Source organism: Equus caballus, chromosome 7, assembly GCF_041296265.1.
Source record: "Equus caballus isolate H_3958 breed thoroughbred chromosome 7, TB-T2T, whole genome shotgun sequence".
NCBI classification, from domain to species: Eukaryota; Metazoa; Chordata; class Mammalia; order Perissodactyla; family Equidae; genus Equus; species Equus caballus.
In genome coordinates, this window is record NC_091690.1 from 79,841,079 (window position 1) to 79,913,167 (window position 72,089).

The 72,089-nt window shown below is 38.0% G+C and overlaps 2 protein-coding genes and 3 pseudogenes across 2 annotated transcripts; 2 read left to right on the plus strand and 3 right to left on the minus strand.

Moving 5' to 3' along the window:
• Window positions 1-5,989: 5,989 nt before the first annotated feature.
• OR5P93 (olfactory receptor family 5 subfamily P member 93) lies at window positions 5,990-6,934 on the minus strand. Its single transcript, NM_001391467.1, has one exon. It carries the CDS (start codon window positions 6,932-6,934, stop codon window positions 5,990-5,992), a length of 945 nt encoding a protein of 314 aa, NP_001378396.1.
• OR5P101P (olfactory receptor family 5 subfamily P member 101, pseudogene) lies at window positions 19,407-20,351 on the minus strand (annotated as a pseudogene).
• OR5P100P (olfactory receptor family 5 subfamily P member 100, pseudogene) lies at window positions 27,410-28,335 on the minus strand (annotated as a pseudogene).
• On the plus strand, window positions 47,284-48,216 carry OR5E1 (olfactory receptor family 5 subfamily E member 1). The gene has a single exon (XM_001500505.2). It carries the CDS (start codon window positions 47,284-47,286, stop codon window positions 48,214-48,216), a length of 933 nt encoding a protein of 310 aa, XP_001500555.2.
• Window positions 48,217-71,712: 23,496 nt separating this feature from the next.
• The window catches only part of LOC100630408 (fatty acid-binding protein 5 pseudogene), a 413-nt pseudogene continuing 36 nt past the window's right edge, over window positions 71,713-72,089 (plus strand).

Consider the following 72,089-nt stretch of genomic DNA (forward strand, 5'->3'; position numbering starts at 1 on the left):
GGGCTAGTCATTTTCACAATTATCACCTGAGCCACTTTATGATGGTGCACTAGTGAAAAGATGATTGCATTGAAAGAAAAAAGTCCAAGTTATTTTGGAAAATTTCACTGATCTTCCTAAATTTTTAAAAACAATATATTTATTTTAATGATTTAAATGATTGAACTATTGATTTCATTCAATTAATAGTTTATTAAGCACTCCTGAATACCAGGGTAACACCAGATCACAAAATGTGTTTGAAAAATGTGGCATCACAAATCCAGTGGTCAGAACAAAGCAATTTTTTATTTTTTTTATGTGTATCAAGAAATTTAACCATAGCTTGTTGAAGCATTTACTTCATGGCTGCTTTAAAACCTTTGTCAGATAATTTCAATGTCCTATTCATCTTGCTGTTGGTATACGTTGTCTTTTCTCATTGAAGTTATGATTTTTTCTGATTCTTGGTATGACAAGTGATTTGTGATTGTATCATAGATAGTTAGGATATTATACTATGAGACTCTGGATCATAGTCATTCTTTTTTTATAAGTAAGTTTCCCTGCTGAGATGTCCCTACAACCACCAAGTGAGTGTGGATATTCAGCTTCCTGCTGAGCACTATTGAGAACAACTCTGGTGAAAACGGAGTAGTGCCATACATTGCCTCCTTGCAGAAGACTGAGATGAAAGTTCAGCTCCCCCCTTTCTCCTCTTGTCTCTTTCTCAGTGATAGTGTGACACTGACTGCCTGCCTCCTTACCTCCAAGTAAACTCAGCTCCTTGTTTGGCCCAATGAAAACCACCAGGGAAGGGAAACATGGAGAGCTGGTACACACTGCTTTGTTGTTGCAGGGTGGAGGCAGTTGCTCAGCTCCCTACTGGTCCATTTACAGAAGGTTGGGGGAGAATGCTAGCAAGGGAAGCAGAATACCAACTAGCCTCACTTCATACTCCCTCAAGTCTCACTACTGCCAGATGAGAGTGGAGGTTCATTTCCTCACTGGACCCCACCAACACTACACTAGCGGGGGAATTGGAGGATAGGTAGGCTGAAGATAAGTTCCCTGGTTGGCCCCACTAAAACCTGGAGGTTGGATAAAGGTATGATTTTTCCATTGGTGTTTTTCTAGAGCAGGGCACGTATTGCCAAAAGGGTTTCTGTTCTGTAAGGTCACCCTTTTCTCAGCAATTTGGCTCAGAGGAACAGTCTTTTCTTAGAGCTCTTTTTGTCTGTGTATCTTGGTGGTTCTTGGTGGGAGGCTTGTGCAGCAACTTATTCAGGATATATAGAAGCAATAAAGAAACCCAGGTACTCACCACTGTGTAGTTCCTATGGTCCAGAAGTCCCTAGGAGTCGCCTTCTTCTTCCTTTCAGAGTCTTCCTATGCTTCTTTGTTCTGTATTTTTAGTAATGAGAGGGAGGACCTGTAGGAACGGAGCTACTTCATCTACAATGGAACCAGAAGTCTATGCCATCAAATATTTAAAGTTATTTATCTAGCTTCTTATTTATCTTGTGTCAGAGAGTTAGTCTAGTACAAATTAGCCTGACGTATCCGGGTATAGAAGTCTCCATACTTACTTCAAACAGAGAAGGTTGGCTCCAATAGAATGTGTCAGAGAAAAATGAAAGTCCTCTAGTGGTGAAGTATTCTCAAAGAGGCCCTCACTCTACCCCTCCACAGAGAGTATATGCCCTAAAAAAAGTCAAAGTATTAAAAGGATATTTGTGACCTTGAGCTTTTGCTTAACCTATATGTGCCTCAGTTACATCCTCTGTAAAATTTATGGATTGAAAAAAGTTTATAGTGTTATTCTGAAGATTAATTGGGGCAAAACTTGTAAATCACTGGGAACAGTACCTGAAATGCAGTGAGCAACCTCATATTATAATTCCAATTGCTAATTTTCTGAATAATGCTACTACTACTATTACTAACATTTGGATTCTAGCTCTTCTAACTCTCCAACCACGAAAACACATAAGGGAGATATTTGTTCTCCAGCAGAGGGGGATTACAAAACTTTTAGTGAACTAGGCTGGGATTCTAGTTACCAATCTGAGTTAAATACTGTCAAGACAGTGGCATAATTGTGGTGAGCATGGGTTTGTATAAAAGACTGTCACAGTTGTTGCAAGATCTAACGCAAATTGGCATTGTTTCTGTTTGTTTCTGGGATTCAGTCACTTGAATCAGGCTGACGTTCAACAGATTCAAAGGAAGCACAGTCAATGGTTCATGCCAGAGCAAAAGCTTCATTCAGCCAACCATGCATTTATTAATTTTTCTTTAATTCACGTCAAATATGCATTTATGCTTAGTATGTTCCTGGAACTTTGTGAAAATTAGACATATGGAGAAAGAGGAAAGACATTGTACTGTCTCTATGAAGCTTTCAGCATTGTGGAGAAAACAAATGCTGATTCTGTAACTACAAATGCAGTGAGTATTCTAGAGAAAATACTCAGGGTTATACAGGGGATAACATGTGTACTTAATTTAGTCTCAAGCTTCAGGAGGGTTTCCGAGAGGATACAAAACAACATTTAGGTTGGTACCTATAGCATAAGAAGATGTCAGCCAGGTGAAGGGAAAAATGCATCCAGGTAGAGGTACTGCATGTGAGAGGGTCCTGAGACAGCAAAGAAGATGGGCATATTTAAGGATTTAAAAGAACCAGTGATTGCTTCCTAGTGATTGGGTGTTTAGGGATGAAGAGAAGAGTGGAAAGAGAGAGAAATAGAACAAGTGTTATGTTCAAGACTTTGTAAGCAATGTTAAGAATGGTTGCCTTTATTCTAAGACCTTTGGGGCACGTTAACAAATGAACTAATCTGTTGAGATTTATCACCATGGTTGCTGTTTGGAGAATGAATTGGGAGAGAGTAAGAGAGGGAAGAGGAAAACTGGTTTAGGTTCTATTAGTTAGGATTCTCCAGAGAAAGAGGACCAATATGATATATAGATATCATATATAATATGTATATATATATACACACACACACACATACGTGCTTTTTAAAAGATTTTGCTCACACAATAGTGGGTGCTGGCAATTCAAAATCCAAAGGGAAGTCCAGAAGACTGGAAATTCCAGTAAAAATTGATGTTGCAGACTTGAGTCCAAAGGCAGCCAGGAAACATAATCCCTCTTTATCAGAGGAACTCAGTTTTTTCTCCTAAAGCTTTCAACTCTTGGAGGAGGGGCATCCACATTATGGATGGTACTTCCTTACTCAAGGTCTAACGATTTAAATGTTAATCACATCTAAAACCTACCTCACAGAAACATCTAGACTGGTGGTTGACCAAACAACTGGTCACCGTTCCCTAGCCAAGTTGACACATAAAGTCACCATCTCAGAAGTACTATTATAAAATAAACGTATGAGTAGATATGTTGAAATAAAAGTACTGACAATGACAATGAAGAGAATTAGGAGATAAATATTGGACTCAGAATGCACAAGACTTTGTGATTGAATGTAGAGACGGGTGAGGGGGAAAAAGAAATAAATTTCTCTCAGGCTTCCAAATCATAAGTTAATTGAATGATGGTACCTCTTACTGGGAAACAAAACATTGGAGGGAATCAAGTTGAGAGTAGAGGGAGATAATTACTTTAGATTTAGACACTTTGTGCTTGAGACTCAACAGATAAAAATACTTTTGGCCTAATGACATTCTTTACAGAAATTGAAGAGAGAATCCTAAAACTCATATGGGGCAAGAAAAGACCCAAAATTGCTAAAGCAATCCTGAGAAAGAAGAACAAAGCTGGAGGCATCACAATCCCTGATTTCAAAGCATACTACAAAGCTACAGTAATCAAAACAGCATGGCACTGATACAAAAACAGGTGCACAGATCAATGGAACAGAATTGAAAGCCCAGAAATAAAACCACACATCTATGGACAGCTAATCTTAGACAAAGGAGCTGAGGACCTACATTGGAGAAAAGAAAGTCTCTTCAAGAAATGGTGCTGGGAAAACTGGACAGCCACATGTAAAAGAATGAAAATTGACTATTCTTTTTCACCATTCACTAAAATAAACTCAAAATGGATCAAAGACCTACAGATTAGGCCTGAAACAATAAGTCTTCTAGAAGAGAATATAGGCAGTACACTCTTTGACATTAGTTTCAAAAGAATATTTTCGGACACCATAACCCCTCAGACGAGGGAAACAATAGAAAGAATAAACAAATGGGACTTCATCAGACTAAAGAGCTTCTTCAAGGCAAGGGAAAACAGGATTGAAACAAAAAAACAGCCCACTAATTGGGAAAAAATATTTACAAGTTATTTATCTGACAAAGGGTTAATCTCCATAATATATAAAGAACTCACACAGCTCAACAACAAAAAAATCAAACAACTCAATCAAAAAAAGGGCAGGAGGCATGAACAGACATTTCTCCAAAGAAGATATACGGATGGCCAATAGACATATGAAAAGATGCTCATCATCACTAATCATCAGGGAAATGCAAATCAAAACTACACTAAGATATCACCTTACACCTGTTAGAATGGCAAAAATATCCAAAACCAAGAGTGACAAATGTTGGAGAGGCAGTGGAGAAAAAGGAACCCTCATACACTGTTGGTGGGAATGCAAACTGGTGCAGCCACTAAGTAAAAAAGTATGGAGATTTCTCAAAAAGTTAAAAATAGAAATACCTTATGACCCAGCCATCCCACTACTGGGTATCTATCCTAAGAACCTGAAATCAGCAATTCCAAAAGTCCCATGCACCCCTATGTTCATCGCAGCATTATTCACAATAGCCAAGTCATGGAACCAACCTAAGTACCCAGCAACTGATGATTGGATAAAGAAGATATGGTGTATATATATATATACAATGGAATACTACTCAGCCATAAAAAGGACAAAGTCGTTCCATTCACAACAACATGGATAGACCTTGAGGGTATTATGTTGAGTGAAATAAGCCAGACAGGGAAAGATGAACTCTGTATGACTCCACTCATAGGTGGTAGTTAACACATAGACAAAGAGAACTGATCGGTGGTTACCAGGGCAAGTGGGGGGGGGGGGGGAGGGCACTAAGGGTGAAGTGGTGTACCTACAACATCACTAATAATAACGTACAACTGTAATTTCACAAGGTTGTTAACTATCATAATCTTAATAAAAAAATACTTTTTGCCTAAAACACTGAAAAGAGGGCAGAGAATGAGAATTTACTTCAGTATGTAGAGGTAAATTCAGCTTCACAGGAGAAATACAATCAAGTACCTTAGGCTTCCTCTATGGGATGTAAGTCTGACCATGAGCAAGTCACTCCAAGAGTTTCTCCCACCTAGTCGTTGATGAGTTCAGGAACCCTGATCATTCCCACAGGGAAGTCATCCGATTCGACCTGACAGAATTCACAGGCTGATTGGGGGCATCTCATCCTCTTCTTTCCTAGGGTCCCCTTTAACTAGACTAGAGCCTGAGACCAGGAACACAGGTCAGAATTTATGGGTGCAAAAAATCCCTCTCCAGCAGGTAACCTTATTGCAAGAAGAACGCCTCCAGTCATTTTACTGTTTGATTCAACTTGGTCATTTGCTCTCATAATGTTCTCAGCCCTAACTGTGACTATCATGTTCATTTCAGAATAAGTTGCAGTTAAAAATGGGCACAGTATTAAAGGTATGGATGTATACTAACGTTAACTTACAACAGAGAACAACTTTTGAAGAGATATAAACAAAATTTTAGACAGATTTTCAGCAGATTCAGTATTGTTTCATGTTAACCAATTTGTGTTACTAATTATAAATTTATTTTAATTTTATTAAAAGTTATGCACTATGGCCCTCTGATTTACAATTTGATACCTGAAAATCCACCCCATACCTTTACCAAAAAACTCCACACTGGTTATTGACATAAGGACTGAAATATTGAGACCACAGACAATTTCCTTTTATTATTTATGGTATATTATTATATCAAACCCTACCAAATAACTGGCTTCACTAAGAAAACATTTTTCTAGCAAGCTGTCTCTTCAGAGCCCCCTTAATTTCATTGTTCCTGAGACTGTAGATGAGGGGGTTCAACATGGGGATCACCACCATGTAGAACACAGAGATCACCTTGTTCTGGTCAGTTGTGTAGCAAGACTTTGGCATCACATAAATGAATGTGATGGTCCCATAGAACAGCGTGACAGCTGTGAGGTGTGAGGCACAGGTGGAGAAGGCCTTGTGGCGCCCCTCAGTGGAGCGCATCTTCAGGATGGTGATGAGGATGCAGATGTAGGAGACAGCTATAACAAACACTGTGACCACAATGATTGAGCCAGCTGTAAATGATGGGACAATTGTGGAAACAGTGATATCTGAACAGGAGAGTTTAACTAAAGGAGCAAAATCACAGAAAAAATGATTGACTCTATTTGGTCCACAGAAGACTAAAGAATAGACACAAATAGTAAAGGAGAAATCATTGACAAAACCACCTACATAAGCTACTACAAGTAATTGAACACAGACTTGTGTGGACATTTTGGTGGAATAAAGCAATGGGCTGCAGATTGCCATAAAGCGATCATATGCCATGGCAGCCAGAAGGAAGCACTCCATTGTCCCAAAGAAAACAACCGAACCAAGCTGGATGGCACATCCAAGATAAGAGATGGTGTTTCTCTCCACCAGGAAGTTTACGAGCATATTAGGTGTGACGGAAGATGATAAGCCCATGTCAGTAAAAGCTAGGTGGCTCAGAAAAAAATACATAGGATAATGGAGTTGAGAAGAGAGTCTGATAAGAATGATTGTGCTGAGATTGCCAAAAATGGTCACCAGGTAGATACACAGGATGATCATGAAGAGAATGATTCGAAGGATCTGGTGGTCACTTAAGCCCAATAAAATGAACCCTGTCACTTCAGTGTTGTTCCCATCCACCAGGGCATCCATGATACAACGTAGCTGTTACCAAAATGAACCTAAGATGAAACATTACATTAATGAAGATGTAAATTTGATGGTTTCATTTTCATTAATATATACAAAGGTTATAAAAATAAATAAATTTTTCAAGCTGAGTTTGGACCTTATTTCAGAAACCAGAGTTTATACACATATGTGTAATGCATCTTCTTTATTTTAAAAGTTGGTTTTGAAGAAACACTAGAAAGCCTACTTCAAATAATGTATATATATATGTATATATATATATATATAACATATACTTATATTGGCTTTAAAGCTAAAGATGAAAAAATAAGCATTATGAGAATAACAAAAAGGAATGGTATGTATAACACAATGATAAAAGTGCATAAATATAGGATTATACAATGGAGATTTGAGTAATAACTAACAGTTATTGAATGCTTTCTAAACAATATGGACACAGGATTAAGAGTTTTATATTTATTCTATTTTAATTTCCTTGAAATAATATTATGTTCTTTAATTTTATTTATAGATGAAAAAACAGACTTTGACAATGTTAACTAATTTATCTAAATTTATACGCCAAGTTGTGGAATCAATATGTGAGTCCCAGGCAGTTTGAATCCAGTCCCTTCCTGTGGTAACTATGCTATATAAGAAATTAAATAATGTTTACAATGAAGTCAGTCTCTTGGAAATGGGTGTATAAAAAATTACCCTTTTTACATTCTCACAGTTATGTATAAAACAGATGCCGTAAGTTTACAATTTCTATCAGTAAAACATGACCATTTTTTAAAATGAGAAATACAATTTTCCCGACAGGACAAAGATTAAATAGAAAGCAATTTAAAATTAGGGTTATGAATGAAGTCACCTATTGTAAACGTACTATAGATTTTTAATATTCATTAGTAAAATAGTGTTCTGTAAAGTAGGTTGAAATATCAACCTAATTACTATGCAAAATGTCATATGTTTAATATCTAGTACATAATTAAAACACACTCAGAAAATCAAATCATTGCCTAATATAACTATATAACAATTTAATAGTTTTCTAATTGAAGTCTTATAGAACAAAATAATATTAGATTCAACATAATATACAGCTGAATAAAGTTCTAGCCTAAAATGTAAAGAAGTTCACACAGGTTCACCCAGTGAGTGGCCAGCATAAACCTCATCACCATGTTTTCTGACTTTATATTCCTGACTTTGTCCAAAGTATCTGTTTGTCTGTAAGCTAAAGCTTCAGAACAATAAATAGAGGAAGTCTTTCCACAAGATATTTACTAACAGTAACTCCTCAAAGCATCTCAAAGCAACTGAATTTATTAACATTATGGCTGAGTGCAAATTTAGATAGTGTTGAAAAACCATGAGTTTCTAGTCTTATGGGTGGAAAATGAGGAATCCTGGTACCTTGAATCATGCTTCTTTATAGACATTAAATAGACTGTAGAAATTTAGGGCAGTTCAGCAGGGTTACTGGCTAGCTGACAGTGTGTTACATCTGCCCTTTTTCTCAGTTATGGCTGTGAGTACAGATACAACTTTAGAGAATAAAGTGTTCTCAAATGGTAAATGAAATTTAATACATCAGATAAACTCACAAAAGCCAAAGTCTTACCTCTTGACATAAGAATTCATCCTCTCGCAGCAACAAATTCAAAGTCATTGTTGTTATACAGTAGCCAGCCTATCTTATTGTCATTTGCATTTGAGGATAAATCTCTGAAGATTCTAGAGGTTCAAAGGTGAATTCCAGTTACCCAGGATCATTACACATTCTCAAGTGAATGTTGAGCAGTTCACACAATCATAACTAATCTTTCAGGGTTCTGTCAATTCTCAAGTGATCAGTGTTTTTTTCTTTTTATCGAGGTGTTGACACACTTTCATTTGGTAATTATTGGGAGTAAAATATAATATATTATCTCATAGATAAATATTAGTTCTAAGTTTTCTTTGATATTTCAGGCTAAGGAATACTAAATTTCAAATATAAAAGAGTAACTTTAGCTTCATTCTTTGTATGTGTTAATTTCATAAGCATTTTATGTGATTTATGTATGGCACCCTATTCCCTGCCTTGGGGATTAGGGTGAAATGCCGCATAAAGTTGAATTTTAAATAACACAATTATATAAGATATGTATATAATTTTTTCTAGTAAAAAGCATAAAATGAATGGATATCTTTAAAGTTGTATATAGAGAGAACTGTGAAGTAAAAGGAAGTTTGGATGAATTCTAGATCAAACTTAGTCTACGTGCCTCAGAGGTATGATTACTGGCTAGTGGCTTACTTGACTAGATGGATGATGGTAGAAACAGCTATTTTCAAGCTAAACACAATCAAATTCTCTTGCTAATTCTAACAGTAATCCTATCTCATCCTCCAGATGCACCTCCAGATGGATTTTGCACTAATAACACCAACCAACTTTCATTCAGGCCTAACTCGCTGCTAAGCACTGCACTTAACACTTTACTTAGATTTTCTCATTAAATCCTCACAAAATTTGATGAGCTAAGTATTATTATTGTCCTAATTTTACAGGTAGAGAGCTGAGGCTTATTGCAATATACTTGTCCAAATGTGCTCAGTGACTTAAACTTAATCCAGCATTAAACTTCAGGTCAGAGTGAATGCTGGAATGCATAATCTTCAGCACTGCTGTCGTCTAGTCAACTTCAAGACCTAAGTGCTAAGTCATGACCACTAGTCCCCAAATAGTCCCTGATTCACAGTTTCCTCTCCCCACCCCCAGCAGTCTGCCTAATTCCCCAAAACTGACTAGGCCTACAGTCTGGCCCTGAGCTCCAGGGCAGTACTCAGGATCCTAATTTCCTCTCATATGCTCACCAATGACCAACTCCTGCTGATCTTACTTCCTAATTCCTATCAAATGAGTCCACTTCTCTCCATCTCAACACCACAATAGCTGTCTTATTTGATTTTCCTATATGCATTTTTGGCCTTCCACACAACAGCCAGACTGTTTATTTAAACTATTTATTTAAAATTTTAGTATTATTCATTTTTAGCACTATCAAATTATTACATGTGCTTAGTTAAAACGGCTCATAAGAGAAAACAATGGTCCTTTGCCTCATCCTTTACAAATTCAAAGTCCAACTCCCCATAAAAATCACTTTTGACTCTTTAAACTGTTTCAGGATTGAGATAATTCAGTATCTGTAAATAACATACTTTACTAAGAAAAACAAATTGGAATTTCTCTCTGCGTTCCTGCTATTTTTTCTACGTATTTAACTTGAACATAATTGGTACAAGGAAATAAAACACCGTTTTTTCCTAGCCTGAGAAGATCATTGCAGACATTATTCATTGAGTTTATTATAACAAGATCAGAACAGAAAATCAATGGGTTAAATACCAAAAAGGAGACTAAATTTTAATTCAATACTCAATTTTAAAAACAAAATAAAAATTAATCATCTCACAGCTAACAAGCAATAGAATGTGGTGGTATCAAGTTTGAAACTTATATAATAATAAACAAAGAGGGTTAAAGTGGAATCTCACAAGCAAGTTTATTACAAATAAGCAATCCAGCTTTATTCTAGTAAAGTACAGAATAAATTCCTACCCCTTAAAGAGCATGTTTTTAGTTTCTTTAAATAATGATCATATATATTGTTTCCAACATTTTATTCATATCGGTGTAACAAGATATAATAGCTACCTTAGTTCATTGTCATCTCAAATTCTATTATGAAATAATTCAATTTTTAATCTTTCAAGTTCCAGCTATTACTATGAGTCCTCTGGTTATAATTTTAATTTTATTCAAGGCTGTATTAAATAACTTGCAGTTTAAAATTTGTATTTCCACAGCTTACGCCCTTCTTTATCGATCCAGAATTTTTATATATTCATCTATTGACATCCTGCACACCTCCACCGTTCACATTAATACACACACACAAATGCACATGCAAACTCACTCATATATTTTCCACTCCATTAGTGCTGTAGCTATAACGGAGATAGATCAGTCAAATTTTAAAATATTAAAACAATCCAAAAGAAGGCAAGAAGGGGAAGAGAGGAACAAAACACAACCTGACAAAGGGCATCTATGGAAATCATTCAACAAATATCCTTAGTGGTACAAAATTAAACATTTTCCCCCCTTAGTTTTGGAAATAGGAAGGCTCACTCACCACATCTATTCAACAACTGACTGAAATTCCTAGGTATTGCATTAGGCAAAAGTTATAAAATCAAGAAAGATCCGATAGGAAGAGGTAAAATTGTCTCTATTTGCAGATAGCACCACTGTTCCACAGAAGATTTTGAGAGATTTCTAAAGCATGCGCTAGAACTAAATGACAAGGTTGCAGGACATACACCTAAAACATAAGAAAATAATTATATGTTAGATACTTGGAGCAAATGATGGAAAACGAGAAAAGTCCACTTACAACAGGTCAAAAACATAAAATGCTTAGGAATAAATTCATAAAAACTCACACAAGAGCTCTTCACTAAAACTTATAGAATCCTGATGAGAGAAAATGAAGATCTAAATAAATGCCAAACATATGTCATGTTCACGGATTAGAAGACATTATACCATTAAAATGTCAATTCTGAAAAAATTGACATATAATGAAGGAAATCCACTTCAAAATTATTTTATTAAATTTTGTAGAGACTGAAAACCTAAACCTAAAATTTATGTAGATACTGGCTGGAATAAGAAAAACACTTTTACAACAGAAGAAGAAAGTTGGAGTATTTGCAATACATCATTTCAAGACATCGTAAACCTGCAGTAATCAAGACAGTGTGGTATTGATGAAAGGATGGGCATACAGTTCAAAGGAACAGAAAAGAGAGTCCAAAAATAGACTCAAAAATATATGGTCAATTGAGTTTAGACAAATGTCAAAGCAATTCAGTGAGCAAAGAACATGTTTTCAACAAATGTTACTCAAACAAATGGATATCCACATGGAAAAAAAATAACACAAACCATTACTCACAGTGCATATGAAAATTAACTCAAAATGTATCATAGCTACAAATGCAAAAGATAAAACAATAAAACTTCTAGAGGTAAATATGTGAGAACATCATCACATTTTGTCAAATATTTCTCAGGCATTACACAACAAGCACAAACCAAAAATCAAAAAAATATATATTGATTTATATGCACTGAACGTTTGTTTCCAAAAATATTCATCTGTTTAACTCTTAAATCCCAACGTCTTAGTATTTGGATTTGGGGTTTGGGAAGGTAATTAGGGTTAAATTAGGTCATGAGCATGGGGCTCTGGTCTGATGGGATTAGTGCCCTCATAAGAAGAGGCACCAAGGAGCTTGCTCCTTCTCTCTCTCTAGGTGCAGACACTGAGGGAAGTTCATGTGAGCATACGGTGAGATGGCAGCTGCCTACAAGCCAGGAATGAGGCCTCACCAGAAACCAACCATCAAATGACACCAAATAAATACAGGATGGATATAATATTTGTAGTGCTTATATCTGACAAAGGACTCGTATTCAGAAAAGAGGTTGGCAAATTACAGACTGTGGGGTGACCGCCTGTTTGTGTAAATGAAGTTCTACTAGAACACAGCTGTGCCCTTCTGTTTACACACTGTCTGTGTCTGCTTTTGTAGTACAATGACAGAGATTAATAGTTGTGACTGAGATCATATGGCCTGTAACCCTATAATGTTTACTCTCTAGACTTCAGAAAATGTTACCAATCTTTGATCTAGAATATATAAAGAACACTTAGAACTTAATAAGAAGTAAAACAGGCAATTTAACAATAGATGAAAGACTTGAACAGGCACCTAAAGGAAATGCATAAATGGCCAACAAACAATGAGAAAATGCTTAATTATATTAACCAGTAGGAAAATGCAAGTTAAAAGCCTAAAGAGAGATCACACACCCACTAAGTGGCTAAATTTAAAGAAGTCTAACTATACCAAATTTTGGCAGGGTTTTGAAGTATTTTGGAACTCTCACCACAAGTGGGAATATAAAACAGTACAACCACCTGGAAAATAGATTGAAAATTCTCAAAAGCTTTAACATCATTTCTCTAAGCAATCCCACTAGGAAGTATTTACCCAAGACAAAGGGAATATATATACACACAGAAATGACTCCAATCTTCATAGCATCTTCATTCACAAAAGCCCCAAATTGGAAACAACCCCAAAGTCCACCAATTAGTGTGTGGATAAAAAAGGAGGTATATCTATATAATGAAATAGTGCACATAATTAAAAAGAAATTGCTGATGCACACATTATTAATGAATCTCAAAATAATTATGCATAGAGAAAGAAGTCACATGAAATAGTTACATGCTTTATCATTCTCATTTTATAGAATTATAGATAAACACACTAATCTATATTGTTCAAAACCATATCAGTAGATGCCAGGCGCCAGGATCAGAGAGAAGAATGGAGTGCAAAGGGGCACACAGAACCATTGGGAGGTGATTGAAATGCTCTTTTGCTTGATTGGAGCTGTGGTTTCAAGACTTGTATACAACAGACAAATCTGATGAAATAGTACACTTTATCTGCATGAGTTTATTAAAGTTTATTATACTTCAAGAAAATTTAATAAAATGAAAACGTCTGCACAGTGACATCAGCAACACAGTGATGCAGGAAGTCCTGGACCTTCCTTACCCCCACAAAAATACCAATTCAGCAACAATTAAAAGACAAATTATCTTTGTTAAAACTCATAAACTACTGAAAAGATTCCTGCACCCTGGGAGAATTCAAAACCAGTCTCGCTGAAGCTGGTAAGGAGATTCGACTCACCCTCTCATCAGAGATCCTGCCCCCATCACAGCGCCATACTATCAGGAGAGACTCCCAAGCTCCCCAGGTAAGGGAAGGGGTTGGTTCACACATCCAAAACCCCAACTTTTCCACAAGACCTTCCAGAGGACTGTTTTCTGTCTTGCCAGCCTTGGAGCTCTGAAAGGCAGGCACAGTCTAGCCACCCAGGGGATAACAGAGGAAGCAACTTGAGTTGGTAGACACTGTTGATCCTTTTCCCTGCTCAGCACAGATCTAGGGGACAAAACCACAGCTGCTTGCTTTCCTGGGGAGGGAAAGTGTTGATAGAGGGCCCCTGAATCTCTGGCCAGGTTGATTGGTGGTGTAGAAAGGTCAAGATATTTTGAAGTTACTTTGTCCACATGGTTATAGTGAGGGTAAAGTGTAACACTGTGGTTTTGAATTTCATTTCTCTGATGTCTAATAATTTCCAGCATCTTGTCAAGTAATAATTGGTCATTTGTATATCTAATTTGGATAGAAGTCTATTTGAGTCCCTTGTCCATTTTTTAATTGGGTTATTTGTATTGAATTGTAAGTACTCTTTATAATTCTAGATACAAGTCCCTAATCAGATATATGATATGCAAATATTTTCTCCTACTCTGTTGTTGTTTCTTCACTTTCTTTTTTTTTTTTAAAAGTTTCTTTTTTATTTTTATTTTTTTTTTTTTATTTTTTTTTTTTAAGATTTTATTTTTTTCCTTTTTCTCCCCAAAGCCCCCTGGTACATAGTTGTGTATTCTTCGCTGTGGGTTCTTCTAGTTGTGGCATGTGGGACGCTGCCTCAGCGTGGTCTGATGAGCAGTGCCATGTCCGCGCCCAGGATTCGAACTAACGAAACACTGGGCCGCCTGCAGCGGAGCGCGCGAACTTAACCACTCGGCCACGGGGCCAGCCCATGTTTCTTCACTTTCTTGACAGTTTCCTTTGAAGCACAAAAGGTTTAACTAATGAAATCTGATTTATCTACTTTTTCTTTCATTGCTCATGGTTTTGTTGTCTTTTAAAATTTTCATTCTGTTCTATGTATTTTTTAAATACTGGAGTTCCAAGTCTTCTTTTTATCCTTTACATTCTGAATAGAGAAATTCTTTTAGCCATTACTAAATGTAGATTTTTTTAGGAACAAATTCTCTTAGCTTTCCTTCATCTGAAATGTCTTTATTTCTCCTTTACAACTGAAGGCCATTTTGCCAGATATAGAATTTATATTTCAAAATTCTTTGCTTTTAGTACTTGAAAAATGTTGTGCCACTTCCTTCTGGTTGTCATGGTTTCATGAGAAACTTGCTGTCTTTCATATTACTTTTTCCAAAAGAAATGATTCTTTTCTCTCTAGTCATTTCAAGCTTTTTCTTTTCTTTTCTCTTTAACTACAGTGACAGTATATTCACTTCTAGAATTTTCAAATTGGTTATTTTTTATAATGCATATTCATTTGCTGAAATTTCCTATTTCCTTCACTTGTATCTAAAATGTAATGATAGCCTATTGAAGCATTTGTTTGATGCCTGCTTGTCAGGCAATTTTAACATCCTATTTATCTTGGTGTTGGCATATACTGTACTTTCTCATTGAAGGTGTTATTTTTCTGATCCAAGATATGACAAGTTATTTGTGATTGTGTCAAAGACAGTTAGGACATTATATTGTGAGACTCTGGATCATATTAAGTCTTTTTTTAGAGGGAAGTTCACCTCTTGAGGTGGCCACCCAACCATCAGCTGAGTGTGTGTGTTTAGCTTCCTGCTGAGCGCTCTTGGCATATCTCTGGCAAAAAAGGAGGTCTGACTCACACTGCCTCCTTACAGATGAGTGAGATGGAAGTTCCACTCTCCCCTCTGTCCTGTAATTTCCTTCTCAGTGACAGTGTGACCATGACTTGCATGCCCTCTTTCCTCCAAGAAAGCTCATCTCCTTGTTGGGCCTCACTACTACTAGGGAAGGGGGAAGTAGAGAGCTGGTCCACACTGCTTTGTTGTTGCAGGGTGGAGGTGGATGCTCAGCATCCCACTGGTCCATCCACAGGGAGCTGGGGTGAAATGTTAGTGGCAGGAGCAGAGTACCAACTACCCCACCTCATACTTCCTCAAGTCTCATTGTCCCTGATAGCAGAGGAGGCTCATTTACAAACTGAACTCCACTGACACTACCTGGGCAGGAGAATCGGAGGGTGGGTGAACTGAAGATCAGTTCCCTACTTGGTCCCACTGAAACCTGTGGGTGAGAAGCAATACAATTTTCCCATTGGTGTTTGCATTCTGTAGGTCAGGTATTGCCAAATGTTTTCTATGCTGCTAAGGTCACCTTTTTTCCCAGTTCTTTGGCTAGAAGGAACAGGCTTTCCTGGGAGCTCTGTTTCTCTGTGTCTCTTGGTGGTTCTAGGTTGGAGGCTTCTGCAGCACCCTGTCCAGGATAAATGGAAGCAATAGAGAAACCTAGGGACTGACCGCTATGTGATTCCTCAGGTCCCAAGTGGGTAGGAGTCTGCCTTCTTCTTCCTCCTTCCAGAGTCTTCCTGTGCTTGTTTGTTGTGTCACATCTAGGGGTATTTTTGGTAATAAGAGGGAGAACCTAGAGGAATGGAGCTACTTCGTCTACAATGGAACCAGAAGTCTATGCCATCAAACATTTACAGATATTTATCCAGCTTCTTATTTATCTGGTGTCAGAGAGTTAGTCTAGTGCAAATTAGCCTGACATATCCAAATGTACAAGTCTCCATATTCACTATGGGGTTGACTAGAATGGAATGTGGCAGAGACAAACAAAAGTACTTTAGTGGTAAAGTATTCTGAAAGAGCCCTTCCCTCCATCCCTCCACAGAGATTATAACCCCTAAAAGAAGTGAAAATATTAAGATGATATTTGTGACCTTGAGCTTTTGCTTCACATTTAATATATATATATATATATATATATATATATATATATTACATCCTCTGTGGAAAAAAAAGATTGAAACAAAAAAATCTTATAGTGTTATTCTGAAGATTAATTGGCTCAATACTAGTAAATCACTGGGAACAGTATCTGGAATGTAATGAGAAATCTCATAGCTCCAATTCCTAATGTTCTTACTACTGCTACTGTTACTATTATTAACATTTGTCTTCTAGATCTTCTCATTCTCAAACCACACAAACACATAAGGGAGATATGTGATCTCTAGCAGAGAGTGTTTACAAAACTATTACTAAACCAGGCTAAGATTCTAGTTGCCAAACTGAATTAAACAGTGTGGACGCAGTGGCATAATCTTGGTGAGCACGGTTTGTGCTCTTTTACACTGTTGCAGCAGGATCTGACACATTCAGTCACTTGAATCAGGCTGATACTCAACAGGATTCAAAGGCAGCACAGTCAGCGGGCCATTCCAGAGCAAATGCTTCATTCAGCCACCCATTCATTTACTAATTTTCCATTCATTCATGTCAGTACGCACTTATGCCTATGATGTTCCAGGAACTGTGTGAAAATTAGAGGTATGGGCAAAGATGAAAGACATTGTAGTCTCTGTATGAAGCCTCTAGCATTGCGGAGAAAACAAATACTGATTCTGTAGCTTCAAGTGCAGTGAGTATTCCAAAGAAAATATGCAGAGTACTATGGGGGATAACAGGTGTCCTTAATTTGACCCTGAGTTTCATGAAGGCTTCCAATAGGATGAGAAACAACATTTAGATTGGTACTTAAGCACAAAAATGTGTTACCCACATGAGGGGAAAAATGCATCCAGGTGGAGGTAGTGCATTTGAGAGGGTCCTGAGGTAACAAAGAAATGGACATGTTTAAGCATTTAAAAGAAGACCAATAATTGATTCCTAGAGGTTGGGTGTTTAGGGACCATGGAAAAATGGTGAGAGAGACAGAAATAAAACAGGGGCCATATTAAAGACTTTGTAAGTCATGTTAAGAATGGTTGCCTTTATTCTAAGTTCCTTGGTGCATATTAACAAAGGAACTAAACTATGGAGATTTATGACTATGATGTGTGGAGAATGGATTGGAAGAAAGTAAGAGACGGAAGAGGAAGATAGGTTGGGGTTCTATTAGCCAGGGTTTTCCAGAGAAACAGGATCAATAAGATACATTTTTTAAAGGCATTTTATCAGACAATAGTAATGTTTGCAATTCCAAAATCCACTGGACAGATGGACCATTGTTAGACAGAGTATCCACAATTTGATGGGTAGATGGCAAGCATAAATCTGGTGGGAGTCTCAAAATCCAGCAGAATGGAAATTCCAGTAAAAGCTGATGTTGCAGACTTGAGCCCAAAGGCAGGAGAGGGAGTCCCGCTCTTTCAGAGGACCTCAGTTTTTTCTCTTCAGGCTTTCAACTGATGGAGGAGGGCCACCAACATTAAGGAGGGTAATCTGCTTTACACAAAGTCTACCCATTTAAATCTTAGTCGTGTCTTAAAAATACCTTTACAGGAACATCTAGACTGGTATTTGACCTAAGAACTGCACTCTATAGCCTAGCCAAGATGACACATAAAATTAGCTATCACAGGAGTACTATTGTAAAATAAGTGTATCAGTTGGTAGCTTCAAATTGAAGTACTAACAAAGAAAATGAAGACAAGTAGGAAATAAATTTTGGACTCAGACTGTACAACTTTTTGAGTGAATGTAGGCAGGTGGAAGGAGGAATACAAATAAATTTCTCTCAGATTTATTTCCGCATCAATAAATTAATTGAATGCTGGTGCCACTTACTAGGTTACAGAATACTGGAGGGGAGCCAGTTGAGGATGGAAGGAGATAATTAGTTTTAGACACTTTGTGCTTGAATTTCAACAGAGAAAAACATTTTTTTCTCAAAGAATAAAGTATGGGGAATGAAAGTGTGTTAGTCAGGATTTAGAGGTAAATAAAGCTTCACAGGAGAAACACCATCCAGTTCCCTCAATCTTCTTTAACATGATGAAGAGTCTGACCATGAACAAATCACTCCAAGAGTTTGTTCCACTCAGTCCGTGAGGAGTTCAGGAATCCTGCTCTTTCCCAGAGGCAAATCACCTGATTTGACCTGACAGAAGAATTACAGGTTGGTCAGGGGCATCTCATCCTGTTCTTTCATGGAGTCCCCTTTAACTAGACTGGAGCTTGAGACCAGGAAGACAAGTCAGAATTTATGGGTCCAAAAAAGCCCACTGCCAGCAGATAATCTTACTGCAAGAAGAATTTCTCCAGTCATTCTACGGTCTGATTACACTTGGTCATTTCTCCTCAGAATGTACTCAGTCCTAAATGTAATTATCACACTCATTTAAGGATAAGCTGAGGTTAAAAACAGACATGGTCTTAAAGACTTGGAGGTACAATAACCTTAACTTACAGCAAGAACAATTTCTGAAAACATATGAATAAAATTTTAGGAGGATTTTCAGCAGATTCAGTATTGTTTCATGTTTACCAATTTGTGTTACTAAATAAGTTTAATTGAATTTCATTAAAGGTTACTCACTATGGCCCTCTGATTTAAAATTTTATATCTTAAAATCCACCCTATGCCTTTACTAAAAAACCCCACACTGGCTATTGACATATGTACTGAAATATTTAGACCACAGACAATTTTCTTTTATTATTATATTTACAGTATATTATTATGTCAAATCCTACAAAATAACAGGCTTCACTGAGAAAATATTTTCTGCAAGCTCTCTCTTCAGAGGTTCCTTAATCTCATTGTTCTTGAGCCTATAGATGAGGGGTTTCAGCATGGGGATCACCACTGTGTATAACACAGACACCACCTTGTTCTGGTCAGTTGAGTAGTAGGATTTGGGCATCATATAAATGAATGTGACAGTCTCATAGTACAGACTGACTGCTGTGAGATGTGAGGCACAGGAGGAGAAAGCCTTGAGGCAGCCCTCAGTGGATCAGATCTTTAGGATGGTGATGAGGATATAGATGTAGGAGACAGCTATGACAAACACTGTGGCCCCAATGATGGAGCCAGAAATTAATGAGGGGACAACTACAGGGATACTGACATCAGGACAGGAGAGTTCAACTAAAGGAGAAAAATCCCAGACAAAAATGATTGACTTGATTTGGTCCACAGAAGATGAAAGAAAAGACACAAACAGCAAAAGAGCAAGCATTGACAAAACCAGCTATGTAAGTCACTATGAGTAATTGAACACAGATTTGTATGGACATTTTGGTGGAATAACGCAGTGGGCTGCAGATTGCCACAAAGCGATCATATGCCATGGCAGCCAGGAGGAAGCACTTATTTGAGCCAAAGGAAGCAACGAAACCAAGCTGGATGCCACATCCATAAAAGGAGATGGTATTTCCCTCCACCAGGAAGTTTACAAGAATATTGGGTGTTACAGAAGATGATAAGCCCATGTCAGAAAAAGCCAAATGGCTCAGAAAAAAATACATAGGGTGATGGAGCTGAGAAGAGATTCTGATAAGAGTGATTGTGCTGATATGGCTGAATGTGGTCATCAGTAGATACACAGGATGATCATGAAGAGAATGACTGGAAGGATTGGGTCATCATTTAAGCCCAATAAGATAAACCCTGTCACTTCAGTGTGGTTCCCAGCCACCAAGCCTACCATGACATAATGTAGCTGCTACCAAAATGAACCTGAGGTGAAACATTATATTAAAGAAGTTGTAAACGTGATGGTTTCATTTTCATTAATACACATAGAGGTTATTAAAACAAATAAATTGTTCAAGCTAAGTTTGGACTCTTCTTTACTTCAGAAACCAGTTTATACATGTATTTGTAATGAATCTTCTAGATTTTAAAAGTTGTTTTTGAAGAAAGACTAGAAACCTACTTCAAATAATGTATATCTTTTTTGCTTTATACTGTATATCTATTATATGTTATTTATCTATTATTTATCTTATATATCTTAAATTGTCTTTAAAGCTAAAGACAAAAAAAATAAGCATTATGAGAATAACATAAAGTTGTTATGTATAACAAAAAAGATAACACCATATAAATATAGGATTATGCCATGGAGATTTGAGAAATAACAGTTATAGAATGCTTACTAAATGATATGGGCATAGGATAAACAGTTTTATATTTATAGTTCTGTTTTAATTTCCATGAAATAATATTAGTATTTTAATTTTATTTGTACATGAAGAAACTGACTTCGACAATGTTAACTAATTTATCAAAATTTGCACCGCAAGTAGTGGAATCAAGATGTAAATCCAAGGCAGTTTGAATTCAGTCCATTCCTTTAGTAACTATGCTATAAATGAAATTAAATAATATGATGAAGTCAAATCTCTTGGAAATGTATGGATAATAAATAACCCTTCCTACTTTCTGACAGCTATGTATAAAAGAGATGCCTAGTTAAGCACAAGTTTACAATTTCTATCAGTAAAACAGGACTACTTTTTAAAAGGAGAAGTACAATCTTCCTAATAGGACAAAGATGAAATAGAAAGGAATTTCCAATTAAGACTATGAATGAAGTCACTTATTGTAAATTTTTTTTCACATTTACAATTAAAATATTCTTTTATCAAGTAGCTTGTCATATCAATCTAATTACTATGCAAATCCCTATATGTTTACCCAAAAATTTCATATGTTGAACTCTTAAACATCAATGTGATGGTATTTGGATGGGGGTATGGGAAGTAATTAGGGTTAAATGAGGTCATGAGGGTGGGGCCCTGGTCTGATGAGATTAGTGCCCTCACAAGAAGAGGCACCAGAGAGCTTGCTCCCTCTCTGTCTCTAGGTGCAGACACTGAGGAAAGCTCATGTGAGCACACAGTTAAATAGCAGCAGCCTATAAGCCAGGAATGAGGCCTCACCAAAAACCAACCATCAAATGACACCAAATAAATGCAGGATGGATATAATATTTGTAGTGCATATATATGACAAAGGACTTTTATTCAGAAGAAAAGTTGGGAAATTGCAGTCTGTGGGCTGACCACCTGTTTGTGTAAATAAAGTTCTACTGGCACACAGCCGTGCCTGTCTGTTTACACACTGTCTGCATCTGCTTTTGCACTGCAATGACAGAGATCACTAGTTGTGGCTGAGATCATATGACCTGTAAACCTATAATATTTACTCTCTGGCCTCCAAAAAAATGTTGCCAATTCTTGATCTAGAATATATAAAGAACTCTTAGAACTTAATAAGAAGTAAAACAGCCTTTAACAATAGATGAAGGATTTCAACAGGCACTTAAAGGAGATACGTAAATGGCCAACAAGCAATGAGAAAATGCTTAATTACCCTGACTATCAGGCAAATACAAATTAAAACCCTAAATAGTCATCACTACACACCCATTAAACAGCTAATTTTAAGGAAGTCTAACACTATCAAATGTTAGCAAGGTTTTGAAGCATTTGGTACTCTCACCACAACAGGTAGGAATGTAAAACTATACAATCGCTTGGAAAATGGTTTGAAAATTGTCAAAAATTTAAACACTTTCTCTCTTAGCAATCCCACTATGAAGTACTCACGCAAGACAAATGGAAATATATATCCACACAGAAATGACTACAATGTTCATAGCATCTTCATTCACAATAGCCCTAACCTGGAACCAACCCTAAAGCCCACCCATTAGTGAGTAGATAAAAAAGCAGTCTATCTACATGATGAAATACTTCTCAGCATTTAAAAGAAACTGCACATACACTGTGAATAAATCTCAAAATAATTATGCTGAGAGGAAAATCATATGAAATAGTATACATACAGTATCATTCTCATTTTATAGAATTACAGAAAAAATACACTAATCTATATTGTTTGAAACCAAATCAGTAGCTGATTGGGGCCAAGGTCATAGAGAAGAATGCGTTGCAAAGGGGAATAAGGAATCATTGGAAGGGAATTCAAATGGCAATGGCTCTTTTGCTTGACTGGGACTGTGCTTTCACAATTTATATACAGTAGATAAATATGATGAAATTGTACACTTTATGAGCATATGTTTATTATACTTGCATTTGATTATTCTTCCAAAAATGTTTTTTAAAAAAAAAACCCTGCACAAAGATGTCAGCACAGGTGTAGGAAACCCTGGACCTTCCTTACTCCCACAAACACAAATTCAATTACTCCCACAAATTCAAGAACAATTCACAGACACATTATCTTTGTTAAAAAATAGAAACTAATTTAAAGACTTCTGAACTCTAGGAAAATGCAAAACCAGACTCACCGAAGCTGTTAAAAAGTTTTGCGACACCCTCTCACCAGAGATCCTGCCCCCAGCACAGCACCATACTACCAGGAAGAGAACCTCAAGCCTCCTAGGTAAGGGGAGGGGTTGGGTCAAACACCCAGCACCCCAACTTTTTCCATAGAGCTCCCCAGAGTCCTGGTTTCTCTCTTACCAGTCTTGAAGTTCTGAAAAGACAGGCACAGTCTCACCCAGGGGACAACAGGGTACGTGGCTTGAGAGAAAGAAGAATTCACAGAGAGGAAGCACTGAGTTCTGCTGGAGTGGAAGCAGCTGAGAAGAGCTCCCAGAGGGTTTCCACCTGGGATTCAAATTGCAGCTACATTAATTATAGGTGATGTCAGAGACTATTGGGTCTCCAGGTCTCATTCTTTGTTCAACATTGGATTATAATTTGGCTGGAAATTCTCTAACCACCCATTCCAGAAACTTCACTATTCCATTTTCACAAACGTCTCCTGCTAAGTGTTAAATCCTCAACATCCTAACTTATTAAATCCTCAACATCCCCACATAATTTCTTCAACTTTTTCATTTCATTAATTATTTTGAGGCTCAATTTTGAACCATATCTAAGTTTTCTATGTCAGCATCAGGTTCAAGTCTCAAAAGGCTAAGCACCAGAGCCATGAGGAAAATGAAACTCTTGGTAGCACTCTGGTGTTTCACTTGTTAATTTTATATATAAAGTAGATTATACAAAAAGAATTTATTAAAATGTCTTTTGCAACAAAATAAGAAGTTCTTTTTGGTAGATTTGTACTAATTTTCAGTAAGCCCCTCTTTTATGGTGTGACTATGAAACATATTAGTGAAGTGAAAACGTTGAACATTGGAACAGATATTTAGTTATAGCCAACCATTCTTTCCAAGTCATAACATAGCATTTTCAAAAGAACAGAAATGTATTGTATTCCACCCCTCTCAAAAATAAGAAAACATCTTCAGTCAAAAGTTAATCGTGAAAAAACTATGAATTTGACTTCTAGCAATTTCAAGAGATTAGGTGGCCTATAATGACAGGTGAGGGAGATATCTGAATAGAACTGGAACTCAGCTGATTCTAGAGATCAGAGAACTTACACAAAGAGTAATGAAGAAATTTTACGCTGGCATAGAGGACAATAAAACTGAGCTCAAGTGAGTAAGAACAATCAGAAGCCAGCTTTATATTTTTTCATTCACAAGAACATATTTTACATTTTTATAAGGATGAAGTCATAAACACAATTCATATGTTCACTACCATTGATGTTTTCTTTCTCCATCTCCTTTCCCTGATTCTCAATTTGTCTCCTCTCATGGCATGGGGTTTATTTACATGTCTGTGTCCCCACAGACTGTGATGTTCTCAAATCCAGTTGTGAAATAGGGAAAACAGGAGCTTACATGGCAATGGAGTTTGGAAAGAAAAGTACGTAAAGAGAGATGGAGGAAAGAAGTAGAGAGGAAGGAAAGAATAAGTAAGAGAAGGAGCCAGGGAAGGAGAGAAGATAAATGAGAAGAGGAAAAGAAGAGAGAAATCCATTGTTAATACCTCAACTGTCACAATGTTATGTGCCCCACATCCAGGAGATTTGCCCTGTTTGTCAACTCTCTAACCATAAGACAAGTTCTTCTCTTAAGATCTTCATTACCCATTTTAATTCTTACATTGAGCCTCTGGAATAGGTATTATTTTTATTATTCCTGTTTTGTAGATAAAGAAATTAAGACTCAAGAATTCAAACCATTTGCCCAAATTCAAGCAGCCAATAACTAGAGAGTCAAAATCTAGTACAGCTCTTCCAAACCCTACCCCCTGTATACCACCTTCCAATATGGAGCTCACTTCAGACAATGATTTTCCTGCAATTTCCTTTATGGCTTCTAGCTGAGAGGATGACTGTCTATATATGAAACCAGAGTCCTGATGCTTGAACAGAGAACTTTGAGAGTGGCACTCGGAAAAATGAGTCACAGTTTAACAGTAATTTTATATTGGTTGGCTCTAATAACATAAATAAAAGAAGGATGTAGGAAAGAAGGAAGAGGTAGAAAGGAAAGAAGGAATGATGGAAGAAGCCAAGGAAGGAGAAGATAAATGTGAAAAGGAAGAAAAAAAATTAAGAAAAACCAATTATGAAGATTTACCCCTATGCTTTCTTCTAAGAGTTTAATAGTTTTAACTCATATTTAGGTCTTTCCTCCATTTTGAGTCAAGTTTGTATATGATGTGAGGTAAGGTTCTAACCTCATTCTTTTACACGTGGATATCTAATTGAACTGGTACGTTTGTTGAAAGTACTCTTCACTACACATTGAGCGGTTTTGGCATCCTATTTGAAAATCTATTGACCATATACATGTGGGTTTAATTCTTGACTCTGAATGCTCTTCCTTTGATCTATATGTCTTTCTGTAGACCAGTACATACTGTTTTGAACTATTGCTATGTACTAAGTTTTAAAATTTGGAAGTGTCAGTCTTCAAACTTTGTCTTTCTTTATTTTTTATATTCTTGATCCCTTGTAATTCCATATGAATTTTAGAATCAGCTTGTCAATTTCTACACAGAAGTCACCTGAGATACTAACAGGGATTGTGTACAATGTATACATGAGTTTGGGGAGTTTGGCCATCTTAACAATATTATTTTCTCAAGCTATGAACATGGAATGTTCTTCTAGTTTTTTAGGTTTTCTTTCATTTTTTCAACAATATATTGTAGTTCTCAGAGTATACATTTTGTTCCTGTTTTGGTAAATTTATTCCTAAATATTTTATATTTTGATGCTATTAATGGCATTGTTTTCTTAACTTCATTTTTGCATTATTCATTGCTAGTATATAAATATACAACTTTTATATATTAATCTTGTATCTTGAGTTCATTTATTACTTCAACAAACTAGTGATACACATAACAATATAGATAAAGTTCAAAAACATTGTGCTGACTGAAAACAACTTTACAGAAAAAGGACATATCGTTTGACCCCATTTTTAAGAATATCTAGGGAAGCTGGAGAGTATAAGTTGAAGCTGTAACTAGAAAAGGAAGATATAGAGAGATGTAATAAAACTGTCTTTGAATATCAAGGAAGGAGACCACAAGCCAAAAAATCTAGAAGACAGAAAACCCAAGGAAGTGGATTTTCCCCTAGAGCCTACAGAAAGGAGCCTAGCCCTTCCAATTCCTTGATTTTAGCTCAGCAAGAACCATATTGGACTTCTGACATCCAGAATTGTGAGAAAATAAATTTATATTGCTTTTAACCACTAAGTTTGTGGTAATTGTTAACAGCAGCAATAGACAACTAAATCAGTATGCTTTTTAGTGTATAGTAAGGGAGACCACTCCTACCTCCACTCACTTAGAACCTGGAACCATGCATTCTGGCTCATACTTTTTTAAGGCACATTTCTCATTCTGTACTACAGCAACTCAAACTTGCAGGTGTTGTCTGTTATCTGGCATCATAACCAAGCCATCAACAGGCCTGATGGAAGGAGTCAAATATAACTAACCTTCCACCAGGTAGCTAGCTGGACCCCTAGGGAATGGTGCTGTCCCAGGGTCAAACTGAAATATTTTGTAGGCAGGTTGTCACTCAGTAATGGTGGCAGCCAGATCAATTGTGGCAACGGGAAGTCCAGAGAAGACTTAATCTGGAGAAATTTTAGTATCAGAGGCAATAGAAATAGAAAAGGAAAAATGGTTCAGCAAACTTTCAGCAGTGTGCTGTATACATTCCCAAGGTTGAAATACCCTAACACCCCTCCTCCCCCCTCCGGAGCTAGATCTTGCCAATTGGCTCCTAGTAGGCTGTCCTTTGGTGACTCTTTAAGTTATGTTTTGGAATAGATTCCTGAAAGGGAAGAACTACTAGCTAAGGGACGTTTCAGATATCTTCTGGATCAGGCTCATCTGCAGGGGTAGATACTTTGGGAGGGATCCTGTTTCTCAGGTCCAAATCACAGGACAATAGAAGCTTTCAACCATCAGTATCACTGGTTCAACCCTTAGATTCTCTGCATAGACATCTCTTTCAGTTGATGAGATCTTGGATACCAACATTTCTCTTTACTTACCATTCAAGGATTCTTAGACGCTTCCAGCTGTTAATTCCAAACACTGAATTCAAAGAGCATACAACCTATTTGAAAAGGTTTTTGCTTATAGATGCAAGAATGGTGAGTGGTGGAAGGATAAAGCAAATATTATTTTTTTCCTTCTTTGCTAGATGTTCGTATCTTAGTGAATCCCTTTTACTTTTACACTGAAAATTTCCTTGAGAATGACATAATGAAATTTGAGAGTTTAGGATACTATGAATGTGAACTAAAACTTACTTAGTACATTGTCCATTCATCTGCAGAAGAGGTCCTCATTATAGAGTGCTTATTATTAAAATCAGATTGGTTCAGGACCACCAATGTTTTCTAGCCGTCAGTTTTACCATGGCCTCTTTAACCTCCCTGTTCCTTAACTGTAGAGGAGGGGATTCAACACGGGGATCACGACTGTGTAGAACATAAACACCACTTTGTTTTGCTCACTTGAGTACCTGGACTTGGGCATCATGTAAATGGATGTAATGGTCCCAAAGAACAGAGTGGCCACTTTGAAGTGGGAGGGGCAAGCGGAGAAGGCTTTGTGTCACCCCTCAGTGGAGTACATCTTCAGGAAGGAGAAAAGGATGGAAACAAAAGAGAGAGCAATGATAAACATAGTGACCCAGGTGAAAGAGTCCAAAGAGATGGCTGGAATTATTTCAGAAGTAAAATCATGAGAACAAGAAAGCTTCAAAGGTGATGAATAATCACAGAAAAAGTGATTGATTTAATTCATCAACAGAAGGAAAGACTTAATAAACAGCTAGTAAATGTCCAAGCGTTCACACATCCACCCAGGTAGGACATCCACACTAAGAGAATGCAGATTCTGGGGACATGTGGGTGAATTAGAGCAGTGGTGAGCAGATGGCCTTTGGTGGTCATATACTCTGGCAACCAACAAGAAGCACTCAGCTGTCCCAAATGTGACTCCAGAATATCATTGAGCCACAAAGTCAGCAACAGGGAGAGAGGTTCCTCCCATGAGGAAGCCCATAAGCATGATAGGTGTGATAGGAGTACCTAATGTCTACAAAGGCCAAATGGCAGAGGAAAGGTACATTGGGGTATAAAGCTGAGGACTGCTTCTGATAAACATGATTGTGCTGACATTGTCCATTAAAGTGACCACATAGATTCCTAGAAACACAACAAATAACATGGCACAAACTGTAGTATCCTCTGCTAACCCCTAAAGAATGAACTCTGTCACAGTTGTTGCGTTTCCAGTCTCATTCTATACCGGGAATGGTGCCCACTTTAAGAAAAACAAGTGCATATTAGAAAGGGAGAAAATATAATTTGCATACTTATTTTTACAATGGTTATATGATAAAAATTTAAAAAACACAGAAACTCGGGTGTACTTCTGGTGAGAAGTGCTCTTATACATAATAATTCATGTAAAACTTGATGGTATATATGTTCATTGATGTAAGGCCAAGAATACCCAGAAAATAATGTTTAAACTTAACAAACTTAATACATATTTGCATCACATTTTTACTTTAGGAGTTCCTTCAACATTGAAGATGAACTAAAATTTCAGAATAATAATATTTTTCCTTCAAATTTTCAAAGTTAAGAATATAGAATATACACACACACCAGCATCACAGATGTTCTCAGCCAGCTATCTGTCACACTTTCATTCTTAACAGAAATGCTTAAAAATGGTATATGTGAATTAACTGAGCAATAACACGACATGTTATAAATACCTTGTAATTGTGTATCTGAACTACAAAGTTCTAGCTTCTTTATTTTTATTCTGTATGCAGCTAGCAACTTTATTAACTAGGCACAGACCCAACACTGAAGGAAAGCTTTAAATTTAAAGAAAACAGATGTATATGGCACAAATTCACAGTTGGTTATGGGTGCCTTTATGGCATGGAAGTAACGTATTGTACAAAAATGCATTGAGCTTTGGAGCCATACAAGCCTAGGGTCAGATTCCAGCTTTGCCACTGACTATCTATGGAATCTTAGACAATTTACAACTCTTCAATTCTTCATTACTTTATTTTTATAAAATATGTAACTCATAGTATTATTGGTTTGAATAAGATGATGCACATGACAACACCAAGCATGGCTCACAGAGGGAAGTGGATGCTCAACAAAGGATTATTTCCTTCGAATAATCAAACCTTAAGTTTTAATACAAAAATGAGAAACACACACTTCTATAGCAATATGAAATGAAAATTATTACCTGCTGATGTTTGTACCTCAACAATAGGAACAGATGAGAAATAATCGTCACTGTAAAACAAGGCAACAGTTATGAGATTTGCCGTGTTTTGGGGCATAACCCCTTGAGTACATTACTTGCTTGTGAAAATTCCACTGAAAATCCTCAAGATGGAGAAAGTTGTAGGTACACATGCTCATGGAATATATCTTGTCTAAAATCTTATATACATTTTTCTAGTGGGCATTAGTTTTTTTAATGAAAATTTTGAGGGCTTGCTAAAATTATCCCGTTTTGTGACTCACAAGAATAAACTTAATGTAGCATGCATAATTTCATTTTAAATTAGAAATCCTTCTGGGGAAAAAAAAGAGCTCACATTTTTTTATATAATTCTAGATGACATTACCTTTTTCAATTAAATATTTTACTTTGAAATAATTATAGATTCACATGCAGTTGTCCAAAATAAAAATACAAAAATCCCTATACCCCTTACTGAGTTTCTCTAAATGGTAACATCTTGCAAAAGTATAGTACAATATCACAGCCAGGATGTTGAAAGTGGTACAGTTAAGATACAGATCCCTCATGTGACCTGTTACACCCCAAATGGCTCCCCCCTTGTCTCCATTCCCTCCTTAACCTTTGGAAATCCCTAATATTTTCTTCATTTCTATAGTTTTAACATTTCAAGGATTGTATGGGGCCAGCCCCATGGCCAAGTGATTAAAGTTCCACACTTCCCACTTCGGCAGCCTGGGTTTGCAGGTTCAGACCCTGGGAACGGACATACTCCACTCATCAGCCATGCTGTGGTGGCATCCTACATACAAAATAGAAGAAGATTGACACAGGTCTTAGCTCAGGGCTTGTTTTTAATACAGAGCTGCAAAAAAAAAAAAATGGCTAGAAATGGAGAACATCTAACTAGGACAGGGCAGAAGGAAGAGGACTAGATATTATCCAAAATGTTTAAACTGGACATGAGAGAGAAAATCCTCAAAATGAGAAACTGGTTCTTATGAAGGACAGCAAAATTCTCATGAAAATTAAAAATTAAATGTGTATATCCTTAGTCATAAATATGAGAAAATATTTGAGCATGTATATTTGAATCTGTATTGGTAGGGTCAAGTGACTTTATGAAAAAAGCAGGCTTTATTGGTAATAGAAGCTGGGATTATAACAAAACAATATAGAACAAGTAGCATCAACAAAATGGGGGAAAATATTGCAATGGCTGTTACCAAAATAGGGTGACTGGATAGCATGCTGTGTTAATTGCAAAAGGATATAAACAGAGAGGAGCAGAAGGCACGGGAGTGTTAAAGTGAATGAAGGACCATAAGTAGTTTATCTTAGGCAAGAAATGACTCATGAGGGAAATTGACAAATTATTTACTACTCCAGTGTTTCAGTTCTTAGAAGGACTGAGGATATGTAAAATATGTATTCAGTACATGGAAGAGCTATCAAATAGTCACAACTGTACCAAATTGGAATGAGCTGCCTTTGGAGTTAATGAGCTTCTGCCTGAGAATTAGTGAAAGCATTATAAAAGAGATTGAGGTGTTAAAATTCTGCCTGAGCTACTGTGACTGTGTGACCTTTTACAATCAAATGAATGTGGATATTCTAGGATTCAGCACAAATTAACCCACTATAGTCTACACTATATGAAGAAAATGCTTTAGGTTTCTCGAAAGAGTACTGTATTTCTGGAGACTGCAATCTCTTTGTTCCTATGTAGTTTAAATGTACAATTGACACCTGTAATAAAATTAAGAAAGGAAGAGAAGAAAAAGTCTTATAAAAATAAGTGGAGAGGAAATGATGGAGCAGGGAAAGATGAAGGACAGACTATTCAGAAGGAGAAAAAGAGCTGTTGTAGCTGAGAAAATAAGAGAGGAAATTTCTATTCACATGTCAACAATTTCATTCCATTTTATCAATTATATCCTTTTCTACTGGAAGAAAATTAGGACAATTCAGTGTTTTCCTATTTCATTTAATATAAGGTTTATTTACTCTTGAAAACCTCTGTTCTTTATTGCAGCATTTTTATTGTCACAACTCCTCAACAACAACAGCCACAAGCGTTCCTATAATTTGTTTTCTAAAAGCAAACCAAAATTAAAGAATAATTCATTTTTCCTTCAAAGATTCAGTGTTAAGCAGATTGAATTTACACACACACACATACATATATGCATACACACACACAACGGTATCATCAGCCATGTGCTCAACTGGCCACGTCACATTTTTATTCTGATCAGAGATGCATGAATAATGTCATATGTGAATTAACTAAGCAAAAGCATGCCATGTTATGAACACCATGTAGTTACATGTCTGAACTCAAAAATCCTACATATAACTAGAGCTAGGAATTTTATTGGCTAAGTGTGGACCCCAGACTGAATAAAAGCTTAAAATTTTAAAGAAAATAGATGTATATGATACAAATTCAGAGTAGGTTATAAGCGCCACACCCCAAGCAGTGCTCTCTCTCCCTTTGGAAGAGGCATTAAGATATAAACAGGGGTAAACTGGCCTGGCTTCTCTACCTAAAGGACCACCACGTATACCCCTGTTAGTTGCCCAGAGCCCCTGTAGCTTCTATACCCTTTTAAAAAGAATATTCTTGGTATTTTAGCAAACCTATGCGATTGTGATACACAATAAAGTTTGATAATCACTGCCTCAGTGTTCTCAACCTTAACCAAACATCAGAATCACCTGGAAAAGTAAAAAATATTAACGCCTGAATCTCATCCCAAAGATTCTGATTTAATTGATCTGGAGTATGGCCTGGGTATTGAGATTTATAAAAGCTCCTCGAGTGGTTTTATGCAGGTAACTTTGTGAATCACTACTCATGTCATTTCAAATTGCATAGCTGGAAAATCACAGTGTGCAGAGCCCCCTCTGTTCTGTTGCAGATGTTTAAATGAGCTTTGGTTAGTGAGAATTCTTCCTGGAGTCAAAAAGTATCGACCAAAATTACTATTTCCCAGAACTCATAGGAGTCATGCATCCCTTTTCATGCTTTCCTGAGTATTTCAGAGGGAAAACTGGGAAAATCCTCATGCATGTACTGCTCCCCTGCTGTGATTATAACCCAAAGGTCTTGAAGTGATACTAGACCTAGATTGTGAAGTAGTTTAATGGGTGGAAAGGGTAGTTTTCTTTATTCACTCATGCATTCATTTAGCAGATATTTATTGAACGTTAGCATTGTTTCAGAACTGTCTTTTAGGCAGTGGGGATAAAATGATGAACTAGACAGACGAGGACCCTGCCCCTATGGAGCTCATATCTATTCTAGTGGGCAAGACAGATAGTAAACTATAAACAAATTTATAATGAGATAATGATCAGTTACAATGGCTATAGAGGAAGTAAACAGAAAAATTTCTTACAACAAATTAACTTCCTGTCATGGCATTCTTGTAACCTCAGGACCAGTTTTAACTGACCCCATCTTATCAACAGAAAGTTAAAGCTGTTTTTCAGAAGCAAACCAAAGTGCAAGTAAGGTAGCCAGAACATACGCAGAGGAGAAAATCTTGACCTGAAATAACACCCAGAACCAATGATTTCCCCCCACGGAAACAAAGGACAGGGACGCGACCAGAATTTGAAAGTCGGATTCTTGTCAAAAGTGAAGGGTCCATTGTCTAGCAAGATCTGGTGTTAAAGCTCCTTTCCATGCCTTATCATAAATGTTTAAAGCCCTCTAAGTAAAATCTATCCCACCAGCACTTCCACATACTAGCCTGTTCCCCCAACCTCTTAAATTTTACCCCAAGCCCTGGATCAGGGAGACAGATTTGAGGGCCTTGCCTCCTGTCTCCTTGCTGGTTGACCTTGCAATAAAGCATTTTCTTTCCTCAAAAGCCAATGGCATAATTATTGGCTTTTTATGTGCAAAGGGCAAAGAATTCCCTTTTTGTGTGGTAACATTCTGAATTCACTCAGAAACCCAAGCCTCTCCATAGTAGACTTAGCAGTCCTCAAAAATGGAGAAGTTAAATAATCTGCATGAGGTCATGTAGAAAATGATGAGAGTGGGATTTGAATGCTAGCAGTCTGGTTCTGAAGCCTACATTCTTTTTGTTTGTTTGTTTGTTTGTTTGCTGAGGAAGACTCACACTGAGCTAACATCTGTTGCCAATCTTCCTCTTTTTTTTTTCTTGAGGAAGATTAGCCCTGAGCTAACATCTGTGCCAATCTTCCTCTATTTTGTATGTGAGTTGCCACCACAGCATGGCTGATGAGTGGTGTAGGACTGCACCTACGATCCAAACCTGCAAACCTGGGCCACTGAAGTGGAGAACACTGAACTTAACCAGTATGCCATGGGGCTGGCCCCCTGAAGCCTACTTTCTTAGTCCCCTCAATCACTTCTTGGTCAAGTGTACCTTTCATCAATATGAAATATCCTTTTTGTCCCTTTTAACAATTTTTTTCCTTATATCTATTTTGTACTATACTTATCTTGTTATGCTTTCTTTTTCTGTTATAATTTTCCTGGTGATATCTTTTTTTTTTTTAAGATTTTATTTTTTTTCCTTTTTCTCCCCAAAGCCCCCCTGTACATAGTTGTATATTCTTCGTTGTAGGTCCTTCTAGTTGTGGCATGTGGGACACTACCTCAGCATGGTTTGATGAGCGGTGCCATGTCCACGCCCAGGATTCAAACCAACGAAACACTGGGCCGCCTGCAGCGGAGCGCGTGAACTTAACCACTCGGCCACAGGGCCAGCCCCCTGGTGATATCTTTTGACAACCATTTATTTTCAACCTTCCTCTTCCAAGTTCCAACAAACCTTCCAAGTTTTGTTTTGCTCCTTTTTTTCCTTCATGGGTAGTTGGGAAGATATATATTTTCTTCTAGTATCCTGAGATTATGACAAAGGGCAGTAGAATTAATATCACCTTGGGCAAGATTATAAGTGTATATATTGTCTGCCCCACATGAATCCTCTCTGATAAGGATGAAAAAGAATGCATTGGCCAGATCAATAGCCACATCACATATGTGAGGCTGTGTTAATCTCTTTAAGCAAAGATACCATTCATCTTTATATACGAGCATAGCAGCTGCAAATCAGGCCACTACTTGGTTGATTTTATAGGATCTGTCTGATTTTTTGTAGGGCCTAGACTGCTGAATTCATGGAATTCAATGGAAAGAACAAAGAACTGCCAGCCCAGGATCAGTAGGTCATTAAAGGTGGCACTGATCTCTGCCTTTTCTCCTGAGATGAGATTTTATTTTTTCTATCTTGGTCAGAAGATTAGCAGTTTCAGAGGTTTCCACTTGGGCTTCACCACCATGACGGCTCTTAACCCAAAGCTAAGGAACCAATGTGGATGTTTTTCCAACCACTATTTTACCATTTTGTCCATTCCAATTATACATTCAAGGACTGAGAAAATGGCCATTGGATGGGTCCATGGATCCATGGATCCTCTGGGAGCCATAAATGGGCCCAGGATTCCACTTCTTGGATAATTCCCTTCCCCTAGAATGTAGTTACCCCAGTAAATAATCATAGTTTCCTTTGGGGAAAGGCCAAAGTAATCATTACTGCACTTGTCATGGTGTTTCAGGGTCCTTCTTCCAGGGAACCTGGCCTCTCCTCAGTCAGAGGGCTCTGGGTCTCAAAACTGGTTCAGGTCTGGAAACTGGGTGAGGCATCATTACTTTTTTAATTTGAGCAGCTTCAATAAGCCTCCTAGTCCATCCTCGATTTCTTCTAATTGTGTAAATTGATGATGTCCCTGCTGTGTATTTATTCACTTAGCCTCCAGGAACATCACATATGTTACTCTGACCTCCTATCATCTCCATTTCTATCAAAGGTTCAGTTCCATAATGACGTCTTTTACGATCAGCCCTGTCCTATACAGGACAGCCACCACTGAGCTGCTAAGTGATTTTGGTGTCCCTCTCACCAGTATTCCATTTGCTTTAGTAAAAAGAATGTCTTTTGGGACCTTTCATAGAGCCTAGTCAGCTGGCAGGTGTTCCATCTTCACCTATCCATTCTAGCAATTTCACTGTCTAAGCTTTTCTATCCTTTCTTCTGCTGTCTTCCATAGCAATTCTGGTATTTCTACTTCGTATGGGCTATCAATTTCTGCAAGCTTCTAAGAGCTTCTGCAGGTTCTTTGTATCAACTCCTGCAGTCCTTGCCAAAATATTAAATCTTGCATCATGAGAAAGTTCTCCCATATTGATAAATTATCTCTTTTACAACTTAATATTTTGAATATGCTCTTCCAGCTCCTGATGCTACATATTGACTATGTCATACAGCTCCAGTGCTAGGCTCAGCCCTTCTGGACTAAGTTACATGATTTACCCCTAGTTATAATAGAGTGGCTAGGAAGAGAAGATTCTAAGGATCCTTAGGAGGACACGTGTCTTGCAAGATAGAGTCCTCTCATTTATCTTCACCTGAAGGTGGAGCACTAATTTTTGACAGGGAAGAGTCCAGAGATTTTGGAGGAATTTGGTGATTCAGGATTTTTAATAGCATCAATAAAAATACCCCCGTTCGAGTCCTGAATTTGGTAGTCACACTGTAGGGGCTTAGAATTGTACCTTAACCTGTACTCCTCTTATAATTAGGTCCTAGACCTAATCTTCAGCTTTTTCTGACCACAAGCTACAGGAGATACAAGTTTCTAAATGTTTCAAGGAGGTGCTATGGCTTACAAGCTTAACTTTTAGTGGTTATTAATCAACCTCAATCTTTCATTATCTTTCTCTAAAGCTTTGATTGAGTCTAGCAGCAGACATCCAATTCTGTTGTCCTTATAATTACTATTCCCCCTTTATGTCTCAAATACTTAACACGTTAAATCTGCCGGTGCATTTTTTCCCAATGGTATGCCATCCCTGTTCATCACTGGAGAAATTTTTAACAATTACATCACTAGTACCTGTTAGGGGCTATTCAAACTCCACTTACCACCAGTGATGGGTCCTCATTGCCAGCCAGCTGGTGGGTGATCCGACTCCAAACTCCAATTTTACAGCCTATTTTTTTCTTTCCACTCCCAGCATCAAATGCTACAGGTCAGGTTTGCTGGGTGGTAGACCCTGAGATTTGCAGGCAAGAAATTCATTAGGGAGTGTTCTCAGAATTAACACCCCTGTGGTGTGAAGGAAAGAGAATTGGGTATAGAGAGAAGTAGGGCTACAGTACAGTCACAACAAAGCCTTCAGCAGATCCCTCAGGGAACACTGAAGCTGGGACAGCCTTGTAAGTTATTTCAAATTTGGGCCTTTATGCCAGTGTATCAATCAGTCTCAAAATGGGACAAAGGGACATCATCTAGGACTTCATCCAAAGACAGTCTCCAGAGACACTAGGGAAAAAATGCTTCGGTCCCAAAGGGTGGAATGGGAATCTGGACAGTATACCAAAGTATCCACTTTAGATGTAAAATGGTACCTCATTTCTCTGATTATTCCTAAGGCAATGTAGCTTTTCATAAATTTATTGGCCATTTTGCAGTTTTGGTATCAAGAGTGTACATTGCCTCATGAAATGAGTTAAATAACTTTCTTTCTTTATCCACTGAACTAATTTTTAAGACAAAGACTCTCTGTACCTCAAAATTTTAGTAAAATTGGCTGGTTAACAAGTGTGGGCTTTTGGAGGGGCGTTGTTTTGTGGGGATTAATGACATTGTTCTGCTTCGAGGACTCTGACCCACTCACTTTTCCAGCTGTAACAGATACCTCTGTTACTCACTGCTTTCCACTAGCGAAGGAGGAAAGAATGTCTGCACTACATTTAATTTACTACAACTACTCCCTAGTGTGCTACTCTTACTTTTTTATTATCATTATTATTCAGTCCTACCAGCATGCTGGCTCTGATCTGAAACCAAGGCTGACTTATCATATTGCATCATAAGCAAATAAGTTTTCAAGCTCATTAGAACAATTACTTACCTTTGATGTGAAAGTTGTTTTCCCGAAACTAGACTTTGGGTTTGGATTAGTTGGCTCAGAGTAGGTGTTTTTATTGGCTCCTCAGGGAGGAGGGCAGCCTTTGCTCATAGTTAATTTTAGAGACCACATTAAGTCTGAGGATTAGTCCAGGGATTCACATCTATTAGATTTGAGACTGAAGCTGAGGTGCAGAATTGAAGACTAGACCCAGAGGACTCCTAGGTGAGACACCATCTCTGCTTATCCCTGCCTCCCCAGGAACACAAGTTGATACATCTGCAAGTCATGACACATCCCCAGACAATGGGGGCATTAGAGGAACAGAGCATGTCATTAATTCTCAACCTGATATATATATATGTATATTCAAACAGAAATTACAAATACTAGAGAAATACACCTTTTCCTCCTTTGGGGCCTCAAACTATGTGACTTTTTGAAATTAAACAAAATTGAGATTTTTAATGAAGTTTCTAAAATCTCTGCTAACTGCTTTGTGGATGACTGGTGAGTACCATCTGAATCTGTAGCTTGCTCCACCACTGAGAGGGGCCATCTGGCTGGTCAGGTTTCATTCAGGAATCAATATCAAGCTTGAAAATAATCTCCTACATTAGTAGCATTCTAAGCATATGTGCACACATTGACCAAGTGAGAGATAGAAAGGTTCTAGGAACAGTAGGGATTCAGGTTTCAAGCAATAGAATCTGACTTATAAATAGTGAATCTAGAAGAACGTGAATGAGTCTAAAGAAGACATTTTTACTTTTTTTTGGCACTGAGGAAAATTTGTCCTGAGCTAACATCAGTTGCAAATCTTCCTTTTTTTTTTTTTTTTTTTGCTTGAGGAAGGTTAAACATGAGTAACATCTGTGCCAATCTTCCTCTACTTTATATGTGGGTCGCCACCACAGCATGGCCAGCGAGTGGTGTAGGTCCATGGCCAGGATCCGAATCTGCAAACCCAGGCTGCCAAAGCAGAGCATGCTGAGCTTAACCACTACGCCACAGGGCCAGCCCCAAAGAAGACATTTTTAACCTCATGTAAAAAGATTGCCTTTGTAGAAATAACTCATGACCAAAAAGTTACAGTAAAATGTTTATAGTAAAATGCTTAAGAAAATTATCTACATTTTCAATTGCTGTCCTGTTTTATCATATTGCTTTTCTCATCTAAGTTCTACAATATTAAGGAGATGAGTATTTCAATTTTTGATGTATTTTCAAGTTACATACAAAGTATGTTTTAAGCTTGTGCATTTACAAATTAAGTACCTGGAGGAGAAGTATCCAAACGTATAATAATAGTACAATAACAAATGCAACAGGAGTACAAAACACACACACAAAAGGAATTTAAAACTTAAAATTGGGCATGAGTAAGTACATGGACCAAAGCAAGAAGATCCTCTTATTCAACTACATGTGCTTGTGAATAAGTCAAAATAATTCTGAAAATAGATTGGAGACAATTAGAGAGCCTAGTATGTAACAAGAGCCTTGAAATATGCATTAGCTAATTAATGCTACGGTTCTAGATATTCAATTGGTCAATAAAGGACATTTTTCACATAAAGTCATGTTGAAAAGAACAGAAAACAAAAGGATGTGAGGGTTCAGTCTAGCAATGGATGTTCTGCAATCTCTTTGAATGCCTCTCCCTACGGGAGGAGGACACACCTGGAGTACCAGTCAAATACCAACATCTTATTATCTTGTCATCTATTCATTCATTCATCTTTATTCACCTTATCATCATGCTTTAAGTCATATGAAGAGATTAACTGTGTCCCATGCCAGTTGTATTTTAATATCTTTTTAAATAGAAAGATCAAACAATGATGCATCATCAGAATTCCTTCCACTGAACGCTTTTTTATAGACTACCCTTTTACCAGGACATTTTTATTCCTCAGAAATTAATTGCTAAAATTAGGCTTAAATATAAGGTAGAGTACTGTCAGAATGCATGCCTTTAGTGGTGTAATTTAAGGAAAGGAAGAGGGAAAAGAAGATTTAAAAATGACTTCTGGTGAGAAGATCCACAGGAGCAAATGACAATTTTTTAAAAATCATGCTCAATGTTGTTTGTACACACTAACAATATGTGAGTTATGTTTGCAGAACTAATACCAAAAATGTGTGAAGGAAAGCTATTTACATGTAATCTCAATCCCTCTGATTATCCATCTTTTTCCTCAATGTCTGTTATTTTCTCATTTTTCTTGCAGAAGAAAAAAATTCAAGAACAAACAAAATGATTGGAGAACTTCAGTGCACCAGACCCAAGCACTTCCTCCATGGGTCCCAAAAAATCAAGAGCACCAAAGGTCTCTCTCTGTTTTTCTTAGCATTGAATGTCATCATCCTTGTATGGAAACAGGAGACAATCCTGATACTCCAACTTGGTTGGAATTTCCCTTATCCAAGCACATGTTAGTCTATGTGGGCGGCTGCCACCCCCTCAGGGTACTGCACGGTCCTTTCTTACAGAGGACAACCATTGTCATGATGGGTACCTTTATACAGATTCATTTCTTACATGCTCCACTCACCAAGGATCATTGTCTCTTGTCTAGAGTATCCTATGGCCGATCTATGTTCATTGGTCCCCTTGTGAGCTACACACTCATGGTGTCTAAAGAAATTCTTAATAACCTGCTTGCCTGGGCTCCACTGAATTGGAGGACACCCAGAGGTAGCAGCCTTTCTGCTGCTGCTGGCCAACTGGACCATCATCCATCTCTTTTTTTTACACAGCCCCACAGTCTCTAGCTCTTGGCTGTTAGGGATTTTGCTCAAAAAAGTACCAGCTTTTTAATTAGTGTCTCTGTAAAGATCACCAGTGCTATTAGAACTGTATCCATCTCCCAGGCATCCAAACTGGCTTTGGTCCAAAGGATTCTTCCCTCTGAAGTTTCTTTAAGCTACATCTTCCGCCTCTTATTCCTGGGTCTTTCCAACTTTATTCTTTGAGGTTACGTAAAAAAACTGGCTCAAGTCTTGTCTAAACTTGAGCCAGGTAACCATGGCCACAAGCATGCTGAATCCTCTGTCACACACCTCAAGGCATTCCGAGGGAAGGAATTCCCCAGATACAGCACCAAAGAAAAAGACTGTTGAATGTGCATCAGAGGAAGGCAAGCCTTGCTGTTAATCATTAAGACAAACTAGAGCCCAATCTGTTTGGTGTCACCTGGCCTTGGAAACTGGGATAATATATTTGAATTCTAAAAATAATTACCAAATGCAGAAAACCAAAATGTTCTACATAAAACAAGAGTAAAAGTCCATATTAGAAAATTTGCTTGGTGGTTGTTAATCTATTGTTTTCTCAAATAAAAATTTTCTTCATGTCATTCCTTTTTTCTGTTATACTCTGTGGGCTCTATGAGTGGTAAATACAGAAGGCATTTATTTCTCAGATCACATAACACACCTTATTTATTTTGAGTTTATGTAGTAAATGCCAAAAATCCTGAGTTACTCTCATCTGCGGTCTTTTCTATCTGAAGGAAAATGTATATCAAGTTAATTGTAATTTCCAAGTACTATGTGAATCATTTTCTTGGAAAATAATTTTCTGTTGTGCACATTACTGAACAAATCCCTCAGGTCTATATGTCCAGGTCATTCAATCAGATACAATCAATCAAGCATTTGAATTGTGATATTCCCTGTGTAATCACAGCTCAGAGTGTCTCTTTTCTCAGATCATAAAGAGAAGAGACCTTCCTCAAGCCAGACAGCTAAGCTGTTTAATGGGAAGTCACAGCATAAGTATGGCTCACACAGACAAAGATAGTAAATGCCCAGAGTGAAAAATTCTTCCTTTGCTCTGAAGGTTGAACTTTTCCACTCAAAGGATGACACCAACATTTCTTCCAGGCCTGTTTAAATTTTGGTAGCATTAGAACAGAATTATACGTGGGTGTTCCTAGTTGCTTAACTTACTCCACCCTGTATTAATGTGGGAAAATTTCACCAAGGGAAATCTAAACATATAATTAAGCCTCAAACCAAGTGCAACAGCAGCACATCAGCTACTCCAGGGCAAACATGGTAACTCAGAGTACCTACCAACTCACGATGCAGTGAAAGAATCATTAAATCCATATGGGTTCCTTGTTGTGGTTGAACAAAGTATCAGTGATATTGAGTTATACTTCTGACACTTTTACTAGTCACCACCCTCAAGAGTTAACACTACCAAGATTCTTGCTCTTGGTAGAAAATGCTCTTTCTCAAAGAGTATCCCCAGCTGAAGGCATGAATTTTATGTGTATCTTCCTTTAATACAAGTCCCTCTTAAAAACTAGAATTACATCTTGCAATCCAGTGGATCCTTAAAGACACCTTCCTCTTCTTTAGAATCTCACTGGTGACTTTCTGACACTCCTAGGCTTGGAACTTCTCTTTCCCAGTTTTGCTGAGCAATGGAGTATAGAGTGTAAATATTGGCTCAAAAGTGTCATGGTCAGTTTTCCTCAGCTCTATGAGACCCACAGGGTCAGTTTCTCTCCTTATCTTCCTCCTGCTAGGCACTCTCCCAGACAAGATGCATGATGTCATCTGCTTTCTGCAAAAACAGCCTTTCGGAGACCTGGCTTTTTCCCCCCCAGATTTTCAATTTCTATAACTGGCTTATTATGGTATGAGAATTCCATAGAAAGACCAATTCTTAGTAAAAAGTAGATTATCATTTGAAATGGAAGTAGACATGAAATGTGACATAACTGGCAGTAATTCAGCTGACTCTCCGCCTCTGTCCTTTACTCCAGCCCTCTTGGTCACTACTCAAGATGGGTGTACAGTCCTAACAACTCTGAAAATTGAAGTCCCATTGCTTATTGTCAAGGTATGGCATTTGCAAAATCCTGACTTCAATCAGCAAATCAAACTTACATTTCACTCCACGTCGTATACAGCCTCTCCTCTAACCAAAATGAAAAGTCATAGATTTCCCTGGTGTGAGTTACTTCAAAGGGCAAAACTGACTAGGAAAGGCCGCTAGAACCATGCCTCTGGTGCCGACACAAACACACTTCTCTTCCAGTTTCTTCCTGTTTGGTTTGAATTAATGAACTTGGGGAAGGCTGAGAGACAGAAAATGTACTTTCCGATTAGAGAATGTTCTCACCTTAGCTCCGCCTGGCTTTGAAACCTGAAGTTGAGGGCAGTGTTCTTTGCAGCAATACTCTAAGAGCTGTGCTAAATTGCTGCAATTAATGACTTAGAGGAGCAGGTTCTACTCTCTTTTCCCTAGTGGCCATGGGGAAAGACCAGATGCATTGAAAAACTGACTCTGGTCACATCGAACAGTACTGATTGCCCCAATTTCAATCCAGAGGGGAATGGGGAAGGGAGAAAGAAAGGAAGGGAGGTCTATGGAACTATTAGAACATTCAGTCTCTGACCTGGTTTTGAATATGGCTTTACTCCTTAATCTGATTCAATGAGAAATACATAACAGTGAGAAAAATGAAGACTGTTTTTCTCTTACACTGTCTGTCGTGATAAATATGCTAGGAAGACCATTTTTTCTTTGCAAGCAAAAATGTCCCTCTGTGCATCCTCATCATACAATCTTTGCATAACTTTACCTGGTCCCCTATGAAATACTCACTGGGCCCTCACTCGGCCACAGCTTCAAGACCACCCACTGCAGAGGTCCTGCCAATGGAAGAAGGCTGCCTCTAAGCATCACACCAGAAGTTCTTGACTTGGAAGTCACCCTGGAGAATGTGTCCCAAAGCATCATAATCTGAGTCATCTTTAGTTACCAGAATGATTCAGGGTGATTTAGAATTAGAATGGTTCTAAATTTAGATTCAGAATGATTTAGTTACCAGAATGATTAATTCCCAAAGGTGGTTTAAATCAATGTAAAATATCTCATACAAACTCTGTGTAACTGTTCCCTTGGTACCCAGGAAGTTCTGGAATAACAGGAGATAACAGACTCCTTACACTTTAACTTTATAAATACTCATGGGTTTATCAATGTGGAAACTAAGCCTCCCAGTTAGTCATGAAGAAGCTTATTTATCTGATCAGAAATACTCTAAGTGGACACTTCCAGGGCACTGGGAATCCTGACTGACTGTCCGATAGGTGCTCGGTAAGTTGCATTTACCTCTAAGGCTGTCATAGTAAAAACCTCAAGGTAGCCAAGAGAAGGGCTTTGGCTCTGAGACAGCAAAGAGGACAAGGCTTTAAAACAGCTGTGCTTTGCTTCTGTCAGAGAAGCAAGTGGCGAAGGACTGGTTGACTCTTGCTTGGAAACGCTGGGATTTTTTTTTTTTTGTCGGTGTGTTATTCTATGAGGAAACCATAGCAAGGACCTGATAAACTCAGGAATCCTCTGAAATTGCACACAAAATTTTGTATAGTAAAACTTTCCTAGGAACAGATCCTTAGCTTTCACCAGATTCTCAAAGTAGTTTATGTGCCCTTCTTAAATATTCTTAACATATTTCTTAGGTTATTCAACAAAGTTGTTTGAATTGTTCAAACAATGACTGGTAAAGAACAAAACAACACTCCGAATTATCAAACGTTTAATGTATTAGTTAAACACACACACACAAAAAGTTAAAGTGCCTGAACAAACTAAGAAGTACTACTGAATTCATCCTAATATGTCTAAAATTTTCTCATGGGAGTCTGAATGTGCAAGAAAAAAATAGGAAAAACAAAACCATGAAATGAATAAATACTGAGGAATCATAAGTGGGAGGCAGTATAGTTTAGGCTGAGGACTCTAGAATCACTAATTTCTTTCATACATACCTACTCTTACCTGAAAAAATGCTCACAGTCGCTCAAACATGCTCTGAGCTGTTCTGACTCAACTCCTTGCTCAATCACTCCTCCTACAGTGCTCTCCTCTAATCCATCCTTCACCTTTTGAAATTCTTTTCATCTTCCAATGACCATCTCAATTCATTTCAAAGGCTGCCTACGCCCTACTCGATACAGAACAAATTTCTTCTTATGGTAAGAGACCCTCAACTATCTGGCCCGGACATGCACTCTAGCCATGTTTCTTATCACTCGCTTACAGCCACTACTACCCTTAGATCCAAACAAAAGGCACTCATGTGGTAGCTCCATTCTTTAGAGCAATTCTGGGCCTCTTCCTACCGTACCACCTCCCATGGGACATGACCAAAGGGATACACCCACCTGGAGTCCATTCTATCCATCCCTTCTAGACCATCTTCCAGGTAAAAGGACCCTAAAATTCCTTGCCCAAATGAACCCTTTCTTAAACTCAGAGACTACAAGAGTCTCTTTCCCAGATCATCTTTGTAAGGGTGAATCATGCCGCTAATGTTCACAGATCTAGGCCTTAAGGGTAGCCAAAGGATGGCTGCTTGCAGAGGTGTTAACAGAGCATGTGCATGCAGGCTGGCATCTCCATGTCGGTGCAGCCACATGTGCGTAAGCTGGAGACAGATTCTCCTCACGCCACCTCATTCTAGTGTGGAACTCCAAGGGTCCTAAGAATTCTACCTTTAAGGTTATTATAAAAGAGGGAGGATAGAACATATTTTATTCATTTGTTTTATTTATTTTTAACTTTTAAATATTGAGGCATATGATATGAGAACCTCCATTCGTTATCCTGATCCTGGGCCCTGCCAATGTCAAAGGTGGGCCCACTCCTAGGGAACCCGTTTTTAACCACCCCAAATACTTGCAGTTCTTTAACATCTTGTCTTTTTCAAACATCAGTAACATTTCACAGGCTATTCTGTCTGTCTGTGATGCCTGATGGTCTCAATGTACTCCTGAAGCATCCTTCAAGAAGTTGAGGGTCAGCCCCGGCGGCCTAATGGTTGAGTTCAACACGCTCTGCTTTGGCGGCCTGGGTTCAGTTCTCGAGCATGGACCTACACCACTCATCTATCAGTGGCCATCCTGTGACAGTAGCTCACATACAAAATAGAGGAGGACTGGCTACAAATGTTAGCTCAGGGTGAATCTTCCTCAGCAAAAAGAAGAAGATTGGCAGCAGATGTTAGCTCAGGGTGAATCTTCCTCTGCTGAAAAAAAAAAAGGTTGAAAGATAAAAATTGCCCCCATTGTCACTATTTTTTAACATTCTCTGGAAGTACTAGCTAATACAAGTAGAGAAGAGAAAGGAATGAGAGATAATATATAGGAATGAGGGAGAAAATTCACATCCTTTTCATATTATATGAATTTGTATTTGAAAATACCAAGAGAATCAACTAAAAACTATTTTTAAATGATAAGAAACTATGGTAAGGAAGATAGTTATAAAATTAATTCAAAAAATCAATAGCTTTCCTATATGTAAACAATTGTAAATAAACCACAAAATGAAAAAAAAAAGATTTCATTTTCAATAGTTACTAAAAGAGAAAATACCTGTGAATAGTCTTTAAAGAAATATGTAGGATGTTTATCTGTAAAGTTTAAAGAAAACTTTAAAACTCTATTAAGGAAAGTCTTTACTAAATGAAATACATACCATATTATAGAAAAGAAAATTCAGTTGTAAAGATGTCAGTCTCCAAATTAATATATTGATTCAATGCAACAGCATTCCAAGTAAAAACAGGATTATTTTTATTTTTTTGGAACTTAATAAAATGATGCTAAAGTTCATCTGGAAAAATATACATGTGAGAATAGCTGGAAAATTTGCTACCAGCTATTAAAATCAATTACGAAGCCATTGTATTTAAATATTTGGTCTTGGTTCTAGAAGAGATTGCAAAGAAAAAAGAATCCTAAATTGATCCAACTACTTATGAATGTTTTCCTATGCGACAAGGCTAGAGTTTTAAATCAACATAATCAACTGGAAAATGATTTCACAAACAAATGGTATTGGAACACCTGGCAAGCTATTTGGAGAAATAAATAAAAAGAGTTGATATCTCATTCTTTAAATCAAAATTAAACTCCAGATAGATTAAAGATTTTAAAGTAAAATTGAAATCTAGTAAAGCTCTAGAACAGAATAAGAGATAATTTTTTAAATAATTTTAAATTGAGGAAGGCTTATCTAACTATGTCACAAAGATCACAATTCAAAAAGGAAATGATTGATAAATTTGACGTCAAACCATTTAAAACTTACTGCATAGCATGAAGGAAAAATACCATACCAATGTGAAGGGATAAGTAACAAACTGAAAAATAATTTGCAATAGACATATCAAACAAATGGCTGATTTCCGTAATAAATAAAGAGCTCTTGTCAATAAAATGCTTAGAAGACCAACAACCTAATAGAAAAATTAACAAAGGAACTGAACTGACCATTCATAAAAGAAGAAATGCACATGCAAATAATGGCTTGAAAAAATGCTAATCCCAGGGTGGCCCAGTAGCATAGTGGTTAAATTCCTGTGCTCCACTTTGGCGGCCCGGAATTCACAGTTTTGATCCCAGGCATGGACGCCACACCGCTTACCAAGCCATGCTGTGGCAGGCATCCCACACATAAAATGGAGCAAGATGGGCATAGATGTTAGCTCAGGGCCAATCTTCCTCAGCAAAAAAGAGAAGGATTGGCAGTGGGTGTTAGCTCAGGGCTAATCTTCCTCAAAAACAAATTGATAATCCCTACTCATAATTTTTTATAAAAAAAATACAAATCAAGAGGATGTGCATTACTAATATTCACCATCACAGTGACAAAGATTTAAAATTTCATAAAACTTTGGGTTTGTGGGAAAACCAGTATTCATGTACAATATTGGGAGAGTAACTTAGTGCAGCTTACTTGGAGGTCAATTCGTCACTCTCCATCAAAAAAGAAAATGAATGAGCGCAGATTTCTCTGAGTCTATTTTAGCAGAATAAAGCCCTGTGGCTAATGACAGCCTTAAACCATTGGGAATGTGAAGCCAAATGTTTCTCACCTGGTACTGGAACAAAGCGATAAGAAGCTTTTGTTTTTAAGTATTTAATCATTTTAAAGTCATATGTTTTCTTTTTCCAATAAGAGAGAGAACAAAATGGCAAGAGGAAATCGTAGCACAGTGACAGAATTTATCCTCATGGGACTCACAGACCGTCCTGAGCTCCAGCTTCCCCTCTTCGTGGTGTTCCTGCTAATTTATCTCATCACCCTGGTGGGAAACCTTGGCATGATCCTGCTCATCAAGGTGGATTCAAGGTTCCACACGCCCATGTACTATTTCCTCGGCCACCTGGCATTCATTGATCTTTGTTATTCATCTTCTATTGGGCCCAAAATGCTGCAGAATTTATTGGCAAAGAGAAAAACCATCTCCTTTTTGGGCTGTTTTGCTCAGCTCTACTTCTCCAGTGCTCTTGCCACTACCGAATGCTTCCTCTTGGCCACAATGGCCTATGATCGCTACATGGCTATCTGCAACCCCCTGATTTACACAGCCATTATGACTCAGGGGGTCTGCAAGGAGCTGGTGATAGGAGTCTATACCTATGGCTTCCTGAACTCCGTGATCCAGACAGTGCTGACTTTCCAGTTGTCTTTCTGCGACTCTGTCATCCACCATTTCTACTGCGCTGATCCCCCTCTCCTTGCCGTCTCCTGCTCTGACACCAGCAACAAAGAGAAGCAGCTCTTGATGTTCTCTGCAGTGAACCTCACTGGGTCCCTCCTGACCGTCCTTGTCTCCTACATTTGCATCCTCTTTTCCATTATAAAAATTCAGTCTTCTGAAGGCAAGTGCAAAGCATTTTCCACCTGTGCCTCCCATCTCACCATGGTTATCATTTTCTATGGAACACTGTTTTTCATGTACCTGAAGCAACCTAAAGCAGGGAATTCATGGAAGTACAACAAAGTGGTCTCCGTATTTTATAGTCTTGTAATTCCCATGCTCAACCCTCTCATCTACAGCCTGAGGAACACGGAAGTAAAGGAAATCCTGAAAAAGATGCTAGAGGGCAGAGAGTCATAGTGAATGAGTTTTCAGAGTGCAGCACTGAGAAAGCACGATATACTGACGTGGTATACCCAATCTGATTGAAATGTAGCAGGCCAACTGACATCCAATCAGGATAAACAAACAGTCCATCCAATTTTGATTTTTTAATGACCAAAAGTACTGAACCACTTGCTTGACATTGTAATATTTAATCCAACCAATTATGGACTAATCAGCATTGACTTACTAGACTGTTCATAACTATGCCCTTCCTATGTTGAAAATTAAGTGGCTTACTACCAATTAGGTAATAATATGAGGTCCAAATTCACAAAGATCTTAAAAAGCAAAACTCTGGGCAGAACTATAAATTAACAAAGCTGGGTACAAAATCACACATGAAAATCTGTTAGTAGAAACATTTTTACGGCTAAAAATGGGGTATATTGTAGCAAATCATTTGTTAGTCTTAAAACACATTTCTTCATAAGATTTCTGCAGATAGTGGTTAAATTCCAAGATCAGATCACAATAAGCTTACTTAATCTAAACGTAGCTGAAATACTGAATGCTTACAATGAACAATAGAAGAAACAGTATTGCAGCAATAATAAGGGGGTGGGGAAAGAACGTAAAAACTATGACTCAGTTACATGTGGGGTTGATTTTATTGTTTGTTTAGAAGAGGAAGATTAATTAGAAGAGACAGAGAGGGTTTCTGGTACTTTCAGAGATGTAAAAAGTGCTCATTTATTCAATAGCAAGAGTTTAATTTTTCTAGTCTCTGGAAAGTACAGCTACAGTCATTTTTTTTCTAGGTGGGGTGGAGAAGAAGGGAGTCACCATGAGCTTAAGAAAGAGAAAGAGAAATAAGGGGCAGAGGAAGGGAAAGAGGAAGAATTTCCTGAGGAAACCAGGCCAGAGTAAGCATGTTTCTGAGAAATAAAATTATTGTCATAAACAATTCGAATGATCTAGAGAAATAGTTTAGTTTTGTGACATTTTCCATGTTCTTTATTTTTGTTTTCACAGATCTGATATTCCAATTTTCTTGGAGACAAATATATATAAGTTTTTACTGTTAGTGAGAGTAGGTGAAAAAAAAACTCTTTAATTTTTTTTTTAGGCAAGAATATAAGCACTCTATGGTTTTTCCAAGCCTCAGTTCTAATACTTCTTTCAAAGTAATCCTTAAGAAATACAAATCTGCCATAAACCTTAGATTTTCCCCTGTTTTCAAATGTAATTACTATTTTGACTCTTTTTTAATGGTTAAGAACATGTATCACCAATCAATTACAGATAAGTTTAAAATTAATCAACAAACTAAGGGGTCCCTTTTGCCCCCAAATTAACTCTTGACATAATATAATGGGATCTTTGTTTTTATTGCTGCTGTGAACCTGCAATTTAGAAAAATAAAAGTAGTCAAATATTTATTACTTCTGTTACTTAGCTCAGAAACCCTTTCTGGAGAGTTGAGTTACAAGCTGTATTCCTAAACACTTGGGGATGGAGAGTTGGCTGTGGTTAAGAAGAAAGATACTACCAGGATAAAGGAACAGAGTGAGGAAAGGTATGAAGCAAGCCCAGGAGGTAGGAGAGATTGCACATGTAATGAACAAAGGAGGAGCAAGCAAAGTGGGAAGAATACCACAAGACAGATGTTAGACCTTAAGCTCCTTGAGACTAAACAGATTATCTCTTCATTTTGCACCCTAGCACCTACAAGTCCTGGCACAGAACACACACGTCATAACTGTTTGTTGAATTGAATTGAACTCTTCTATATTTATTGCTAATTCCAATGGGTGGGTAGACATAGTGCCCAGTAATGGCCCTGTTGTTGGGAAGTGACAGAGAAAAGCAAGTTACTGGGATCTTGACAGGAAGACTGTTTTCAATATCCTCCCATGAAGCTAACATCTTTAAGGCAGGAAGACGTATGAAGGCAACAACACAACCCAGCCAGTGAAAGAGATGCCTCTGGGAAAGTGGTATATTAGGAAGAGGGTAGCAGCCTGAGTTGTTGATGGACTATGACAGGCAAGGAAACATTACTATAGGAAGAGGTTGCTACTAATTGAGATAAAGAAAATGAGCAGGTATCAACACTTAGATGACAAATTATGACGAAGAAAAAGCCACACCCATTTCTTAAATTTTTCTCAAACTATTTCCATGTCAGTTTTGTTTAGAAAGAGAAAAAAAAGACAGTAAGTAGATATCACGTTTTAATACATGCCTCTCACAAATGAATTATACTCATGTTTTTAAAGAAATATTTGGTCTAAGACTATATTTAATCAATCCTTTAGTTCTTTTTAGAGAAAACTGAAGAAAATACATCTCGAGACCTCTCCATAATGCCTTTCCAGCTGTTGGATTTGTGTACTTTTTTCAACGCGCATCCTCGATTTCCTCTAAAACAAAGTAGAAAATTGAGAATATTATATTCATGGATTATGAAGGATGTAAGTGCACATTTTCCTAAATTTCCCAAAGATCTAGAAAGCATAGAGTTGGCATGAGGAAGGATCTGAATCAGCTAAATTTTAAGCTAATATTTTGTATTTCCTTTCCCATTGGGGCTCCTTAGTCTTGTACATTTATCTCCCTGATTCAGGCCTTACTATAGTAAGAAAATTCTCTAATCAATTACTCACATTTTTAAGAAATATAGCACACTATACACATGTGTAGTATTAAAATGACAATATTTAAGCCATAAGAGAAACCAACATGATTATACATCTTTGTTCATTTATAAAATGAGGCTGTTTTAACCAATACTCATAATAATTATACTAATTTTTCAGCCTACAATAAACAAATATCTTCTGAATATGCAAATGTTATCAAAATAATGAAAATTTCACCTTTATCAGATTTTACAAGCTCAACATTTCACTGAAAGTAAAAATAAAACTGCTCTCACATATAACTAAAATGTAAACCCATTTTCCTCTTGGTAATCCTAAAAATGAATATTTTCCAACATTGACCACATAGACAATTTCCATTAAAAGTCTAATATGTAACTGAAACATGACATATTCATATGTATTGTAAATGTATACTCATTTGCATATAAATTACTGGGTTTTTAAATCAGCTTAAATTTAAATGTCTTATTTCTCCTCATCTAATACTCTGTTGATTTGTCATGCTTAGAAGCATGCCAAAAGGATTTTTTTATTATGTTGATCATGAAGAAGGAAATATGAGAGGGCAAATACTATTCATTTTCTTTCATATTATTTGACATATATAGAAGTATTTTAGAAACTTAATAATTTTAAAATTTCAAATGTGCCTCCAAATTTTCAGCTCTGCCCTGGATGTATAATTCTAGCATTCTTTGGAGAGCAAGATGGAATGTAAAAATGTTAATTCAGTGCTTAAGCGTGGCCCCTGCCTGCAATTAAGCGGTGCATCCACTAGAGAGATAGGGAGCCGCGGATGTCAGATACTTGGGGAGTTCAGGCTCTTGGGAAGGTGACAGATTTAGCCTTTTCTTCCAAGCTTTTTTTATTAATGTTTGTATTAACTAGAACTTCCATTTCTGGTAAGATAGGGCAAATTGAAGAGCAGAAAAGACAATCTTTATTTTAAAAAATCAAATAAGTAGCTCTTATACCATTGCAAGCAGCTTAAGTGTCCTAACAGAGACAGTTTCCAGAAGGTTTTATACTGTAGCCTGAAAGAAAATGTTTTATTCCTTCAAGCTCACTTTCTTTGCTTGGGTGTGTTAACCACTCTGGCTCTGGACACCTACCAAGCCGCAGCTTCTGCTCCTCCTTACAGACAATCTTGCTTGCTGACGACATTGGACGTGGTACAAGGAGAAGAGATAGAACAATGAGCCAGCCATGCTCAAGCGCTCTCCAGACCACCTCTGGCTCGTCCTCAGCTAGGGACGCTACACGCTGCAGGCTTCTCAAACTTCAGAAAGAGCAGGGAGAGCTCCTAGGTCCATCTCTGGGTTTCACACAGATTGTTTTTATTCCATTATTATTGTCTTTCCTTTTAGAAAGAACCATTTTTAACTCTCTTTATCCATATCATCTCCTGTTTCATCTGAAAGCCGATATCATTAATAGTATGTTTACTTATCTCTTCATTTGCCTTAGCAAAACTAGCAACTAGCTTTCCTTAGTAATCATTCAGATGCAGAGTTTAAATTAATGTTAATTATAATAGAGCAACCAATTGAAAGGAAACTCTGATTAATGTTATTTATGTTAAGGGGAATCATGTTTATAAAGAAATGTTAAAATACCTTTCACAAATGTTGGACTATCTTTCCTTCATATAGGTGGGTCCTAAAGTGTCCGCAGGCACAAAATAACAACTCTGCCAGCTTGAATCTAACAGCATAGTTCTCTGCTCTTCTTTAACTAATTAGGTATTAAAACACTGCTAAGCTTTTCTCTCCTGGTCTATTCGTAGTTCCTTGTATGTTAAATTATTAATTTATCAAAACAAGGCTGTGCCTGCATAATCACTTCACTAAACATATAACTGACTTCTGATAACATCTATAAATCCACATTTGGGAACTATGTAACAGATGCCTGCATGCCAAGCAAGCAAAATATAGCACGCCAAGCCTGAAAAAATGTGTGATCTGGGAGGTGAAGATTTTGCTCTCCAAGATTTTGAAAGAAGTGTGGCCTCTAAAAGCAGGGCTTCAAAGCCTGTATCAGTGCTGGTGGTGGAGTAAGAAAGAGACTGGGTAGGAAACTCAAGGTCTTAGCTTGAGTCTTGGGTCTGCCCTGAACCATGATATCAGTCAGGTGGCTTGATCCATCTGAGCCTTAGCTTTTTCATCTAGAAAATGAGGAAAATCAGGATAAAATAGTATAGGGTATGCTAAAGTATATTTTAAACATTTAAAAGTATAAAGCATTTATTTTTGATAACCAGACTCTACCACTTCTGACTAGGGTTCAGCTTTCAGAATCTTTGATTTGAAGCAGGTATTTGAAAAATTCTTGCCTGAAAAATGTTTTCATAAATTGTGAAAGTTTGTTTGTGTCTCCAATAATGGATTTTCCTCATTTCATCTGCTTCATTGGAAAACTTAGAACAGCCCATTGCCAACTTTCAGGAGCCCCAGTACCAATGTCTGTTTTACAAGTTAATGATTTGTAACATGAACACACTGTCCCGTGGAAACACAGCTGTACCTGGTCTGCTCTGACCACAAAAGTCTTAATTTATAATAAGTCTATGATAAATCTCCACTGATATCTCTTTGACCCTGAACCACTGCAGCTAATATGTTCCCATAGAACAAAGGTCTGACATTCCAAAGTGGCCAGTAGGAACTCCTCTAGTTGTCACAGCTACAGTTGTGGAAGGCGGCGTTCCCATCCCCAGGACAGTGACTGCTCTGAGCTTCTGCTGGCCTCACCCCAGCCTAGGAAAGAGCAATTAGGGGTGAGGCCAAGGTGTGTGGTGGGGCAGTGGGGAGGGGTGTCTCATTCACACTCTTCCTTCTCCTTTTCCTTGGCCTCTGTTTGGACTAGCAGAAGCCTGGAAGAGGTTGAGAGGAAATAGCACGAGATTTAAGATATGCAGAACCCTCTTCCTCTACCTTCTTTCTCCTCCAGTGTGCTCCACCTTCTTGCAGCAAGACTGCTAGGCTGGGAATTCCACATGCTCTCTCACACTAGGAGGAGGGTGGTCAAGGACCTGAGATGTGAGGATCTAAAGCTGGGCAGGAGTGGAGGAAAGAGGGTGGGGGAGAGGACTAGGGAGAAGCTCATGTGTCATTCCTGAAACTCCATTAAAGTGCTGGCTATTGCTTTCCTTCTTTGAGGAAGAGTGTAAATTCTTAAAGTGCTGATGAACCATCCAGAAAAATGCAGCAGCATTGCCTATTAAATACAGTAGGTGCTCAATAAAAGCTAACTGAATCTTGGTTTAATCTGCTCTCTCACTCTCGCTCTGTCTCTGTCTCTCTCTCACATACACACACACCCCATCACATAGATACTCTGTTGGGACCACAAACTCAAAATCTTAATATCAAATTGATCATCATCTTCTACTTCACAGCCAACTTCTTCTGCTTTTCCCATTTTTGTACATAGCACTTTTCTCCAGTCACCTGATTCAAAAAATTTATAGTTACTTTTGACCTCTTCTTATTATCTTCACATTTCAAAGAGAGGAGATTTATCCATTATTTATCTATGAATAATGCAAGATTTCTTGCATTAATTCCCGTCCTTTCCATTCCTATTACCACCTTTATCATTACTTTGCACCTGGACCTCCCTGTGTCTTTGATTTTAACCTCCCCACCTCAGAGATCCTCAGTATGTCCACATATGGATGAGTATAGTGTAGGATGATATCAGCATTTCAGATCAGTAGGGAAACAATGGGCTTATTAATAATTTAGAGCAAATGCAAGCCATAAACACAATTATATGTCTTACACCTTATATCAAAATAAATCAAGATTAATCTGAACTTAATGTAATAAATATAACTTTAAAAATATTTGAATAAAGTATAGACAAATATTTGCTAGTCTAGGAACAAGAAAATATTTTATAAGGAAAGAAATAAGGTCAGAAATTGTAAATAAAAACTGTGACAAATTTGATGAAATCAAAATGTTAAATTTCTATTACAATAATTAGTAAATACAGACAAACATCAATGGGAAAATTTCACAATTTCTATAACATAATTAATATAGGGAAATAAGGAGGTAAATCAATAAAAAAGTAGGTACAGGATATGAACAGACAATTCACATAAGAAGAAATATAAATGGCCTACAATACACAAAAGATCTTCAATCTCATTACTAATCAAGGAAATACAAAGTAATGTAATAATGAGGTCATTTTTCACCTATGAGTTTGGCAAAGATATTAAAGAATACTAATAACCAGGTGATAACGTACAGAGAGAGGCTACAGGCTGCTTTGGGGAGTGTAAATTGGTATAAAATTTCCAGAAAGCAATTTTACAATGTTCAACAAAAGCCTTATATCAAGTATCTTTTAATCCAGCAATTTCCTTTACAAGAATTTATTTAACGAAAATATTCCAAGAAATGCATACAGGTCCATGTATTTTTGGCAATTTACTATAATAATATTTATAATAGTAAAAAATATGTAGCAATATAAAGACATAGTGAAGGATTGATTAAATAAATTAAGAAACAGTGATACAATAACAAAATATATATAATAATGCACCAATTAAATGATGTGGATATATTTTCTTTTCATGAAAACACTCATGATATATGTATAAAGGGTTTCAAATTATGCATATGACATCATTTTCTTTTTCTAATTATATATGTGAAATATATAGAGATATGTAAATTGCTGGCAGTGATTGGTACTGGGTGAAAGAATCCCAGGTACTTTTTACTGATTTCTTTATTTGGAATTAAACAACAAAAAATAAGAAATCAATCCTATTCAGGATATATATAGTCTTAAACCCTCAGTCAAGATTCCACTGCACATTTTTAACTCCAAATTACCTTCCTAGTGCCAGTGCCAAGTCTAGAGACAGGGGGCCAAGTGGAAAGGGTGCTACCGGAATCTAGATGTATAGTGAGTAAGGACAGTGGGAGGAGGGGGGAAGAATGAGATGATGGAAGAGTAAAAGATGATGCTGGGGTTTCAGATCTGTCCGACTGAAAGGCCTTTGGCCAAAAGGGAAGATGGTTTAGCAGAAAGATACTGGATCTTTAAACCCCCAATACAGAGCCTTGAACACAGCAGTGATTTGACATTTTTTTAACAGATGAATGTGGTTCCATATGATTCTTATTATAGTCAGTTGTATCAGTCAGTGCTCTATCCAAACGTTTCCTGGAGATTCCAAGAAGACACTGATACAGGCAGTTCGATGCAATAATGGAAACATGGAAATGGGAATCAGGAGACCTGTTTTACCCACTGACTAGCTATGTGTCTTCTCACCCTGTCCTCTGCCTAGAAGCCCTCTTGGTCTGCACAGGGACTTAAATGCCGCCTTTTCAGAGAGCTCTTCCCTGACTTTCAGTTCTCAAGAAAAAGGAAGAGATGGAACCTCCTATTCTCATTCTCTGACAATATCTGGTTGTCAGAATTCAGCTGGCGCCTGGGAACTCACAAATCTCTGCCCTTCATGTCTGGACTTGCCACGGACATATTTAGTGTCCTTATTGTGTATTGGACTTAACTGATGTAAAGAATTCACCAAACCGTCTGTTCAGAATATCCAGGATATCAGCCCAAAAGAGCTGGGCCACTATCAGGGGTCTTGATCCCCACGCTTAACAGGCACTGGGCTCTCATTTCCCTTCTGGAACTGCACTAAGCACTTTGTGTACTTGGGTAGATCTCACTTCATCATCACAATGGCAGATGCTATTATGATTAACCACAAAATGGATGAGTAAAGCGGAATTTAGAGAAGCTCAGTGACATATCCTGGATCGGATAAGGCGCAACTAGTGGAGGTCAGATTCAAATGTGGGGAGGAGATTGGTCATCTGCTATTACTTACAGAGGTACAGGAGCTGATGGCAACACATGAGGCCCTCCTGAGAGGTTTTACAGCTTTCTTCACTAAATTTTTTCCTTTTGTTTTTAAGAAAAAATAAGAAATATAGTGACCTGGCAAGCATGTTAATGGAATGGGGGCTGAATATAGCACAGAAGCCCTCTGGTCTGTGCTGCATGTCTAAATGATGGGGCTGGATTCAGACTCCAGACTGCTTCTCGGGAGCTCTGGAGTGGGCTGTGACCTATTGTTCCTGTGCCCACGGGGATTGAGCTGCTTCCCCACCGTTCTCACCACAGGGAAGCCCAGAGCTGGGCTGAGCAGGAAAGCTGAGGATGGGCTGGCCTGGACACACAGACAAGCTTTTCACACTCAGTCTGCCATCTGCACCGGAGCCGAGCTTGCTTTTGTCCAAAGTTCCCAGATGCAAAAATATAATAAGGAATTGGACAAAGTACCTCTGTAGACTTCCTGCAGGCTTTACATATTCTCTTCCAAGAACACACACTTGAGGCTCTTTATGACAAGAGGTGGCTCTGCTCCCGTGGGCCATTCTGGTAAATCATTCGCATCAGAATAGATGTCTGAGCCCTACAATTCCTTTTCTTCCATATTCCCTATATTCTTAAGCTACAGGATCAAATTACTGGCACGATTCAAAAAGCATTAGAGTGAACCCAATTTCTTTGACAATTTAAATCCTATTTGAACCTCTCCGTTTTGTAGTGAAAACCAATTTTTGAGATGTGATATCTGAGGACCTGATAATTGCTAAAATTCTGGAAAAAGAATAAAAGAAAAGAAAGATCTAGCCTCTAAAACCTTACAAACTGTTGCTTGATTTTAAGGAGCAACAAACAATTCATAAGCCCCTGCAAAAAAACACAACTAAGAAGAAACATCTTAATTAGGAGAATTTAAAGCATTTTTTTAAATAATGTTCCAAGTTTTGATACCTTGAAAAACTTTGCAGAATTCAAGGATATTATAGTATAAATAGTGATTAAAAAATATTGATTTAAAAATTTGAGTTGAACTATCAGATATATTACACATGCCTTTTGATGAATTCAAATCTAACTTTTTAAGCTTCCTTAAACCAAATATAATGCCTAAGTTATAATTTTAAAATAACTTTGCAAAAAATATCTGAGGCATTGCAGCTAGAAGCCACTTACTTGAATGTGCTTGTCGTCTTGAATATCTTGCCACCAGGTTCATACTGCGGTATAAATGGGGGGAGTTTGTCGAGTCTGAGTTTTAAATAACTTGAGAAAATGGGTTCTTGCAACTTTCCCTTGAGATTTAATACTAATTCCGCTATTTAGAAAATTATGAGGATATTATTAGGAAAGTTACGGCACTTGTGCCCTCTTGAAAAACATGAGAGTTGTGGTCACAGTACAGTTTGATCTTTCTAGTGTAAACTCTACGTAAGTCACATATTATTTCTGCTTTCAGTACATAGCTTTATTTGTGTAGCTTCCTTAGTTATAAAAGCAGTGGTAGCCTGAAACTACAAACCCTGTAGAAAGAATGCAAAAACCAAAAATTAGCCCAAGCCAAAAGGACAGCACCCACTCTCTCCTCCACAGACTCCCTCTACTGCACCCACCACCTATGTTGAAAGTGGCTATTGATGTGCCTGCGGTCCCCACTGGACTGCAAGCTCCGTGAGGACAGGAAATGTGTCTCAATCATCTCTGGATGCTCAGCTCCTCTCATTTTTATTGGTGTTCTCTTCATTCTCCATTCATATACTATGGTTCTGGTCCTTATAAAATAGTACACAGAATTCTTCATATTTCAGAACAAGGTGCCATTTAAAAGAAGAATGTGTCAGTTAAGAAAGCAAGAAGGTTGGCAGAGCAACAGATAGCAGTGCCATCTAAAAACTATCCATGGAAGAGGGGTCCTGTGTGTCCACCCCAAAAAACTAGTCCTCCTGATTTGCAGAATGGATGCATCAAGACATTAGAACCTCCTACCTTTTAATGCTACATCACAGCAGAACTCCCCTACTCTGATCCAGGCTCGACAGTCAAGCAGAGGAGGGAGGGTTTCCAGACCAATTAACTGAAACTGTAATTGAGTAAAGTAGTATCTGACTATCCACAAGGCTCTTGTGAGCTTTATTAGGGAGACTCAGAATCCCTGATTCAGATCAACCCCGTGACAAAGAGAGAGTTTCTATGCATGGATGATGGTGAATTCACAAGTTGGCCCCTTTTGGACGACACATCTACCTCCCAAAGCATTCTCTTTTGCATTTCCTCAGCCCCAGGCTGGGTGCTGAGTGTGTAAGCTGAATGGAACATGATCCCTGACTGCAGGAGTCTCACAGCCTGACACGTGGAAAGGGAGGAAATATGTCTGATGTCCTGTGTGCCAAGATGGAAGATTGTATGGGCAGAGTGGGAGCAAAAGAAGGAAATGGTCAGTACTTCCTGGGTGTAGGAGAGGGGCCATGCACATTTTGGGAGAAAGATGTGTTTCCCATTAACATGCTCTAGGAATGGGACAAGGTTCATTAGAGAGCAGATGGGAGGAGGCACTAACTAAAGAAAACATAGGGAGCCACTGAAAACCTCAGGGAACCTTGAGGTTGACTGACTTTATTGGTTAAGTAATGTTTTTTACAAGGCTGACTGATTGAAGATCAATGCTTTAAATAATGTCAGAAAGCATTTATAGGGTTTGTGTGAAGTAAATACATTTTTGGAGTCTTCAAATGCCTTTATATTTTGAGGAGCCTCCTTTATTAAGTGAATGGGGGACCCAGCAGAATAAGAATGTAGGATTCTTTCCCCTAAGACGACAGACCTTCCCCTTCACTGGGAAGAAGCCCATGGCACCGCACCAGGCCTGGGGCCAGCAGTCAGCAGCCCACTGGCCAGAATGAGGGGCAGGATCACAGAGTGGTTAAAGGCTCCAGAGTCGGGCAGCCTGGGTTCGACTATGGGCTCCACCACTCATGTAACCTCTCTGTTTCAACTTCATAAAAAAGGGTCAAAAATAGTATCACCTGCACAGGTGTACTGAGGATTAAATGAGGTAACGTGTAAAGCTCTTACAGCAGGGTAAGCACTCAATGAACGCCCACCACTGGGCCACGGGGTTGACTCCTAAGCTATTCATTCTGTATAATGCATACATATGCGCATAAAAATGAAGACATTAATACACTTATATAATGAATACACACACATACTTCAGAGTATTTCACGCACATGGTTATAAGCAAGAATCCCTTTGACCCACTGCTTTTCTATTTTTCGGAAGCGACCATTTCTCTTTTAGCTCCTTTTTCTGGAGATAAACATCATATTTCTAAGTAATATACTTCTATTACCATTTCTTAATTGATCCATTTTAACCATAGTCTATGAATATTCTGCTATGACAAAATACGTTGCTCACTTATTTCACACTCATTGCCTTTTTCTCCATCCTCCATTGATATTTTTGTAACAGTGGTAATCTACTGAAAACTTTATTTCTTGCTTCACAAACTCTGGTGCTTCATTCTTTTAAATGAAGATATTAACAGCTTTGTGCTACCCTCTCGTGCTTCCACCTAACACCTCCCAAAAACTGTCATCTCCAAATTTATTCTTGCTTTGTCAAAGTTAATAATATTCACATTCTGTTCTGAAATCGTAATTGTTCATGTTTCTGTAATTCTAAACTTGAAAGTCAATAGTGTTTATGCCAGACAATCATATAAATATTTTCATTAGAAACATAGACATCACTGTAATGACATTTCTCTTATTGTATAGCATTTTGAAGAGCTTGTAATTGCTTTCATTTTTATCTTGTACTCTTTGCCTTTATAAAAGTCTGGTTTTCTCTACCATTTCTATTCAATCACATTTTCTATGAGTTTCTCTTTATCCCAGATGCCTCCTCCAAGGTCCTCCTTCCTCCTCCTCCCAGCTGAACTGGTAGTCATCCAGGTCACAGTGACACACGGGGATCATCTTGGAAGTTCGCTGGATTTGTGGTTTAGATCCACTATTTTATGGATCCCATTTCTCCCTCTCTCTCAGTGTTCTCCATCATTTTGCTATAGTGAAACTCAAGAAATTCTCTTGGATGTAATAAGAAATAACTTTTCTGAGTTCTTGCATGTCTCAGAATAACTTTATTTTAGCTTTACTCTTGATTGATAGCTTGGGGACAAACACAATTCTAGATTGAAAATCTTTTTCCCTCAGAACTACAGAGCATTATCGTATGATCATTCTGTGATCATTATTTTATAATCATTCTAGGTGATTCTATGATCTTCTAGTGAACAGTGTTCCATTCTGATTCTTGTTCTTTTTAAGAAGTACATATGATGGTTAATTTTATGGGTCAATTTGACTGGGCCATGGAGGTGCCCAGATATTTGGTTAAACATTATTCTGGCTGTTTCTGTGAGGGTGTTTCCGAATGAGGTTAACATTTGGATCAGTAGACTGAGTAAAACAGATTGCCTCTCCTATGTTGGTGGGCTTAATCCAATTCACTGAAGTCTTGATTAGAACAAAAAGGTGGAGTAAGAGAGAAGATGCCTTCTCTGCTTGACTGAGCTGCCTTGGTGAGACATTCTCCCTAATCAGAATGACCCTTGTTAGAGGTGACATCTCCCCAATCACATTATCTTCAGGTGAACCCAGAGGAAGTGATCATTGAGCTCTGGCTGTATCCGGATGATAGTAACCTATTGCTCCAGTTCTCCAGGATGCCAACAGCACTGGAAGCACTGGGAGCCAGAGGGGTTTGCCGGTATAACCCAGATCTCAATTGGGCTTTCTTACTCCTGAGATCTAGAAAAGTCTCTGAAATTTTAGCCATAATCAGACTTAGGAGACTATAAATATTGAAAAGAAACAGATCAAATCATCATTATTTGCTGATGATGCCTGTGAAGCCCAAGAAAATCAACTAAAAAGAAGGACTGTTAGAAATAGTTTTTCAGCGAGTTGGCTGTTTCCCTAATAGTCATAAAATGTATATTAGTCTTGATTCGTCCCTCTTCCTAATGTCCCATGACGTATCAGATACTAAGTTTGGTAATTCTAGCTAACATTTCTTGAATCTCTCCACTCGACTCCATTTTTGCTTTGAACTTCCCGGGCTATTCAGGTTCCACGGCAATCAAGGCCTCTCTGCAATGGCGGCGTCTCTCCATGAGGCACAGAGTCAGCCAAGAGGATCGGATAGGCTGTCTGGAGGTCAACGGCAGGTCAAAGGCATCTGAGCTCCTGCTGGGCCAGCAGGTGGCAGCAGGTAAATGATCAAGGGAACTGATTCATAAACATTATGTTGAAGCAAGAAACAGAGATGCATGTATGTGAGTGTGTGTGCTTAACTTTAGATCCCAAAAGGAACACATATGCTTTTAAATGACTATGTCACACACCTACATAAATTGATCATATATTAGGCTACAAAGATCTAAGTAAATCACAAAAGACAGAAATCATACAGAGTACAGTATTTCACCAAAATAAACTAAAAGTAAAAGTTGATAATGGAAAATAGAAAAAAAAAGTTTATAAGCGCTTAGAAATAAATATCTCTCTTATAAATGACTTGAGTTTTTAAAAATAAGCTCTGTTTTATGGAATAATTAGAAATGAGTCATTGGCATCAAATGAAAGCATTGCATATCACTATTTGATCAGAGGTAAACTGAAGAAAATTTGTAGCCTTAACACTGTTTATTTAAAAGTGAGAATGATTTATAAAATGAAACATTCAAACAAAAGGAAAATACTAGTAGTAATATAGCAAAACAGATGGAATAAACTGATACATACAAAGATATGAATTAGATGAGTTACAGAAAATCAGCATACTTAATTTAAAGGGAAAAAAATCTACTTCTTTGAAATTACCAATAATTGGCACCTCCTGGGCAAGTCTACTCAAGGGAGTTTTTTTAAAAAAAAAAAGGAAAGAAAAAAAAGAAATGTAGGAAAAGAGAGAAGAAAGCACAAAAAAAATTAGAATGAGGAAAAAGATATATAACCAGAGATAAAAATAACTTGCTAAGTTTAATATGACACTATGTATTATTTTGTAACAAATCATTTTTAAAATATAAAGGAAAAGGGTTATTTTCCACACTGTTCTAGAGCAGTAGTTTCCAATCTTTTTCAAATGGTAGCATATTTGAAAAATAATAATTTTTATGGCATGATGGTGTAAAAGAATTTGACTTGTGCCAAGAGACAATAGGTATCAAAAGTCTGTCCATCCAGCATATCTGTAACCCATTTGTGGTAGACTGGTGGAATGCTGTAGTCTAGAAGTCCTGGAATAAACAGGGAGTTTCAATCTGAAGGTGAGATGACAATCAAGAACCACCAAGTATTTGAGGAAAACGTATGCTTTGAAAAAGCAAACTCCCATCTCTTAAATAAAAGACATAATATCTATTAAAACTGATCACAAAACAAAAAGATGTTACAATTACCTCAATTAATATAATCACACATTTTTACCAGATGATGCTTCCATTAAACAAGAAACACTTTAAATTATGATCATTGGAAAAACATATGAAAACTTATTAGATAAGAAGAGAATGGGCTGAAGAAGAGAACGAACACGGTTGAGGAAGGGATTGATGGACTAGGGAAGAAAACTGAGTTATTCTTCCCTAAAAGCAAGATGGAGAAAAGATTCAGAAAATGTAAGAGAAAAATTGTTACAGGAAAGATACGTCAAGAAACTCAATCCCTATTTAAATAAGAAAAGTTCCAAAAAGAGCAAAGAAAGAAAATGGAGGAGAGGAAATGGTCAAAGATAGCTTTAAGAAAATTTCACACAGATGGAGAAACACGAAGTCTTCAGGTTAGAAGTCCCATTGAGTGATAAGCATGATGAAAGTAATGGAGGCCCAAATCCAGATCTCAAGGTGAAGTTCAGAGCACTGAGAATAAAGGGGACTGTTACAAATGTTTCTTGAGAGAAAATTCAGTTTGACTCTAAAGAAATTAAAAAAAATTTACTCTCACATTTCTTTTCAGCAACACAATTTTTCTAGAATGCAACACCGTAGTATGCTCAAAAATCTGAGAAAAGTTGATTTTGAACCTATAATCCTACAGCTGGTCAAACTAGCAGTAAACGGAGGTACAAAACAAAGCATTTTCAAACATAAAAGATCTCAGAAAGTTTATTGCTCTCAGAATCTCCCTGAAAGAACTACTCAAGGGTGTACTCCAGCAAAACAGAACAAAAAAAGTGAATTCAAGTTAAAGGAAGATCTCACACACACACACACAAAAAAAAAAAATTATGAAGAAACAGGTAAATCATAAAATTAAACCCAAATAATTATTGCCACATGTTGCAAAACTAGAAGAGTTTGGAAAGAAATCTCATACAATCTGAACATGAGAGACAATAATGCAGGGTGAAAGAAGGGGTTTGGGAAGGAGAGAAATAAGCATGAACCACAGTTTTAATCTTATTGAAGGAGAAGGATATGATAGATAGAGATATTGCTTAGTTATATACATCAATCTAAAAATATAAATTTAAATTTTTAAGAATTTAACTCATTCAAAAACTTAACTCATCAATTTACATTGGAATGTAAAATAGTGCAACCATTTCGGAATACATTTAGCCTTATGTAGAAAAATTGAAAATATGCATAATCTAACTGTACTCCTTTCAACAATCCCCTTATTTGTTCTGTTTCTATGTGAATTTGGTTCTTAATTCTGCAGATAATCATTAAGGATAGATCATTGTCCCCATAGAAATATTGCTTCATTCATAAGAGAGGATTTCAGAAGGTATCTTCAGGCCCCATTCCACCCATCACTCCCCTTTACCAATCCATCACTCACAGCATGCCAGTTTCATCCTAATGCCTCCCCAGTCTGTCTATTCTCGTGTCCCTTCTGCCACCACCCGTGTCCTGCTCACCACGTCTCTCACTGGCACAGCCTTAGGAGTCAGCCAGCCGGAAGCTCTGCATCCACACCTGTTTCCTTCTGATTCATTCTCTACTCCACAACTTCTCAAAGATCTTTTCAAAATCCAAATCTTTTCACATCCGCTCTTGGCTTAAAACTTTTCAATGCCAATAGGGGTATACAAGAGACTTCAATTATAATTGAAGTCATATTATTCAAAAGCATCATTCAATTATAATGCTTTATTTAATTTGATAATGGTGACATAAATATTCTTTACATTCTTCTTTATGGGAAGGAGGAAGGAAAATAGCCCAAAAAAATTTCAAAATAAAACAGCAATAGAGCCTTTTCAACAGCTTCCTTAATGCAGCATTACGACCCTGCATGTCTGGTCCCCACTACCTCTCCAGGCAGATATCACACACTCAGCTTCTCTGGGTTCTTTGCTGGGATTTGCTTCTTGCTGCCACAGGGCCTTTGTTGTTTCTACCATGACAGTCTTTCCACCTACCTTCCCTCCAGGAACTCCCTGGTTAGTTCCTACTCAAACTTCAGATTTTTATGCAAATATCAGTTTCTTGGAGCTGTCTTTCTTGACCTATCCAGCCTAGGTCAAGTTCATGTATGTGTGTGTGTTTATGTATGTCTGTAGATACATATAGTAATTGGTTTGCATTATATATTCCTTCAAAAATGTATCTTGACTTGTAATGATATGCTTATTTTTGTGATTATTTGATTTATGTTTTTTGCTATTTACCATAGGCCCCATGTGGGCAGGAACAAAGTCTAGTTGACTCCTTGTGTTAGGGTCTGGCATGAGAGACCCCTCAGTAAACATTAGTCGAATGAAGAAGTAAATGGGATGTGGTGAGTGTGGGCTATGGTCAAAAACTTGGAACTTGGAGTTAAAAGGAAAGATGTTCTATTTCCACTTCTGCCGCTTGGCCTTAGATGATACATGTCAGCTTTCCACAATAAGATGTCCTCGTGGGTAAAATGAAGGTCATAGTGTGTCCGTGCTACAGGTTTGTTTAGAGCATGAACTGAGAGCACAAAGCACTCAGCACGGTGCCCAGCTCACAGCACGCACTCAAAAGTATTACTCATTATATTTTCATACATCTTGATTTTTCTTCTATGGTTGCAAAATTTTCATATTGAAGTGTTCTCCCTATCCACTCACACTCTTTTGACTGTAATTTGGTGATCTTTTAGGTGCTACTGAAACTGTGTCTATACCATCTATAAGGCACTTGAATGATGCTCAGGAAGAGATGGTGGCCCCGCCATTCTATCTGTCAGGGCTGCCATTCTGTAATCGGCTGGGCTTAGCCTGGTACAGAGCTGCGGTCCACAGGCTGCAGCCCCGAGCAGGGAATCCTCCTGCGGGGGGCCTGTGTGCTCTGCTCTTTGTTCTTTCCTTGCACTTCTATTGGGTTTTCCATTTTGTTTTGTTTTTTCAGGGAAAACATAGCTGTGTTTTGCTTATAGCTTGGTTTTGTTTTTACCTTAGATTCACGTGCTTCTATTAGACAAATCTTAAAGCTTCAAAGTGTTAGCTGGGGAAAACTCGACTGCTTTAGGCTCAGAGTTGAGACGGATCAAGTTGTCGGAAATTCACAATGGACTGAGGCTGTCTGAAGTTTGGCCAACTTCTCCAGATTCGACAGGCCTTTGCTACTCCTGCTGAAGTCTGTGGGGGCGTAAGGGGCTTGGTGAAGGGGAGCATCCGGATTTGAAGTAAAGTTTAATTACATGTCACATCTCTGCTCTAGACCAGTGCTTAACTCCATCTCACATCTCTGCTCTAGACCAGTGCTTAACTCCAGCAGAGGCTGGACAGTGCGGCTTCATTAGAAACTCAGGAGTCGTTTTAGCCTAATTGCTCCCTCATCCCAGCTTAAAACTAACACCTAAACCTTCAAGAATAAACTCATAGTTCCTGAATCCTGATGCTGTTCACCCTTGGTAAGTGCTCCCCAAGGATCTGAACGCTATTACTAATTTCAGTAAACGTTTTCATGATCTTGGCTGTGGAGTTAACGTTTAACAAGTTCCAGAGGAACCAATTTCCTGCCTGAGGAAACTTCCTTACCAAGTTCCCTAATTATTCCCAGACAGTCACCACCCTGTGGAACCCAGCAGGCAGGGGGAAGTTGTTAATAGGCCACAGGTGGTGGCTACAGTTTAGTTACCAAGGAAACAGGTCTACTGTACGGAGAGGCGTGTTTGACACTGGGAGACCAGGGACCTGTAAACACATGTATTTCTGCTGCCTCTTATTTTCTTTTAGCAGGAGGAGGGTGCCACGTAAATCAGGACACACTTCCTCCTCCCAGAAGCATTGAGAAATTGCCAACAGTGAATTCTCTAAACCACCATTCTCAAACGTGTTAGTCTCAGGACCCCTTCACATTCTGACAATTTATAGAGAACCTCAAAAAGCTTTTTTTATACAGATTATAGTAATTGATAGTTGCTATATTAGAAATTAAAACTAACATTTAAGAATATTTATTTATTAGCTCATTTTAAAGTAACAATAACAATAAGCCATTGCATATTAACAGAAATAAAACATTTTGATGGAAAAGGACTATATTTTCAAAAAACATTTAGAAGAGTGTCACTGTTTTACATTTTTGCAAGTCTCTTTAGTGTCTGGCTTAATAGAACACAGCTGAATTCTCATATCTGCTCTGCATTCAATCTGTTGTGATATATTGCATCATAGAGCTTCTGAAAAACTGTACTATACATTTCTCAGAGAATGAGAGGTAAAAGGTAAATAATATTTTAATATTATTATGAAAATAATTTTGACTTCATAGAACCACTAAAGGGGTCTGAGGGTCTCCCAGGTGTCCCCAAACCAACTTTGAGAACCGCTACTCTAAACAAAACTGCAATAAAAGATGGCCACTGAATAGCTTTATCTCTGAATGAAACATAAGGCAAAGTAATAGACCAAGAAAAAAGTGTGCAATTATGCAGATGGAAGTGTCAGTGCCCTACTCCTGGTATTTCCATTGCTTTAGGCCAGCCCAACCTATAAGGAGTTCTGGCCTCCTGCGGGGACGTCCTTACAATGCCATCTGGGACGGTGTGCCCCAGTTTCTGGATGGTAATCAAAAATAACAGATAAATAGCCCATCTAGAAGCACTGACACCAAAAACAGTTTGATATAATTTTGTTTTGAAACGGTGACTTGATGTTCTGTAAATTGCCAAATATCACAAGTCCACAGAGTTTATTTGCAAAGGCTACACTGTTAGGAAAAAAAACACATAATACTTGGAAACAGTAATAACAAAGATCGAAAGAATTTTCATGTGCAATGAACACCTGGTTTTTCCCTCTTAAGGCCTGGCTGAGAAATCAAAGGATAAGGGAAACATGAGCTTTCTAAAATAATTGCCTTTTTTTATCTCCCCAAAGCAACTGTATCTTATATGCAAATTGCTCATGTTGATGGCATCCTTTTGATCCCAGAAAAGATGCACAAAGACACTCTGATCTCAGGTGGTGCATCACTCCTGCAGGAACAGCCAGTACTGATGGACATTCTGCCCACCATCTCTGGTGATGACCTATTCCAGGCACACAGTTCTGCCCAATGTGACCACTCCCAGGAGTGTGCTCCAGCCTGGGATGTCCATTGGAGACAACGGCTCAGTGCACGGCCACTGGAGAAACCTCTGGGCATGTAAGCCTGATTTGAGAGTATTTCCAGCTCCCGTGCTTCTATCATGTGAGATGCAGTAAAGCAATCTTAGGTGCCAAGAGCATGAACTCTGAAGTCCAGGAAACCTGTCTTCTAATCTCATCCACCTACAAAATAATTTTGAATACTTGGACAAGTTATTTAGTATCTCTCGGCTCCCCTGTTAAATGGTATTTTGAAGAATAAAATGAGCTCATCCAGGTAAGGGGCTTAGACGGGTACATAGTCAGAGTTCAATAAATACTGGCTCTTTTTAAAATGCAGATTTGATTGTCTCTTCTCCACACAACATCCTTCAGTGACTTCCCCATACCTTTCAGAATTGAGTTCAAACTCCTCTGTATGGCTCATAAAGTCGATCACAGTCTGGCCTCGCTTCCCACCACTCTCCAAGTATTCTATGCAGCTGTCACACAGTTCTCCTTGAGTTCTTAAAATCCATCATGCTTTTCAGACCCTAGATGTAGAGTATTTTTTCTTGGTTTTGCCATATAACTAACTCTTACTAGTCTCACAAACTATGACCACAATCACTTCCTCCGGGAAGACTTCTCTGACTCCTAGTCTTAAGAGACTTACCCAGCAAAGTCTCACAGCACAAGTGTTAACCACAATTACAACACTCACTACACAGTGTTGTAAGAGTTTATTTATCTGCCTCAGTATTTGACTGTAAGCTCCTAGAAATGAGAGACTGTGCCTGATCTTTGTGCCTAACATCTAGCACAGCAACTGGCACATTGTAGGTACCTGATAAATGGTTTGGAATTTACGAATTGATACTCAAATGAGATAACAGATGTAATCCTTTATTGTGAATGTGCAATGTGTAGGGTGTGGGATGACGATTATGGTGATGGTGATGATATGATGGTGATGGTGGTGGTTGTGGTAGTGGTAGTGGCAGTGGTCATGGTGGTGGTGACAGAAGTAGAGAGCAAGACTGGGAAAGGAGAAGGGAAAAGGGGGGAAGAACGGAGGATGCATCTCAGCCCTTCTGTTCCTAAGCCTAACAAAAAGCTATACCTACACCTATTAAGGACATGAAACTTGTCATTGCCATTGCCATTTGCCCAAATTCGCTGTGTCCAGAGCTGATGTGATTGATTCCATTATTTGCTGTGAGTTCGTCAGAGATTATATTGGTGAACCGTGAAAAGTTTAGCTCCCTGGACTTCCAGCAGTGAGATTATGGCAATCACACACTCGAGCCGCCAGATGGCAGTGAGAATTTAGTCCTTCTTTGGTATAGTTGACCAAATTGCTCCTGGAGGTTTCATTCATTTACTGCCCGGAGGCTTCTTCCCAGACCCACTTCCTCTGTCCCCCAGCCCCGTAATGTGAGCTCTTTCATGCCTGGAATCCCTGTAACTTCACAGCCCTCTATTCCGCTCTCTGTTATCAATGTATCACTTCACCCATTTTTGTCTATCTCTTCCTCAGACAGAAACGTATCAGCACAAGGCCTGAGCGACACTGACTCAGTAGCTCTCCTTCTCTCTTGGATTTTTTCCATCGAACTTTGGACACTCTGCGTCTCTTCATCTTAAGGAGACCCTCCCTGGATCATGCATCCCTCTTTAGCTATTGCCACATAGCTCTTGTTCCCCTAATTCAGACCTCATTTCTGAACCTGACCTATATATCCCAGCGATCTACTTGACTTTGATTTCACATGGCAATCGCAGACTTTACTCATCCAAAACTGGATTACACCCCAAAAAGTCTTCTCTAATGTTCCACATCTCAAAAAATAGAACATCCATCCAGTCTCTGCTCCAACCAGAAATATGGGTTCATCCTTGACACCTCTCTGTCTTCTACTCCCTCCCCACATACAATCCACTACCAAGTCTTGCCAATTTGACTTCTTAAATACGGGTAGACTCATTCATGCTGCTGCATAGCCAAAGCCTCCCTCCTAGTACAAGCCACGTCACTCTCCCCTGGGCTATAGCAATTACCTCCTCCTTCCTATTTCCATTCTTGAACCCCTCCCATCAATTATCTACTCAGCAGCCAGAAACACATTTTTAAAATACAAATATGTCCACGTCACTGCTTTGCTTTACACCTCACCAGCCACCTATCACTAGTAGGTGAAGTTCAGAGTTCTTATCATACCTATAAGACTTCGCATGGTCTGGCTTCTGCTCCCTTCTTCATCTCACTCCCCTCGCTCCCTCTCCAGTCTACTCCCTCTCTTGAAATGGCATCAAGTCCCTTCACATTCAGACTTTCAAATACTTCATTCCTTCTACCTGGACCGCTCCACCCTCTGCAGCTGGGCCTAGCTAACTCCCATTAGCCTTGAGGCTCAGGTTAAATGCCACTTTCTCAGGGAGGCCTTCCCTGTCCCTCCTAGTGCCATTTCTCTCCATGCTTCCCCCTCCAGGTTAGATAAGGTCTTCCTGTTATAATCCCAAAGTATCTTGTGCTTTTCCTTTATAATAGTTTACACAATGGTAATTCTATTTTTCTTGCATGTTTATTTGTTTAATATTTGTCTCTCTCATTGGACTATTTTGCTTATCTTTGCGTTCCCAGCGCCTGGCCTGGTGCCTGATACGTAGGAGTCATTCGACAAATGTTGTGGTATAAATATTAAATGGCTTTCTTTCTCTTTCTCAGACTGGTCATTCTCCCACCAGTGTCTTTGCACAAGCTGCTAGAAAGTCACAACCCAACACACACACACATGCACACACATTCACATTGGCCCTGTACAAATAAGATAACACTCATCCTTCAGTTCTTAATTCAAATATCACACCATCAATGCAACCATAAGAAAACACTAAAATCTGACGTTGGCTCTAGGATGAAAGCAAAGGGCAGAATCAGGAAGTGTCTTGATAATACTTCTAATGAAAGTTTGAAGGATTTTAAGGAGATTATTGAATAGGGCTTGCAGACAGTGACGTAGTGGCAAAATAGTTAGCAAAACTATGTCTTGGAACAATGCAGAAAACAGAAAACATACCAATAAAGTGTCACGTCTGACAAAGGAGATTTCCAGGCAGAATATCAGAACTGCCAACTGGTCTCTTTTAGCTTCTTTTAATAAAATACTAGAAGAGAAAAAATGAACTAAGGACCAAACTGTTAAGTTTATCAGCAGAATTTAGAGAAAATATAAAAGAGCCAAGACTTGCTAGATTATTTCAGTCTGTCCAAACAAACAATTTTCAAAGAAAGAAACAGTTTTAGGTCAAAAATCAAATCAAGGAGTATTGTAAAACCCTTTGTTAAAACATCAGAAAGATGTTAAACGATTTAAAAAGAGCTCTGCCAGATGCTGTTCTGCCCGCCCTGAAAGCCCACCCATGCCCACCATGGCCACCATTCAGCAGCTGGGAGAACGATGGCACCTGGTGGAGAGCCTAGACTTTGCTGAATACATGAAGGCAGCAGGCATGGGAATGGCTCTGTGAAAAATGGGTGCAGTGGCCAAACCAGATTATGTCATCTCTGCTGATGACAAGAGCCTTACCATAAAAACTACTAAAAGCACTTTCAAAACAATACAGTTTTCTTGTAAACTTGGAGAGGAGTTGAAGAAACTACAGTTGGTGGCAGAAACACTCAAATCTGCAACTTTACAAACGGTGCATTGCATTTGTTCGACACTAGGAACGGGATGGGAAAGGAAAATACAATAACAAGAAAAGTGGAAGATGGAAAATTTGTGGTGGAATGCATGACAAGCAAT

Bases quoted from the DNA above. Each gene is read 5' to 3' on its own strand.
- OR5P93 (NM_001391467.1), bottom strand. From the start codon at position 6,934: ATGGATGCCCTGGTGGATGGGAACAACACTGAAGTGACAGGGTTCATT.
- OR5E1 (XM_001500505.2), top strand. From the start codon at position 47,284: ATGGCAAGAGGAAATCGTAGCACAGTGACAGAATTTATCCTCATGGGA.